Source organism: Rhinoraja longicauda, chromosome 1, assembly GCF_053455715.1.
Source record: "Rhinoraja longicauda isolate Sanriku21f chromosome 1, sRhiLon1.1, whole genome shotgun sequence".
Lineage (NCBI taxonomy): Eukaryota > Metazoa > Chordata > Chondrichthyes > Rajiformes > Arhynchobatidae > Rhinoraja > Rhinoraja longicauda.
The window spans coordinates 91,568,596-91,639,270 of NC_135953.1; the positions used below are offsets into that span (position 1 = coordinate 91,568,596).

General features: G+C 44.2%; 5 protein-coding genes across 5 annotated transcripts in view; all 5 read left to right on the top strand.

The window, feature by feature from the left end:
- Positions 1-8,506: 8,506 nt before the first annotated feature.
- LOC144595160 (interleukin-8-like) lies at positions 8,507-11,668 on the top strand. Its single transcript, XM_078402301.1, has 4 exons — positions 8,507-8,629; positions 9,105-9,234; positions 9,356-9,435; positions 10,374-11,668. The coding sequence occupies exons 1-4, from the start codon at positions 8,569-8,571 to the stop codon at positions 10,391-10,393; spliced, it is 291 nt and encodes a 96-aa protein (XP_078258427.1). The 5' UTR covers positions 8,507-8,568; the 3' UTR covers positions 10,394-11,668.
- A 13,189-nt stretch (positions 11,669-24,857) lies between these two features.
- Positions 24,858-28,171, top strand: LOC144595155 (interleukin-8-like). Its single transcript, XM_078402289.1, has 4 exons — positions 24,858-25,029; positions 25,533-25,662; positions 25,781-25,860; positions 26,879-28,171. The coding sequence occupies exons 1-4, from the start codon at positions 24,969-24,971 to the stop codon at positions 26,896-26,898; spliced, it is 291 nt and encodes a 96-aa protein (XP_078258415.1). The 5' UTR covers positions 24,858-24,968; the 3' UTR covers positions 26,899-28,171.
- An 11,455-nt stretch (positions 28,172-39,626) lies between these two features.
- Positions 39,627-42,900, top strand: LOC144599935 (interleukin-8-like). Its single transcript, XM_078411205.1, has 4 exons — positions 39,627-39,749; positions 40,249-40,378; positions 40,497-40,576; positions 41,595-42,900. The coding sequence occupies exons 1-4, from the start codon at positions 39,689-39,691 to the stop codon at positions 41,612-41,614; spliced, it is 291 nt and encodes a 96-aa protein (XP_078267331.1). The 5' UTR covers positions 39,627-39,688; the 3' UTR covers positions 41,615-42,900.
- A 10,935-nt stretch (positions 42,901-53,835) lies between these two features.
- On the top strand, positions 53,836-57,092 carry LOC144599942 (interleukin-8-like). Its single transcript, XM_078411218.1, has 4 exons — positions 53,836-53,960; positions 54,460-54,589; positions 54,708-54,787; positions 55,805-57,092. Exons 1-4 carry the CDS (start codon positions 53,900-53,902, stop codon positions 55,822-55,824), a joined length of 291 nt encoding a protein of 96 aa, XP_078267344.1. The 5' UTR covers positions 53,836-53,899; the 3' UTR covers positions 55,825-57,092.
- An 11,527-nt stretch (positions 57,093-68,619) lies between these two features.
- The window catches only part of LOC144599947 (interleukin-8-like), a 3,271-nt gene continuing 1,215 nt past the window's right edge, over positions 68,620-70,675 (top strand). The window contains exons 1-4 of the mRNA XM_078411229.1: positions 68,620-68,744; positions 69,244-69,373; positions 69,492-69,571; positions 70,582-70,675. The exon at positions 70,582-70,675 is cut by the window's right edge and continues 1,215 nt beyond it. Coding sequence (XP_078267355.1) covers positions 68,684-68,744; positions 69,244-69,373; positions 69,492-69,571; positions 70,582-70,601 — 291 coding nt within the window. The 5' untranslated portion in view covers positions 68,620-68,683 and the 3' untranslated portion in view covers positions 70,602-70,675. The remainder of the gene's footprint in view (positions 68,745-69,243; positions 69,374-69,491; positions 69,572-70,581) is intronic.

A 70,675-nucleotide genomic window follows, 5' to 3' on the forward strand; every position in this document is an offset into this window, starting at 1 on the left:
GGAATATCCTCAAGGAACACACAGAAGCTCCCTGACCTTCCACGTTGTGCAGGAGCAGCATGCCAATGCCCAGACTGCATTGGTATCTGGTTGCATAATAAGGTGCCAGTGATTAGCAGACAGGGGCAAAGGCAAATTTTGAACTGGAAAACCACATACAATATGATCAAAACACAAGGTGCTGGAGTAACTCAGCGGGTTAGGCAGCAACTGTGGAGGAAATGGGTTAGTGACATTTTAGGTTGGGATCCATCTTCAGAATGACTATAGGTGGGTAGAAAGCTTTCCAGCATTCTCCCCACTACCACAATCAGTCTGAAGAAGGGTGCAGTTCTGAAATGTTACCTATCCATTTCCTCCACAGATGCTGCCTGACCCGCTGAGTTACTCCAGCACCTTGTGTTTTGCTCAAGATTCCAGCATCTGAGGGTCTACATACAACATGAAACTGGCTGATTGCCTGGAATTTCCCTGGGGTAGAACACACGGGCTGTATCCTGATAATAGATTTCCCTCACTCCTGCACAAAGCCAGCTGATTTCCTGGAATTTCCCTGGGGTAGAAAACACGGGCTGTATCCTGACAAAGGATTTCCCTCACCCCTGCACAAAGCCAGGAGGAGTCAACATTACTGCAGCCTCTGCACTTCACAAATCTGGAAATCGAAACTTGAATCAGCTCCAGAAAGCCCTGAGGCTGCTATTTCATCACTCACGTACAGTTCATCTGCACTCATTAAAGTGTTGTAAATATTTACATTCACCTGTAAATCCAATGGACATCAATGTCCCGTCTCCTGCTTATGGGTCAAGTAGGGGGGGGGGGGGGTGGGGGGGGGAGGTTGAATAGATTCCTCTGGTTCCTGTTTTTAGTATGACCCACCGAGTCAGCGCCGACCAGCGATGCCCGTATATTAACACAACCCTACGCGCACTAGGGACAATTTACACTTATAACATGTGTACAAACCCAAGCCAATTAACCTACTAACCTGTACGTCTTTGGAGTATGGGAGGAAACCGAAGAACTCGGAAAAAATCAACGTGGTCACGGGAAGAACGTACAAACTCTGTAAAGACAGCAGCCATAGTTGGGATCAAACACGGGCCTCTGGCGCTGCAAGTGCTGTAAGGCAGCAACTGTGCCACTGCGCCACCGTGCGGCACGATCCATTGTTTGCTAAAGGCCCTGCCTCTGAGGGAGATGCTGATATCTGATGAGGGAAAATCGCAGGACAACCTGGGCAAGAGGGGAGATGGTGATGGTGAGTCAAGCGGAGAGGAACTGATTGTGAGTGAAAGGAGGGGGTTGAAGATGGAATGTGTTTCAAAATTAACTGAAGCATGTTGTTGGAATCAGTGCAGCCTTTCTGGCTATTTGAATAGTGACAATCTCAGACCTCAATAGGTCGTCCGTGATAGACACCCTTTTCGGGTATTTTTTACGTGGCCCGTCCACGTTGTCTTGTTCGATGATGCCCACATGCCAAGGATCAAAGGCCCCCTCCTGTCAAGCATTTGGTCTTTAAAAGGAAAGAAACGACAGTTCCCAAATCATAACGAGGAACCACTGTCTTAGGCCGCGAAACACGTATCTAAAGACCAGGAAACCACCACACTAATCGACAGTAAGCCACTGCCAAGCCAACTGCTTGGGTCATGCTTAGTTAAAGATATGGTGCAGCACGACACTCACAGAAATGCCTGCTGCCGCAAAACTGTGGGTTCATAAGTGAGGAGCAGAATTAGGCCATTCGGCCCATCAAGTCTACTTCACCATTCAATCATGGCTGATCTATCTCTCCCTCCTAACCCCATTCTCCTGCCTTCTTCCCATAACCCTTGACACCCATAATAATCAAGAATCTATCTATCCCTGCCTTAAAAATATCTATAGGCTTGGCCTCCACAGCCTTCTGGTTGTTGGTAATCCAGAGCGCCCACCCGGGGGATGACGAGGGAGCTTACCGCTAATGCCCTGAACATGTGCAGAACCTCGAACCTTCCATGCTCTGAGACGGTAGCTTTTACTGGACACCCAAGGTTGGATTCGCAGAGAGCCACTTTAGCCGTTTCGCATCGGGACGTTTCCAGCAGGGACCTTGCGTGGAGGTACGGCTTCTTAGATGCTGGAATCCAGATACACTGCAACTACATGTGGTCCACGACCTACAGTCTCAAACATCCAGGCTCGATGGACACACTTCCTTGAGTAGTCGCATCCAATCCTGCTCGGGAATGGCAGCCCCACCAAAGGAATATAGGCCACCCCTGCCTTACAGGAATAGAAGGTCACTTGTACCTTGCGTCCACAGATACAGGAGCTTTAGTCAGGGCTGCCCCGGGGAAGTGGAGATTCCAAGCAGGACTGAGGAAGATCAGGGGTCGAAGGGAGTTGGCATGGGGAGGGATTCTGTCCCAGGAGATGGAAATTACCAGGAAAATGAAGAAATAAGGCTTAAAGTGTGGAGCAAGTGGGAGCAAGATGCTTGATCAGTGGAGATCATCACCAAGAGACCAGGAATCTGGAGACCACGGGTGAAGATGTTTCTGACCTTTGAAGAAGATGCTCACATTTCTTATTGGTGCAGTGTGGATGACTGTTCTGGCCAGAGTCAGCACTGAGGACCAGCCAGACAGCAGTCTGGCGCTCCATGATCAATTCTGCAGCTCTGTGGAAGTTGTCAAAAAGCAAAAAGCTGCAGTTACAGTCAAAGTAAGATCACTCATTGTTCCCACTCCTCTCCAAATGATAATAAGTGCCCTTTCTAAATTGTTCTCGTTCGAAGGAAAGTTAATTGACCTGAAACAGTGGCCATTTCACTCTCCACAGCCAGCTGCCTGGCTTGCTGAGTATTTGCAACAGTTTCAACTGCACAGACATGAAATTATGAGACAGACACAAAATGCTGGAGTAACTCAGCGGGACAGGCAGCATCTCTGGAGAGAAGGAAACGTCACCCATTCCTTCTCTCCAGAGATGCTGCCTGTCCTGCTCAGTTACTCCAGCATTTTGTGTCTGTCTTCGATTTAAACCAGCATCTGCAGGTCTTTTCAACACAAATGAAATTATGTGACTGGGGCTGGATTAACTTCTTCTGTTGGCATTTACTGTGGGGAAACTGTGGTCTATATTGACCCTCTTGCCTTCTCCCTGCATTGCAAGGACAGACGATGGCTCCAGGGTTTTCACGAGCTTTGGTGCTTTGGTGCTTTGGTGCTTTGGTGCTTTGGTGCTCTGGTGCTTTGGTGCTCTGGTGCTCTGGTGCTTTGGTGCTTTGGTGCTCTGGAGCTTTGGTGCTCTGGTGCTTTGGTGCTTTGGTGCTTTGGTGCTCTGGTGCTTTGGTGCTCTGGTGCTCTGGTGCTTTGGTGCTCTGGAGCTTTGGTGCTTGGTGCTCTGGAGCTTTGGTGCTCTGGTGCTTTGGTGCTCTGGTGCTCTGGTGCTTTGGTGCTCTGGAGCTTTGGTGCTTGGTGCTCTGGAGCTTTGGTGCTCTGGTGCTTTGGAGCTTTGGTGCTTGGTGCTCTGGAGCTTTGGTGCTCTGGTGCTTTGGAGCTTTGGTGCTTTGGTGCTCTGGTGCTTTGGTGCTCTGGTGCTCTGGTGCTTTGGTGCTTTGGTGCTCTGGTGCTTTGGTGCTTTGGTGCTTTGGTGCTCTGGTGCTTTGGTGCTCTGGTGCTTTGGTGCTTTGGTGCTTTGGTGCTCTGGTGCTTTGGTGCTCTGGTGCTTTGGTGCTTTGGTGCTTTGGTGCTCTGGTGCTTTGGTGCTTTGGTGCTTTGGTGCTTTGGTGCTTTGGTGCTCTGGTGCTTTGGTGCTTTGGTGCTTTGGTGCTCTGGTGCTTTGGTGCTCTGGTGCTTTGGTGCTTTGGTGCTCTGGAGCTTTGGTGCTTTGGTGCTCTGGAGCTTTGGTGCTCTGGTGCTTTGGTGCTCTGGTGCTTTGGTGCTTTGGTGCTCTGGTGCTCTGGAGCTTTGGTGCTCTGGAGCGTTGGTGCTCTGGAGCTTTGGTGCTTTGGTGCTTTGGTGCTCTGGTGCTTTGGTGCTTTGGTGCTCTGGTGCTTTGGTGCTTTGGTGCTCTGGTGCTTTGGTGCTTTGGTGCTCTGGTGCTTTGGTGCTTTGGTGCTCTGGAGCTTTGGTGCTCTGGTGCTTTGGTGCTTTGGTGCTCTGGTGCTTTGGTGCTCTGGTGCTTTGGTGCTTTGGTGCTCTGGTAAAGATGCAGGGCATCTATTCATTTACTAAAACCAACAGATTGTGGGTAAAGGGTAGGACCAACAACATCACCTGGTTTAGGAGTACTGCGCTGGTGGAGCAGTGGGACTAAAGCTGGAAAGGGTGCAGGGAAGATTTACGAGGACGTTGCCAGGACTCAAGGGCCTGAGCTGTAGGAAGCGATTGGAATTATAAAAGTGTACAAAATCGTGAGAGGAATAGATCGGGTAAGCACACAGAGTCACACTGGGTTAGAAAAGAAATGTTGGCAGATTTAAACCATCCAGACTGCGAATCCTTGTGTAAAAGTCGACATTTCATTGATTTTTACATGTTTTTGTTGTGTCAAAGCAACAGACAAATAGTTATGCCAGCCAGCGTGCACAAACACGTTTCTGCCATTTCATCTCTTCACAATTAGGACATGACATCTGTTAATGTTCCATTATCTATCTAAGATACACAATTTTGCAGCAAGTTAGAGGATGTTACATTTCTTGTAACTCACGTGATTCAGCCCAGGGGTTGCTCTCTATTCATTATAAACTCTAGGAGCCATTGTGAAATATCTGTGTCCCCTGGGCCAGCCGCAAAATGTGGAACTGGACTTCAGCCAATCTGAAATGGTTTATCTGGGGAAATAAGATCTAATGTACAATTAATTCTGTTTTGTAATGTGAGATTCTTTACAAACAAGCATCAGTGTTTTAAGTAAAAATATCAGGTGGCAAATGTACACACAGAGGTGATTAAAGATTCAAGGCCTTCAAACAATAAAGGAAACAGGAACCTATCCACTCTCCCATTGAGTCAGCTTGAGACTGGATGTGCAGAAAAAATCACAGAGGGGGAATCTTGTTTCACCAGCCCACTCTGGTTCCCACATCTTCTGCTTTCCACATAGAGTGAGAGTCCATCAATATTCATTGACCGAGCTGCCACAGATGCCAACATTGAGAATTCATGAAGATGTTGCCAGGCCTAGAGTGTCTGAGCTATCAGGAGAGGTTAGGTAGACTGGGTCTCTATTCCTTGGAGCGCAGGAGGATGAGGGGTGATCTTAAAGAGGTGTATAAAATCATGAGAGGAAAAGATCAGGTAGATAGATGCACAGAGTCACTTTCCCAGAGTAGATGAATCAAGGACCAGAGGACATAGGTTTAAGGTGAAGGGGAAAAGATTTAATAGAAATCTGAGATGTCACTTTTTGACACAAAGGGTGGTGGGTGTATGGGACAAGCTGCCAGAGGAGGTAGTTGAGCCAGGGACTATCCCATCATTTAAGAAACAGTTAGACAGGTATATGGATAGGACCGGTTTGGAGGGATATGGGCCAAACGCAGGCAACGTGGGACTAGTGTAGCTGGGACATGTTGACCGGTGTGGGCAAGTTGGGATGAAGGGCCGGTTTCCACACTGTACCACTCGATGACTCTGAGAGGACTGTGCTTGCTCACACATTGTGCGCATTCAAAGCAGTCAGTTGACCCGAGTCACACCATTGATTGAATCCTGGAGAACTCTCCCAGTGACAGGCTGTGAGCTCTATGAACTGCAACTGTGTATTAGAAGTAAGAGGGTTTTAATTTGCTGAGATCTGATATTTTTAAATGACATAGAAAAATGGCATAAAAATATATAGCATGATTTGTTTTTAAAGTAATTAATATTTTTAAAGTATTTACGTTTTTAAAGTAATTACTGTTGGAATGAATTGAAAGTATTTTGAATGGAGTGAACTCTTACATCGACATTGTTCCCTGTGACATGATTCCAAAAGGAAAGTCCAAAGCCTGATAAAATGATTTTCATAAAGAGGATTTGGGACGATGAGCATGGATGGCTCATCAATGGCTGCAGATTCAAGGCCAATCTGTGTACAACAGCTCCCAGACACTGCATTGTTAAGGACTGCCTCAAAGTGTCCCTCAAAGACTTGGACATCAACCTCAGCACTTGGGAGTCTCTTGCTCTGGACCGTCCAACCTGGCATAGCAAGCTCACCACAGGAGCCCATGCAGCAGAGAACAGACGCACTGCAGAGGCCCAGAGGAAACGCACCGCGCGCAAGGAGGAGTCCAGAACCAGGGGCTACAGTCTTAGAATAAAGGGGAGGCCATTTAAAACTGAGGTGAGAAGAAACGTTTTCACACAGAGAGTTGTGAATTTGTAGAATTCACTGCCACAGAGGACAGTGGAAACCAAATCACTGGATGGATTTAAGAGAGAGTTAGATAGAGCTCTAGGGGCTAGTGGAATCAAGGGATATGGGGAGAAGGCAGGCACAGGTTATTGATTGAGGACGATCAGCCATGATCACAATGAATGGCGGTGCTGGCTCGAAGGGCCGAATGGCCTCCTCCTGCACCTATTTTCTATGTTTCTATGTTTCTATGTAACACCACAGTCACATCTGTGGAGTCATTTAAGTTCCTTGGAACCATCATCTCCAGGGACCTTTAATGGGGGGCCACCATCGACTCCACAGTCAAAAAGGCCCAACAGAGGATGTACTTCCTGTGGCAACTGAGGAAACACAATCTGCCACAGGCAATGATGGTCCAATTTTATACTGATATCATTGAGTCCGTTCTCACCTTCTCCATCATGGTCTGGTTTGGCTCAGACACCAAGCATGACATCCGGAGGCTGCAAAGGATTGTTCGATCAGCTGAGAAAGTTGTTGGCTGCAACCTTCCCCCCCCCATTGACGAACTGTACACTGCAAGGGCCAGGAAGCGAGCGGGCAAGATCATCTCTGACCCCTCTCAGCCTGGCCACAAAATCTTTGAAGCACTTCCCGCTGGAAGGTGACTCCGGACTGTCAAGGCAGCCACAGCCAGACATAAAAACAGCCTTTTTTCCATGAGTGATAGTTCTACTCAACAACCAAAGTCTGTGGTCTCTTCTTTGCTCTGGTTTATTTTCACCCACATGTTTAGACCGTAATGTTGTATCCTTATTGTTTTGATGTGTTTATGCTTTATTCTTAATGTTAACTGGTGTCGAATAGTACTTTTGCAGGATGGGGTTTGCAGAGAGCAGGGATGAGGCAGTGCATGTTTGCATTGCAGAAACAAGGCACTTATAAAGACAGAGATAGACACAACGTGCAAGAGTAACTCAGTGGGTCAGGCTAAGACCAGTCTGAAGAAGGGTCCCGACCCGAAACGTCACCTATTCATTTTCTCCAGAGAAGCTCTCTGTCTGCTGAGTTACTCCAGCACATTGTGTCTATCTTTGGTATTAACCAGCATCTGCAGTTCCTTCTTATTATTCTCATAGGAGGCCACAGAGAAGCCAGGTGAAGCCTGGCAGCAGCGGTGGAGCCGTGGCGGGTTGGTGGAGCCGACAGAGGTAGACCTACGTTGGCGGTGCGGTGGTCGATGAGGGTGTGGGGGGGGGGGGGGGGAGAACAAAGGAGGAGCCAGCATGGGGTACCTTGTAATTTTGTCAGCACCATTTATGTGGCGACTATTTGCATACCTTGGGTATGCAAGCAAAGAATTTCACTGTGTTTTCAATAAAGCATTCCATTCCATTTAAGATCTAAGTACAGAAGGGAATTAGCCCTACATGTTTCCAGGTCTGACCCCACTGCACTGACATACTGACCCTTCTTTGCAAATGGCGAGTATATCCAATGTAGAAACTGTTTATACCCTGCATATTGTGAAAAACTGCGGCACTGGAGTACGAAAATACGAACTGCATTGTGCAGACTGTGAAAGGGAGAGCTATTTCATGGAAATCACAGGTTTTAGATCCACCGTGTGGGCAGCACATTTTCATGAGTTGCGGAGTTTCCCCGTGAGTGAGGAGCAAATCCCGGAACTGGATTATTCTTCATTGAAACAAACTGTTGCTTCATTTTTTCGTAGGAAGGAACTGCAGATGCTGATTTAAATCGAAGATAGACATAAAATGTTGGAGTAACTCAGCGGGACAGGCAGCATTTCTGGAGAGAAGGAATGGGGGACTTATCGGGTCGAAACCCTTCATTTTGCAGCATTCACTTAGCCAAAGGTGAATTTTACACCACTTTGCATAAATAAGAATTAAATATTCGGCAGTGACACACATCTGATTTACCACCAGCTGTGATAAACACCCGCGGCTGTGAACCACACAAGTGCTGAAATGTAAAACTGAAAGTGAAAGGTCTGCCTCGGCAGCAGGGAAATTCCCTCCTCCGGGACGTCAGAGAGTTTGACACCTTTCACTGCAGAAGTGGATGCAAATGAGAGAAGTGAATCCCCATAAATAGGAGCTGACTGGTCCTCTGCAGCACAACTTGATTCAGCAGAGAGCTACTGCGTTTGTCAGAAGATCCTTCAGCAGACATCTCATCAGCGGCACAAAGTGGAAAATGGACAGAGCAGCCAGTGTGACCATCCTCATCCTCCTTCTGTGTGCCATCACTACACAGGGTATGTTGAGATGTCTGTACCTGCGGTTTATTACTTATTGTACTGTAGCACATAGTATGAGTATATGATTCCCTGGTTCATGTGCTGTTTACAATGTGCGATGCAATTAAGCTTCCAAGGGTGTTAAATGCTCTTTACAATTTAATACTTGTGTATGAAAAACCTTTAATTGAAATCAAAACCCTCTGTATTAATGTAAAACTAATCCAGCATCCTGACTGCAAACATAGAAAGAAATGCACCAGGAGCCTGTTCAAACTGTATTTACAATGTTTTCATGGATTGTAGCTGCTCTTTTGTCTTTGTGTTTGTGCTTCTAAGTGAAACTCGCAACCTTAGTGAAGGCGTTTGTGCAAACATCCAATATCCCTCTCTGGGCCATGCGTTAAGAGCTGCAGAAAGTACCAGAAAGTTTTGCAGGTTTTACTCCCATCGATTCCATGATTAAATCTGAGTGGATGTAATCTTTCCGCAGGTATTCCGATCCTAGTAGCACATGGACGGTGCCACTGCATTGGGACCAGCTCTAAAGTTATTCATCCACATTCCATCCAGAGCCTGAAATATATTCCCAGAGGATCTCACTGTGAGAACGCAGAGATAATGTGAGTAAATGAGTCAGAGCATCAACTTCAACCTTACTCCTCCCCCGGATTTTAATTTCTGTAATTTAAAATTATTGGTATTTCTGTGAATCATATCTTGAATGTCACCTTCTTCTTGCAGTGTCACGCGGAAAAATGGCAAGAAAGTGTGTGTGGATCCTGAAGCCAAGTGGTTGGAGGTGCTTATAACTGCCAACAAAGGTCAGTATTTTGTGTTTGCCAGAATTCAGATTTCCCCTGTGAATAAATGTAGATGCCGTGATTTATTTTGCCATGCGAGTGCAGTCCTCCTTAATAGAGGGCACTGTGTGCTCCTCCCTGCTAAACACTCCCAATAACATTTGACGCTTTCTGATATTTTACTCAAGTTGGCATCAGATCAGAGCCCCAGGTCCTCTCACCCAATGTTCATTATTAATGTTCCCAGAAGCAGAGGTTGGGATACTGGAAAGCCACCAAGTGCAGGAGCGCTGACTGGTTTCAAGGTCACTGTCCACAATGTTGAGACCAATTGTAACACATTTTAGAACACAGCTGTGACCATTCAATGAAGGATGGCTTCTGTTCAAAACATAGATATTAAGAATGAAATATTTAACAGTTATCTTCATCACAGGCTGTAGAATGGAACATGGGATAGGAGGGGGGAATTGAAGTCAATTAACCACAATACTTTGTACTGTATGGTCTCCAGGTTTGGGTGTTGGAACTACCAGGCAAATGGAGAACATTCATCACATTTCTGAGTTGTGCCTTATAGTTAGTGAAAAAGATGATAAATAATTGTCAAGAACTGACTCAGGGTCTCACTGAACCATTCTGGTAAATACTAAAGCTAATGATATTGCCTGGATGTTGGTTGGCACAAATGCTACCTGGCACTAATACATCCATGCCTGAATACTGTCATGGTCTTGACATATACTTCACTTTGGGAGGAGATAGAAATGGAACTAAACATTGTGCAATGCCTTTTGGATAATGCACACTACAGTATCAATGAGGTATTTACAAACTTCCAAGTAGTTGCAATCTGCTTCTTTTTGTGGAAAGTCAGTTTGATAATTCCCTTAGTTCTGCTGCAGGAAACATTGTATGCTATATTACTGTGGCTAACAATGCAATCAATTACATTTCAGACAACAAACAGCGCAATTGAACAAAACTAAGCTGCAATCTGAGGGATTCAATTCTACTCCAGGTGAATCTGCCGGGGAATGAAGGAGGCTCGGTCATGGGACATAAAACTGTGATTCATCTTCCAGTGGTTCAGTCCAGTGTCTCCTCTACATTGTTTTCCGGGAATGATCTGGCGTTCCTCCCTGTCACAGGGAAAGTTTACATCCCGTCACGGAGCATGTTTATACCTGAGCAAACAATCTGATGATGGTTTTTAATTTTGTGCCAAATCCAAAGTTTATTTTGAGGTCTGTGGTAACTTAGGTAGATTTGGACTTGTGAACTCTGTAGAAATGAAATGAACCCGTTGTTGAAATGTAATACGAGCCGCGATAATGCTGGTTGTTGTATAACTGAATTCATTGATTTACCGGGAGGACTTGTTCATCATGAACTCAGCCCACAAAGGAAGCCAGCGATGAGCTGGTGGACTGTGCCTGTTGATATCATGAAATAAAGGTGTAATAATATTCACTCCCAGTTCGCAACCCCTCGCTTCCACTGTTCTCTCTCCACTCTCATGACCACAGCTGCTGGCCTGAGAAAATAATTACACCACTGATGAGAAAACAATTTGTTATCACATGTTGTAATCTCACACCCATGCATTTTACTAGGAGAGAAAGACGATAAGTCAGCCAATATATAAAGAAGAATTATCATTGGTTATTTCATTAAAATTATCTGAGATAGGATGGTAATAATGGAATTAATGAAATAAATACCTTCCACATTTTTGCTGAACATATGGTGCAATGAAACGTCATTTCAAATGTTTCCAAAACATGTTTTACTCTGTTCCCTTTTCTGTTTAAATTCTGTTCATAATCTGTGATCGACCAATGTCAATGCTGTTGACCAATTGTTTTTGTTCCAGATTGAACAAAAATATTCTTGTTTTAAACTACAAGAGCAACTACCCACTAGTAAGGGTTGTGCAATTTTCCAACAGTTTTAGACCATTGATATTTTAAGAGGAGCTCTGATGCTTTCTCCTTCAGTCCGATTTTAGGATTTATCTGTTCTGAAGAAGCAAATTCTCTGCAGTTACAATTATGTGATTATTATGTAAAACACGTACATTCTGGAAGGTATTGCTGCTAATAGTCTGATTACTACTGGAGTAGATGTAATTGTAAATAAGAGTAATGTCTGTACAATAATTAAAATAAATATTTTGCCCTGAGGAACATTCACTGACTGGATTCAGTTGAACAACAAAACATTTGTGCAGTTGATAGTTGTGATTGAATTTGTTGAGCATTTTTTAAACAAATTTAAGAAAACATAATAAACTGGATATCTCATAAAGAAATTGATGTCTTTGCTTCTTAATCTTCAGTACATAGTTCCTTTTTTGAGTTTCGTTTAGTTTCGGGATATAGGGCGGAAACAGGCCCTTCGGCCCACCGAGTCTGCACCGACCAATGATCCCTGCACACTAACACTATCCTCCACATATTGGGAACAATTTACATTTGTACCAAACCAATTATCCTTCAAACCTGTACGTCTTTGGAGTGTGGGAGAAAACCAAGGATCTCGGGAAAGCCCATGCGGTCACAGGGAAAACTTACAAACTCCGTACAGACAGCACTCATAGTCAGGATCAAACGTGGGTCTCTTGCGCTGTAAGGCAGCAACTATACCACTGCACCATCGTGCCACGTTGTTCCCTGTTCCTATATTTGATCAATTAAATTAATTATTGTTTGAACTCAATGTCCTGGGAGCTGGAGACGTTCTCATGGGCTGGAGGTTGGAATGGGGTGTGCAAAATGAACCTACAGGAGTGTGTTAGTGTGTGTGTGTGTGTGTGTGTGTGTGTGTGTGTGTGTGTGTGTGTGTGTGTGTGTGTGTGTGTGTGTGTGTGTGTGTATTTGAGAGATGTCTGCAGATCAATTCCAGTGCAGTTGAGTTCTCTTGGTATCACTTCCCTCTGGATCAGACCTCACTCTGAAAAGCCCATGTTGTAGTTGAGGTGCAAGCCAACCCATGTTAATCAAACCATGCACTGGGACCATCCATTCCACCATATGAGGTTCAAGATGTGGAATGCCCCAACAGGGTGCTGAAGTAGAGGTTGAAAAGAAAACCCATGACCCAAAGACTGAACGCTGGCTGGAGAGAGCACAAGAACTTCAGCAACATACTGACAAGCGCACGTTCCTCAGTGGTGTAAAAATCAAGTACTGGTCCTATACCTAAGGTCAGAAGCAGGGGAATTTATTATGGGGAACAAAGAAATGGCAGACGAGTTAAACCGTTACTTTGGATCTGTCTTCACTGAGGAAGATACACACAATCTCCCAAATGTTCTAGGGGCTGGAGAACCTAGGGTGATGGAGGAACTGAAGGAAATCCACATTAGGCAGGAAATGGTTTTGGGTAGACTGATGGGACTGAAGGCTGATAAATCCCCAGGGCCTGATGGTCTGCATCCCAGAGTACTTAAGGAGGTGGCTCTAGAAATAGTGGAAGCATTGGAGATCATTTTTCAATGTTCTATAGATTCAGGATCAGTTCCTGTGGATTGGAGGATAGCAAATGTTATCCCACTTTTTAAGAAAGGAGGGAGAGAGAAAACGGGTAATTATAGACCAGTTAGTCTGACATCAGTGGTGGGGAAAATGCTGGAGTCAATTATAAAAGACGAAATTGCTGAGCATTTGGATAGCAGTAACGGGATCGTTCCGAGTCAGCATGGATTTACGAAGGGGAAATCATGCTTGACAAATCTACTGGAATTTTTTGAGGATGTAACTAGGAAAATTGACAAGGGAGAGTCAGTGGATGTGGTGTACCTCGACTTTCAGAAAGCCTTCGACAAGGTCCCACATAGGAGATTAGTGGGCAAAATTAGGGCACATGGTATTGGGGGTAGGGTACTGACATGGATAGAAAATTGGTTAACAGACAGAAAGCAAAGAGTGGGGATAAATGGGTCCCTTTCGGAATGGCAGGTAGTGACCAGTGGGGTACCGCAAGGTTCGGTGCTGGGACCCCAGCTATTTACGATATACATTAATGACTTAGACGGAGGGATTAAAAGTACCATTAGCAAATTTGCAGATGATACTAAGTTGGGGGGTAGTGTGAATTGTGAGGAAGATGCAATAAGGCTGCAGGGTGACCTGGACAGGTTGTGTGAGTGGGCGGATACATGGCAGATGCAGTTTAATGTAGATAAGTGTGAGGTTATTCACTTTGGAAGTAAGAATAGAAAGGCAGATTATTATCTGAATGGTGTCAAGTTAGGAGGAGGGGGAGTTCAACGAGATCTGGGTGTCCTAGTGCATCAGTCAATGAAAGGAAGCATGCAGGTTCAGCAGGCAGTGAAGAAAGCCAATGGAATGTTGGCCTTCGTAACAAGAGGAGTTGAGTATAGGAGCAAAGAGGTCCTTCTACAGTTGTACCGGGCCCTGGTGAGACCGCACCTGGAGTACTGTGTGCAGTTTTGGTCTCCAAATTTGAGGAAGGATATTCTTGCTATGGAGGGCGTGCAGCGTAGGTTCACTAGATTAATTCCCGGAATGGCGGGACTGTCGTATGTTGAAAGGCTGGAGCGATTGGGCTTGTATACACTGGAATTTAGAAGGATGAGGGGGGATCTTATTGAAACATATAAGATAATTAGGGGATTGGACACATTAGAGGCAGATAACATGTTCCCAATGTTGGGGGAGTCCAGAACAAGGGGCCACAGTTTGAGAATAAGGGGTAGGCCATTTAGAACGGAGATGAGGAAGAACTTTTTCAGTCAGAGGGTGGTGAAGGTGTGGAATTATCTGCCTCAGAAGGCAGTGGAGGCCAGTTCGTTGGATGCTTTCAAGAGAGAGCTGGATAGAGCTCTTAAGGATAGCGGAGTGAGGGGGTATGGGGAGAAGGCAGGAACGGGGTACTGATTGATAGTGATCAGCCATGATCGCATTGAATGGCGGTGCTGGCTCGAAGGGCTGAATGGCCTACTCCTGCACCTATTGTCTATTGTCTATTGTCTATTGTCTATTGTCCCATTTAGAACTGAGATGAGGAAAAACTTTTTCAGTCAGAGAGTTGTGAATCTGTGGAATTCTCTGTCTTAGAAGGCAGTGGAGGCCAATTCTCTGAATGCATTCAAGAGAGAGCTGGATAGAGCTCTGAAGGATAGCGGAGTAAGGGGGTAAGGGGAGAAGGCAGGAACGGGGTACTGATTGAGAATGATCAGCCATGATCACATTGAATGGCGGTGCTGGCTCGAAGGGCTGAATGGCCTCCTCCTGCACCTATTGTCTATTGTCCCATCAACTGACAGCCAAGGACAGAGGTGATTGCAGCAGGGACACAGTAGCACTCAATACCCACTGATAAAACCAGTTCAAATATGTTCTCAGACATACCTCTGTGCTTGAAGTGAGTGCTCTCAATCCCATCCCAGAGCTATCTCTTCAGTCCACCCTTGCCACCAATCCAGATTGATAGGATGTACAACTAGCCAATTCCCAACAACAAAAACAAGGAAAACCACAGAGTGCTGGAACAATTCAGCAGGTCAGACAGCAACTCTGGAACATCTGCATTTCTTTGTGTGTCTTCTCCAGAGATGCTGCCTGGCCCACCACATTACTCCAGCACTTTGTGTCCTTTTTGTAAAACAACATCTTCAGTTCCTTGTGCCTAAAAGAAAAAGACATCAGGAACAGAGAGGTTCCTCACTCATGTCCTAAAACTCAGGGATGAAGAGCTTCAGTCACAAAACCACAACCTTATCATCCACATCGGAGAAGAGTTGGATATGCCAGGGGACCTCAGAATGATGCGATCCTGAACATGTTCAAGAAAGAAGACACAACTGACCACAGAGGGGTCTCACTGTGCCGTTATTACCCCTTTAATAATTGACTTCAGCATCTTCCCCACCATCGATGTCAGGCTAACTGGTCTAAAATTCCCCATTTTCTCTCTCTCGCTCCTTTCTTGAAAAGTGGGATAACATTAGCCACCCTCCAATCCACAGGAACTGATCCTGAATCTATTGAACATTGGAAAATGATCACCAATGCGTCCACGATTTCTAGAGCCACCTCCTTTGAGTACCCTGGGATGCAGACCATCAGCCCCTGGGAATTAATCAGCCTTCAGTCCCATCAGTCTACCCAGTACCATTTCTTGCCTAATGCAAATTTCTTTTAGTTCCTCTGTCTCCCTAGATCCTCTGTCCTCTAGTACATCTGTGAGATTGTTTGTGTCTCTCTTAGTGAAGTACCTGTTCAACTCTTCCACCATCTCCTTGTTACCGAAAATAATTTCACCCCTTTCTGCCGTCAAAATGACCCACATTTGTCTTTACTAATCTTTTTCTTTTAACGCACCTAAAGACATTTTTACTGTCCTTCTTTATATTCTTGGCCAGCTTCGCTTCATACCTCATCTTTTGCAGCCCGTATTGCCCCTTTTGCTACCATCTGTTGTCCTTTGTAGTTGCTCAATCCTCTGGCTTCCCACTACTCTGGGGAGATTCTTATTCTTTATTGTAATATGTTGCCTATAATTAGCAGACAGAAGAAAAGGCAGATTTTGGATTATCATCGACATCCAGATGAAACAGGCTGATTTCCCAGAATTCACATGGGATGAAACACACAGGCTGCATCTTGACAATGGACTTTCCCTCACCCCTGCACAAAGCCGTGGGGAGGAGTCAACATGACTACAGCCTCCGCACTTCACAAATCTGGAAACTGAAACTTGAATCAGCTCCAGAAAGCCCAGAAGCTGCTATTTCATCACTCACGGACGGTGAACTTAATGAACATCAGTTGCTGCAGAAACTGTTCCAGCAAAAAGTTTTAAACTGTCAGAAGAGTTATCAAAAGTTACAGGGCATTACAGATTGTATAAGAAAATAACTGCAGATGCTGGTACAAATCGAAAGGTATTTATTCACAAAATGCTGGAGTAACTCAGCAGGTCAGGCAGCATCTCGGGAGAGAAGGAATAGGCCCTTGCTTCTCTCCCGAGATGCTGCCTGACCTGCTGAGTTACTCCTGCATTTTGTGAATAAATACCTCCGGGCATTACAGACTGCTCAGTTCACCTGCACTCCATGCAGTGCTGCAAAAGATTCCATTCACCTGTAAATCCAAAGTATATCAATTTCCCATCTCCAGGAAATTTGTGTATTTGTCAGATAGTGAAGTGGGGGGTAGGTTAAATAAGTTCCAAGGTGTAAAATCATACATTGAGATTTAATAAAGTATAATATCTTTGGCAACATGTGTTTGCTTAGCACTGGTGATTAAACTGTGACCCCTGATTCTGGACTCCCCTAATATTGGGAACATTTTTCCTGCATCTAACCTGCTCAATCCCTTAAGAATTTTATATGTTTCTATAAGATCCCCTCTCATCCTTCTAAATTACAGTGTATATAAGCCCAGTTGATCCATTCTTTCATCATATGTCAGTCCCACCATGCCGGGAATTAACTTGGGTCGTTTGCAAAAGACCCCGGTTCTGATGGAGATGTTGATGTGTGAACAAGTGAAGATTGCAGGACAACCTGGGCAAGAGAGGGAATGGTGATGGTAACTCTAGCAGGGAAGGACAGATTGTGTGTGAAGGGATGGGGTTGAAGATGTAATATGCTTTGAATTGAACTGAATCGTGTTGTTGGGATCAGAATAGCTATTATGGTTACATTAGGAATTAAAAATCACATGTAGCCTGAATCCACAGATACAGGAGCTGTAGTCGGGGCTGTCCCTGGGAGGTGGAGGTGCCATGCTGGACTGAAGGGGATCAGGGGTCTGAGGGAGTTGGCACGAGGAAATAACCAGGAAAATGAAGAAATAAGGATTAAAGTGTTGAGGTAATGGGAGCAAGATACTTGAGCAATGGAGCAGATCATCACCGAGACCAGGGATCAGGAGCCCAGGGGTGACGATGTTTCTGAAAAAGATGCTGACATTTTCTTACTAGTGCAGTGTTGGTAAATCTTCAACACTGAGGACAGGCCAGGTGGTGCAGCGGGTATAATTCTGCAACTCTGTGAAAGTTGTCAAAAAAGCAAAAGTGTGTATGAAGGACCTGCAGATGCTGGTTTAATTAGAAGATAGACACAAAAAGCTGTGTAACTCAGCGAGACAGGCAGAATCTCTGGAGAGAAGGAATGTGTGATGTTTCATGTCGATAGCCTTCTTTAGACTGAAGAGTAATGTTGGGTAGTTTAACATAGCAAGTACTAACATTGTGATCAGAGGATAAGAAGACCTCGGAGCAGAACTGGGCCATTCATTCCCTGTCAAACCCAATCTCCTGTCTTCCCTCCTTAACCTTCGAAACCCTTACTAATCAAGAACTTATCAATCTCTGATTTAAAAACACCCAGTAACTTAGCCTCCCAACTGTCTGTTACAAGGAATTCCTCTCGCTAAAGCAATTCCTCCTGATTTCCATTCCCTGTCCTTTTATTCAGAGGCTGTGCTCACTGCTTCTAGACTCTCCCACTACTCGAAACATCTTCACCACATCCACTCTATCTAAGCTTCTCGTGTTGTTTTGAAGTAGGAGATGGTGTCAATGATTCATTGAAATTTGAGGTAGATAGATGTTTGTTTCCCATCTCATGTATTAATCAGCAAAGAAATGAAGGATGTCAGGATTAGAATCCAATCTGCCTGGGCCACCATTGCTGAGAAAACCAATTTACTACGGGGATTTTTTATTTAGTTGAGAGATACAGCGCGGAAACAGGCCCTACGGCCCCCGAGTCCGCGCCGACCAGCGATCCCTGCACACTAACACTATCCTACACACACTAGGGACAATTTACAATTATACCAAGCCAATTAACCTACAAACCTGCACATGTTTGGAGTGTTGGAGGAAACCGGAGCTCCCAGAGAAAACCCACACAGGTCACAGGGAAAACATACAAACTCCGTACAGACAAGCACCATAGTCCCCATGTCTCTGGCACCATATGGCAGCAACTCTATCTCTGCGCCACCGTGCCGCCCTTCCACAGAACTCAATCATTGTCACTTTATTGACTAATGCAGTTAGATTATGATTACACTGGGTCCTTCCCTGCAACCTGTACAAAGTAGTTCTATGCTGCTGAAAGGGCAGCATTAAAATGTAACAGAAAAATATTGGAAGCAGTTGGGAAGAGAAAAAGAAGCATTTTCTGACTTTGGAAGCATTGTTGATGCTGAGCTGTAGGAATGCCCAGACTGTCCATTTTCTAAAGGTCAAAGGAAGTTGTGTTTGTCACTAAAACATAACAGGGTGTGTTCCCATGACAAAAGGATAGCGGAGTCAGGGGGTATGGGGAGAAGGCAGGAACGGGGTACTGATTGAGAATGATCAGCCATGATCACATTGAATGGCGGTGCTGGCTCGAAGGGCCAAATGGCGGCCTCCTGCACCTATTGTCTATTGTCTATTGTCTATTGTCTAAAAGTTTAGCGGGGCTGAACTTGTTGATTTTGTCGAAGCTCTGGTAACTATTTTTCTATTTCATAGAATTCGACAGCCTATTTCGTAAAGTCAATGCATGATTTTCAGCAGGAAGTCACAAGGTCATTGGCTGCAACATGTTTCATGCAACATGGAAAGATATGGTGATCAGTAATAGAAACATAGAAACATAGAAAATAGGTGCAGGAGGAGGCCATTTGGCCCTTCGAGCCAGCTCCGCCATCCATTGCGATCATGGCTGATCATCCACAATCAGTAATACGAGCCTGCCTTCTCCCCATTTCCTAGTTACCCAAAAGAATTTCACCCCTTTCTGCCTTCAAAGGACCCACATTTGACTTTACTAATCTTTTTCTCTTAACATACCTAAAGAAGCTTTTACTGTCCATCATATATTCTTGGCCAGCTTGGCTTCGTAACTCATCTTTACACCGTATATTGCCCTTTTTGCTTCCAACTCTTGTCCTTTGAAAGTTGCCCAATCCTCTAGCTTCCCACTACTCTGGGGAGATTCTTATTATTTATTGTAATATAATAATAATATAATAATATAATATATTCCTTTATTCGTCCCACACCGGGGAAATTTGCAGTGTTACAGCAGCAACGTGGATAGCAAGAGATCATTCATTATAAATAAAAGTAAAGGCAAGGATAAATTGGATTCCTTAGCTATTACTGTTGACTCGTCTGCTGGGAGCAGTGCTGGTTGTGCAGTCTCACAGCAGCGGGAAGAAAGGACATCCTATATCTCTCCTTCACGCACTTGGGGTGAAGGAGTCTGTCACTGAAGGAGCTACTCAGTGCAGTGACAGTGTCCTGCATGGGGTGGGAGTCGTTGTCCAGCAGCAATGTTAACTTTTCCATCATCCTCCTCTCTCCCACCGCCTGTACTGAGGGGGCAACCCGGGACAGAGCTGGTCTTCCTGACCAGCTTGTCAAGTCTCTTCCCTTCCGCCGCTGAGATGCTGCTACTCCAGCAGACCACTCCATAGAAAATGGCTCATGCAACCACCATGTTGTAGAAGGTCCTTAGGAGTGCCCCCTGCACTCCAAAGGACCTGACTCTCCTTAGCAGATAAAGTGTGCACTGGCCCTTCCTGTATAGCGCATCAGTGTTTTCGGTCCAGTCCAATTTATTATTGACGTAAACACCCAGATACTTATAGGAATCCACCCTCCCGATGTCCATTCCCTGGATGTTCACCGATGTCGGGGGGACCTGGCTGTGCCTGCGGACATCTACCACCATCAGTTCTCTGTACGCCCTGTCAGAGCTGTGTCTGAAGTCTGCAGTGTACAGGGTGAACAAGAATGGAGCTAGCACTGTTCCCTGCGGAACCCCAGTGCTGCAGACCACCATGTTCGAGGCCAGGTCCTTTGTCCTCACAAACTGTGGTCGGTTGGTGAGATGGTCCAGAATCCCGGCTGTGAGGTGGTGATCCACTCCTGTGTGCTCCAGCTTGCCCCCAGTTATATGTTGCCTATAATTATCAGACAGAAGAAAAGGCAGATTTTGGATTATAATCGACATCCAGGTGAAACAGGCTGATTTCCCGAAATTCACATGGGATGAAACACACAATGCCATCCTGACAATGGACTTTCCTCACCCCTGCACAAAGCCGGGGGGAGGAGTCCACATGATTACAGCCTCCGCACTTCACAAATCTGGAAACTGAAACTTGAATCAGCTCCAGAAAGCCCAGAAGCTGCTATTTCATCACTCACGGATGGTGAACTTAATCTATTGTTGCAAAAACTGCTCCAGCAAAAGGTCTTAAAATATCAGAAGAGGTATCAAAACTTACAGGGCATTACAGACTGCTCAGTTCACCTGCACTCCATGCAATGCTACAAAAGATTACATTCAAAGGATATCAATACCCCATCTCCTGTGCATTTATGTATTTGTCAGGTAGTGAAGGGGGGTAGGTTAAAGAAGTTCCAAGGTGTAAAATCATACACTGAGATTTAATACAGTATAACATCTTCGGCAACATGTGTTTGTTTAGCACTGGTGATTCCTGTCATTTGCAAAAGGCCCCGGTTCTGAGGGAGATGCTGATGTGTGAACAAGGGAAGATTGCAGGACAACCTGGGCAAGGGAGGGAATGGTGATTGTGAATCTAGCAGGGAAGAACAGATTGTGAGTGAATATAGACAATAGACAATAGGCAATACGTGCAGGAGGAGGCCATTCGACCCTTCGAGCCAGCACCGCCATTCAATGTGATCATGGCTGATCATTCTCAATCAGTACCCCGTTCCTGCCTTCTCCCCATACCCCCTGACCCAGATTAGTATTTTTCCCGTCATAGATATGATAAGAATTGTATTTTGCCAAGCTCCTCTCGTGTCTGACGCATCACGTCACTGTATTCTCAATTATACTCATAATTCTGGCTCGTCCGTCCATTTATGCCCATATTTGTATTCATCTCACGACAACCGCCAAGTGTCCAAAAATAATACAGCAAGATACTACATAATATAATATGGTAAGGCAGCTAATAAACACAAATGGCTCTTACAATCCTGATGTAGCCTCTCTGTAGGTACAGGCCATCTGAAAAGTTGACTAAAATCTGCCAGATCAGACTTAAATTTGGGGCCAGCCTGCTCACCTGGTCTTGGGTGGGAGAGTTGGACTGGTGGGACAAGAACATTGAAATAATTCCCTGAGATAGAAACGCATTGATGACAAATTTAACCTCAATCACTCTCCCTCTCTCTCTCTCTCTCTCTCTCTCTCTGAGCATCCTGTTGTTAAATTGAAAGTGATATTTATTCATTGTGTTTAAGGCATACTTTGGCTGTTGCTTAAGTAAAATATCAGGTAACTAATTCTCACAACTAGCAATTACAAATACACGCTCACCATTGCTTCTTCTTACAATCTATTAATGTGCAAAGAAATATAATACCCAATTTTGTAGCAAGTTAGAGGATGTTACATTTCTTGTAACTCACGTGTTTCAGCCCACGGATTGCTTCCTATTTATTATAACTCCAGGAGCGGAGTCACCATTGTAAAGTACCTGTGTCCTGTGGGCCAGCCGCAAAATGTGGAACTGGATTTCAGTCAATCTGGAATGGTTCACCTGGCATAATAAGATCTAATGTACAATTAATTCTGCTTTATAATGTGTGCTTCATTGTAAGCAAGCGTCAGTGCTTTGACTTATTTTTAAAAGCAATCATGAAGATATCTGGTTGCAAATGTTTATACAGAAATGATTATAATAATAATAATAATTATTAGGCCTATAATTATAGGCCTTTGTAACATCAAACATTTTCTAACAATAAAGGAAACAGCAACCTATCCACTCTCCCATTGAGTCAGCTGGAGACTGATCCTGTTTCACCAGCCCCCTCTCCTGCCTGATGGCCACATCTTCTTTCCATACAGAGTGAAAGTCAGTGAACATATTCAGTTACTGAGCTGCCACAGATGCCAACATGGAGAATTCATCACAGGACTGTGTTTGTTCAGACACTGAGCCCTGTATACAAAGCTGTTAGTTGTCCCGAGTCGGAGTAACTCATCTGCAGCATCTGTGGAAAAAAGGTGTCGGTGATATTTTGGGTTGGATCCTTTCTTCAGGCTTCGGACACCTCATCTACTGTATCCAGTGTTCCCGGTGTGGGCTCCTATATGTCGGTGAGACCATGCCTAGACTTCCCAATCATGTCACTGAGCACCTACGCTCAGGTGGCCTGAGATGGCCTACGCGATCCCTCATTTTCCAAACATTTTAACTCCCCTTCACATTCCCATACTGACTCTTCTGTACTGGGCCTCCTCCACTATCAGAGTGAGGCCACACACAAATTGGAGGAACAGCACCTCATATTTTGCTTGGGCAGGTTACACCCCAGCGGTATGAACGTTGATATTTCTAATATCAAGCAACTCCTGCATTCCATCATCTCCCTTCTCTCTCCCCCTCCCTCATCCCAGTCATTCTATCAGTTCCACTGGTTGCCTCCTTGTATCCCTCTTGTTATCACAACTTCCCCAGCCAACAATAGGCATCACCCTTCCTGAGCTCATCTGCTGCTGGCCCTGATTTGTTTCAGCCTTTTCTCACCTCCAGTTTACTCCTTTTCTCCAAAGATGCTGCCTGCTGAGTTACTCCAGCATTTTATGTCTATCTTTGGTCTAAACCAGCATCTGCAGTTCCTTTCTACACACAGTCAAGCGGAGGAACACCAATGGTTGAATCCTAGAGAGCTCTCCCCGTGACAGTCTGTGAGTTCTATAAACTGCACCTGCGTCTTAGAAATAAGAGAGTTTTAGTTTGCAGAAACTGTCTGATAGATGTGTAAATGGCATCGAAAGATGACAACAACAAAAAATGGCATGGACATTTGTTTGTAGTTAAAGTGAATAAAATTATTTGTGAAGCAATAAATGTTGGAAAGAATTGAAAGTAATTAGAATGAAGTGAACTTTAACGTAGACATTTTAAGGACACACGAGTAACTCAGCAGGTCAGGCAGCATCTTTGGAGAACACATAGGTACGAATTTGACCTGAAAAAAATTGTTTCTTACATCGACTTTGTTCCTTGTAACATGATTCAAAAAGGAATGTCTTGCAGTTACACTCGCTCCTTTAGCGTCTCCCAAAGCAGACACAGTAATTTTCACACAGAGGAAATGGAACGATGAGCATGCACGGCTCAATGGCTGCAGGTTCATAGCCGTAATATACCAACCAGCAGACTGTGGTGGAGGGAGTCACAAGTCAGGCTTGCTGCCCATGCAAGCTATCTGTGACCCATGAGGTAAATATGAATTCACCATCGTAGATCGGCCAATGTTGACCTGTTGTCCAAGTCCAAAATAGTGAAGGTCAACGCAATGAATGATGGGTTCAGACACCCACTCCTGAAACAACTGTGAAAATAAAGGAGTCACGTGCAAGCTTAGCCAGCTGTCAAAAGAGTCACAAGTTCTGAATTCTTCTGAAAATGCCTGTTATTCAGAAACATTCACAACTATTCAAAATATTAAAAATTAACAAACCATTTAAAATGTAAGAATAATTCAAATGTGGAAAAATAAAGTTTGTGAAAATCTTAGAAATCGCTGTGAGTGATTGCCAACATGGCCAGGACATGTTACTCTCTCTAACTGCCATGTTGCAGAACCACAGAGACTGCAAGCGGTTCCGGAAGGCAGCACATCAGCACCTGCACTGGGTTCCCGGGGAGAGGCAATTGATGTCAGTCAAGTCAGTCATACCCACACCCTTACAATGAATGGTATTATGCTGCCTCTGCTTCTGAATTATTTTGAAATTATTTTATTCTGAAATTTTTACCTGTTGAATATATGAATATACGAATCTAATCGCTGAAAATAGCTGTGCAAGGGAAATTGAAAGTGTTGACAATTAGTTAAAAGCTGGTAAGTCTATGCTCTACCTATATAGTGAATGCAAATGGCATCCAACATAATCAGGAAAGATCTCTGAAGGTGTGACTGTGCTGAAGAAAAGTTGGAGACACAAGACACTGTGGATGGTAAAGACCAAACTGCTGGGGGAACTCACCAGATTAGGCAGCAATGAAATTACTTGTTCACACAAAGTTCACAAAATAAACAATATGCATGCAATAATGCTAAATATAATAATAAATATAATGACTGCAATACAGGAACTCGCTGGTCCAACATTGAACCAAATTTATTGTGCAATCCAAAGTAGTGCAAATATATATTTTAAATATAAGTACTTTGTAGAAACACGCTATGCTTGCGATTATTGTAAAACAAACCCTGCAGCATTGAAGTGCGAGGAAGCGCACTGTAATGAGCAGACTGTGAAAGGGACAGCTATTTCCTGGAAATCACAGGTTTAAACTCCACCGTGTGGCCAGCACGGAGGGAAATTCCCTCCACCGGGATGTCAGAGAGTTTGACAACTTTCACTGCAGAAGTGGATGCAAATGAGAGAAGTGAATCCCCATAAATAGGAGCTGACTGGTCCTCTGCAGCAGAACTTGATTCAGCAGAGAGCTACTGCGTTTGCCAGAAGATCCTTCAGCAGACATCTCATCAGCGGCACAAAGTGGAAGATGGACAGAACAGCCAGTGTGACCATCCTCATCCTCCTTCTGTGTGCCATCGCTGCACAGGGTATGTTGAGATGTCTGTACCTGCGGTTTATTTCTTAATGTACTGTATGTAGCACAAAGTATGAGTATATGATTCACTGGTTCATGTGCTGTTTACAATGTGCAAAGCAATTTTACTTCCAAGTGTGTTAAATGCTCTTTACAATGTAACACTGTTGTGTATGAGAAACCTTTAAAATCTTTTAATTGAAATCAAAACTATCCGAATTAATGTAAAACTGATCCAGCAGCCTGACTGCAAACGTAGAACGAAATGCACCAGTAACCTATTCAAATCGTAGTTACAATGTTTTCATTGTAGCTGTAGCTGCTGTTTTGTCTTTGTGTTTGAGCTTCTCAGTGAAACTCGCAACTTTAGTGAAGGAGTTTGTGCAGGCATCCAATATCCCTCTCTGGGCCATGCATTAATTACTCAAAAGAGCTACAGAAAGTACCAGAACGTTTTGCAGGTTTTGCTCCCATCGGTTCCACGATTAAATCTGAGTGAATGTAATCTTTCCTCAGGTATTCCGATCCTAGGAGCAAATGGACGGTGCCAGTGCACTGGGACCAGCTCTAAAGTTATTCCTCGAAATGCCATCCGGAGCCTGAAATTTATCCCCAGAGGATCTCACTGTGAGAACGCAGAGATAATGTGAGTAAATGAGTCATCGCGTCAACTTCAACCTTACTCCCGGATTTCAAGTTGTAATTTAAAAAGAGCCATTGGAGTTTCTGTGAATCATATCTTGAATGTCACCTTCTCCTTGCAGTGTCACGCGGAAAAATGGCAAGAAAGTCTGTGTGGATCCTGAAGCCAAGTGGTTGGAGGTGCTTATAACCGCCAACAAAGGTCAGTGTTTTGTGTTTGCCAGAATTCAGACTTCTGTGAATAAATGTAGATGCCGTGGTTTATTTTGCCATGCGAGCGCAGACCACCGTATTAGAGGGCACTCACTGTGTGCTCCTCCCTGCTAAACACTCCCACTAACATTTGACACTTTGGGCTATTTTACTCAAGTACCTTACAAACACGTGGAGGCAGTAAAATCTGGAATGTCAGCAATCGATTTGACTACATGTGGCACAGAGCGAAGCCCCAAATCCTCTTACCCAATTTCATTATTAATGTTCCCAGAAGCAGAGGTTGGGACCCTGGAAAGCCACCAGCGATGCTGGCTGGTTTTATGGTTGCTGTCCACATTGTTGAGACCGGTTGTCACATGGTTTGGAACCCAGCTGAGACCAGACATTGAAGGATGACTTCTGTTCAAAACAGGGATATTAAAAAATGAAATATTTAATAGTTATCTTCATCATAGGCTGCAACATGGAACATAGGGAGTTGTGGGCATGACTCGATAGGGTGCCAATCGAGCGCAATGCTTTGCTTGGATGGTCTCCAGCTTTGTGGTGTTCGAGCTACACTGATCCAGGCAAATGGGAGTATTTTTCACGCTTCTGATTTGTGCCTTGTGGATAGTGAAAATTATGATAAATAGATGTCAGGAGGTAATTCATGGACTTGTTGAACCAGCCAGGTAAAGATGGTAGCTAATAAAATTGGCTGGGACAATGGTTGGCACAAATGCTACCTGGCACCTTTACAGCCTTGCCTGAATGCTGTCATGGTCTTGATATATAAGTGCTCAGCGTCACTTGGTGAGGCATAGAAATGGAATTGAACATTGTGCAGTGCCTTTTAGATAATGCACACTGCAGCATCAATGAGTTGCTTACAAACTTCCAAGTCATTGCAATCTGCTCCTTTTTAGGGAAAGTCACTTTGATAATTCCATGAGTTCTGTTGCAGGAGGCACTGTGTGCTGTAATAATGTGGCTAACAATGTAATTATTCAATTACATTTCAGGTGCCAAACAACACAAGTGAACAAAATGAAGCTGCAATCTGAGAGATTCACTTCCACTCCTGGAGTATCTGCCGGGAATGAAGGAGGCTCAGCCATGGGAGTTAACATTGTGATTCACCTTCCAATGGTTCCGTCCAGTGTCTCCCCTTCATTGTTTTCTGGGAATGATCTGTGGTTCCTCCCTGTAACAGGGCATGTTTACATCCCATCACGGTGCATAATTATGCCTGAGCAAACAACTTAACTTTGTGCCAAGTCCAAAGTTTCTTTTGAGATCTGTGGTATTTAAGGTAGATTGTGAACTTGTGCACTCTGTGGAAATGAGATGAATGCCAGTTGTTGAAATGTAATACCAGCTATGAAAGTGGGAGGTGATGTTTTTAGAATAACTTGAGTTGAATGAATTCCCTGGAGGCATTGTTCAACATGACTGCAGTTCACAAGGGAAGCCAATGATGACCTTGTGGACTGTGCCCCCCCCCTGAAATTAAGACTAGACGAACTGTGGAATAACATTTCCCCCCAGTTCACAGCTACTCCCTCCACCACAATCTCTCATGACCCCCAGCTGGGGGCTTGTCATAAATATGGCACGAGCATGAAAGAAATTTGATACCACTCAGTGTCCAGGATTGGGAGAACATAAATTAGCTGATATACATAGTAGAATTATCACTTGTTACCTCATTAAAATGATCTGAGTTAGGATGGTGATGATGGAAACAATTAACTGAACACATTCCACCTTTTCCTTGAAGATAGGTTGCAATGTTACATCATCTCTATCATTTCCAAAGTTAATTTTCCTTTGTCCCATTCCTTCATTAAAAATCCCGTTCACATATTGTGGGACAACACCGTTGACCAAAAATGGTTGTTCCAGTTTGAACAAACGTAATCTTGTATTAAATTGTGGAACAAAAAGCTGCAAATAGCAGTTGCGTAGTTTTCCAGCAGTGTTTTTGACCATTGATATTTTAACTGGAACTATGGTGTTTCCACTGTAAAATATCAGATTTTAGGATTTATCCAAAGTTTCAAGAAAAAAAATTCTTTGCTGATGTGATTATTTTGTAAAATACCTACTTTTGAAAAGGTAATGCTGCTAATAGTCTGATTATCACTGGAAATGACATTTTAAATAGGTCTAATGTCTGTACAATGATTAATATATATCTTTTGCACTGCGCAAACTTACAGTGACTGGGTTCAGTTGACCAACACATCTGTACAGTTTTTTGTGAATGAATTTGTCGAGCATTCTTTAAATGTATTTAAGAAAAAATACAATAAACCAGATTTGCCTTGAAAAATATGTTGTCTCCGCATCTGAATTGTCAGTACATAGTTCCGTGTTTCTATATTTGATCAATGAAATCACAATGGGGAATGGAGAGCAATGTGAACAGGGCCAAACTTGCAGTGTTGATGGGGTTTCATTTGTTTATTTAACTCCCCCCCCCCAACACAGCACAAATGGACTATACAGGTATTGGGGCTCATACAAAATATTGACCTTAGAGGATTTTAACAGAATGATACTTGGTCACCAATGTTATTGTACAGAGAATCCAACCAAACTGGGTGTTTGCTCTAAATATTATGTGATTGAAGGATGATTTTTCTGAAGGTTTCAGGAGCACCTAGTATGGCTCGTCAAGAGTGTTTCATTGCATTGTACCAGCAACCAAATAAGCTACTTTATCTCATTGTAGAATGGGCCACAAATTAGAACGCTGAATGGTTAATGTTTAGAACTCTCACAAGTGCCAAGTGACATTTATTCAGCTACACGATTCAGGGAACAGATCAGAAAGAATGTCACTGAATGCTACGTTAACTAAGAAAGATTAAAAAATGGTTAGAACATAGAAACTTGTTTCACCAGTTTCATGTTCAGATTCCATAGCCCAACTCAAGCCTTCCGATCTTCTAATAGGTAACAGTGAATGAATATAACTTTATTGTCATTCAAAAACTATACACCAGACGAGTGCATATTTGAACAAAAACTCCATTGCATCTGGCTCACAACGTAACACCAAATAATAAAAATAGATTTTTTTAAAAAAGTAACTCACACATAAAAATAATGACGGCAGATTATTGTGAATTCAAGAGTCTGATGGCTCAGGGGAAGAAGCTATTGCAGAACCTGGCTGTTCCGCTCTGTATGCTGCAGTACCTTTGACCAGAGGGCAGCAGGGTGAACAGTCCATGATGGAGATGGGTGGGGTCTATAATAATGTTGTTGCCCTTGGCCTTGGTCAGGCAGCATTTGTGTGCAATGTCCTGGATGGAAGAAAGTGAAGCCCCGATGATTTTCACAGCCGTCTTCACCATTCTCTGCACGGCCCTCCAGTCTGAGGCTTTGCAGTCTCCAGACCAGACAGAGGTGCAGCTGGTCAGTATGCTCTCTGTGGTGCCTCTGTAGAAAGTGGTGAGGATGGGATGGGGGAGGTGTGCTCTTCTCATCCGGTGCAGAAAGTGCACACGCTGGTAGACTCTCTTGACTAGAGATGCAGTGTTTAGGGACCAGGTCAGACTGTCTGTGATCTGCACCCCCAGGAACCTAGTGCTACAGACTAACTCCACAGCGGTGTCACTGATGTGGAGTGGTGTGTGCCTGCGCCGATTTCTCCTGAAGTCAACGATGATCTCCTTTGTTTTGTCGACATTCAGGACCAGATTGTTCGTGTTGCACCAGTCCACCATTTGTTTCACCTCCTCCATGTAAGCCAGTTCATTGTCAGCCCTGATAAGTCCAACAACTGTTGTATCATCCGCGTACTTCATGATGTGGTTTGTACTGAACCTGGCACAACAGTCGTGGGTCATCAGGGTAAATAGCAGGGGAGTCGCTAGTTATTCAACTGCAACACAGATACAGGGAACAGATCAGCAAGAATGTCACACAATTATGTATTAATCAAGAAACACAAATGAGAACATAGAAGAGTGCAGCACATGAACAGGATCTTCAGTCTGTCTGTATCGACCATGAAGTCAAATTAAGTTAATCCCATCCTCCAGGCACCAAGATTTATGCACTTGTTTTTGTAATTTATCACAGGCTGGGAGGATCCACTTTGCAATTAACATCAAAGGGGAAAACAGGAATTCCTGCAAAGGGCTAAAGCTGCCAGCAAGAGGAGAGCATGTCCATTAAATGTAGGTTTTCTAATTAATAATTCACAGAATGCAAATGTTATTAATCACTCATTCAAATTGCCCCTTGAACTCAACATACGGGGAGCAGGAGACTGTATCATGGACCGGACTGAAGGTGGATAAGTCACTGAGACCAGATGGACCCTAGGGTTCTGAAAGAGTTAACAGTTGAGATTGTAGAGGCATTAGTAGTGATCTTTCAAGAATCACTGGAGCCAGGATTGGTTCCAGAGGACTGGAAAATCGCAAATGTAACTCTACTGTTTAAGAAGGGAACAAGCCAAAAGAAAGAGGAAATTATAGACCAGTTAGACTGACTGTCTTCTGCAATTCTGTATGAAACTGGTTGATTTCCCGGAATTCACATGGGATGAAACACACAGGCTGCATCCTGACAATGGACTTTCCTCACCCCTGCACAAATTCGAGGGGAGGAGTAAACATGACTACAGCCTCCGCAATTCACAAATCTGGAAACTGCAACTTGAATCCACTCCAGAAAGCCCTGAAGCTGATAATTCAACACTCACGGATAGTAAACATAATGAACATTAATTGCTGCAAAAACTGCTCCAGTAAAAGTCTAAAACCTTGCTGCACACTGTGGATCAGCCAGTTCATCTGCAATCCATACAGCTGAGATAGGCATATAATTTCACCACCTGGTGGCACCAGCAATGGCTGCTTCACCAACAGTGTGCCTGCCCTTTCCTTCTTTGTGTTTAAATAGTGTGTGTTAAATGAATGATTTTAGTGTTCTTTAGCTTGATTTATGTGGGTGGTGGGTTGTTGGGGGATACTTTTTCTAATCTCTTACCTCGATGGAGATGCGATTTTTTCCATATCGTATCTCTGTCTGCACTGCGGCCTAACATCGAGGAGTTGGTGGCCTTTGCTGGAGAGCTTCACCACGGTCACCTGTGGACTTACCATCGGGGAGCCCGCGATCCCTTTGCAAGGAGCTCCAACCGTGGGTGCTTGCGGACAACATCATGGAGCCTATGATCTCTGGTCAGAGACTGACTTCAGGAGCTCCAAGCTACGGGAGTTTTGACCACCCCGACGCGGGAGTTTTGCCTGCCCTGACGTGGGAGTTTCGATCGCCCCGACGTGGGGGCTTTGACTGCCGTTGATGGATGGTTCGACTGCCCCGACCGCGGGAAAATAAAGAGGCAAATGATTGGACTTTTTTGCGTTCCATCACAGTGAGGAATGTGGGGAATCCACTGTGGTGGATGTCTAGGTTAACTTTTATGTATCTTAATTGGTACACGTGACAATAAAAGACCTTTGAAACCTTTGAAACCTTTAATTTCTATGGATAGTAATATTCTGTTTCCCTGGTATGGGTCCAGTGGACATAATAGGAGAGGGTTGAATAAGTTCCAGGGTGTCAAAAGGTGAGTGAAGATTTAATAGACTACCAGACCAAGTGGACCCGTTGGGCCCAAACCACTCCTGCATTGCCCTCCCTCCTCCCCCACTCCCCCCTCCCCTCTCCCCCCATCCTCCCTCCCCTCCCTCCCCCATCTCCCTCACCCCCTCCCCCTCGACCCCCTCCCTCTTCCTACTTCCTCCCCCTCCCTCCCTCCCTCCCTCCCTCCCTCCCTCCCTCCCTCCCTCCCTCCCTCCCTCCCTCCCTCCCTCCCTCCCTCCCTCCCTCCCTCCCTCCCTCCCTCCCTCCCTCCCTCCCTCCCTCCCTCCCTCCCTCCCTCCCTCCCTCCCTCCCTCCCTCCCTCCCTCCCTCCCTCCCTCCCTCCCTCCCTCCCTCCCTCCCTCCCTCCCTCCCTCCCTCCCTCCCTCCCTCCCTCCCCCTCCCCTCTGTCTCCCTCCAGCCCCCTCTCCCTCCCTCCCCCCTCCCTCTCTCCACCCTCCCCACTAGGGTTGCCTCTCCTGCATTGGTGCACCACCCGCTCCTCCCCCACTCCCTCCTCCCCCACTCCCCTCTCCCCCCCACTCTCCCCTCCCCTCTCCTCCCTCTCCTCCCCCTCCCTCCACCCCCTTTCCTCCCCCTCCCTCCCCTCCTTCCCCCTCCCCCCTATCTCGCCTCCTCCACCCCCCTCTGTCCCCCACCCCCCACCCCCCACCCCCCTCCTCCCCCTTCCCCTCCCTTCCTCCCCTCTCCTCCACCCCCTCCCTCCCCACCCCCACACTTCCCCCTCCCCCTCCCCCTCCCCCCCCCCCCCCCTCCCTATATCGATAATAACTTTGGCCTTGTGTACTGTGGTGTGGATTTAGCTGGTGATTCCTGGTCCAATTCCCATACCTCACGAGCCACCTTTTGCCCAAGCTGGGGGTCACGGATGCAATTCACCATTGCCCTTAAGGCACCATAGAATATATAACAGTACAACACAGGAAGAGGTTCTTCAGTTAAACATGTCTCTGCTACATATGATGCCGTTAATCCCTTCACCTCTGCCCACAGGTGATCCATATCCCTCAATTCCCTGCATATCCACACGCCTCTCGAAGAGCCTCTTAAATGCCACTATCATATATGTCTCCACTATCACCTCATGCAGCATATTCCAGGCACCCATCATTCTCTATGAAAAACCTGTCCTGCTCAGCTCCATTAAATGAGGGTGTTCACCCGAAACGTCACCCATTCCTTCTCTCCAAAGATGTTACCTGTCCCACAGAGTTACTCCATCATTTTGTGTCTATCTTCCATTAAATCTTTCCTCTCTGACCTTATAACTCTAGTCTTTGACCTTTCCACACAATGAAAATGGTTCTGACTATCTACTCTTTTTATGCCACTCATAAATGTGTATACTTCTATCAGTTCATCCCTCAGCCCCTGATTCTTTCAGTCAACCTTTGGTTTGCTGAAGAAAAGTTTGTACGAAGATCAAGATTTCAGATGTGGGACAAACTTCACAGTCGATCAGGTAGAGAAGCTGCCAGAGGAGATGCCAGAGGAGGTAGTTGAGGCTGGGACTTTCCCAACGTTTAAGAAACAATTAGACAGGTACATGGATAGGACAAGTTTGGAGGGATATTGACCAAGCGCAGGCAGTTGGGACGAGTGTAGCTTTGACATATTGGCCGGTGTGGGCAAGTTGAGCCAAACGGGCTGTTTCCACTCTGTATCACTCTATTACTCTATGAATCTAATTGGTTTTCTTTGCAGTGGTGGCCCAGGGAGACTGGCTTCTAATCCGGACATTCTCTTAACTGCTTATTGATATGTAAAATGGGAAATTAGGTGCCCATTTGGGAGATTGGCGTCAGGTGTGTACATTAGGTGACCAAGTGACTGAGTGCAAATGGAGAATCAACAGTGGGGATGTTGGTCTGGGAGAGGTCTATATTATTATCTTTATCTTTCTTTCTACCCTTCTTAACCCTCTCTGATGATGAAGAGCAAAGTGACTACAGAGATGAAACAGACCATGGACAGTATGTTCCTGGTCATTGCTGGTTGCTTGTTACTGCCTTTCAGCATAGAGTGGGCTGTGGAGCAACAGTACTGAATATCAGTTCATTAATGTGTTAATATAATCCCCTCTTTACCACGATGCAGATACAGGCCAGTGATATACTTCTCCCTCACCTTCATATTATCCTAAAGAAAAGCTCTGGTTAAACATATCTCTGTGTCAAAAAAAATCATCAGTCTGCATCAAGAAAATGCATGATTTTCAGCAGAAATGCCACAAGGTCATTGATTGCATTGAGTTACATTAAACATGGAAAGGTTTGACGATTTGAATCGAGGAAGTTTCTTATTATAAATAATTATAAATATGATGTAATTAATTGCCAATGATTACAGACAGAAGCAAAGGCAGCTTTTGGTCAGTAAAAATACATACTGTATGAAACAGGCTGATTTCCTGGAATTCACATGGGATGAAACACACGGGCTTCATCCTGACAGTGGACTTCCCTCACCCCTGTACACACCCGGGGGGGAGGAGTCGATGAGATCGCAGCCTTCGCCCTTCACAAATCAGGAAATTGAAACTTGGATCTGCTCCAGAAAGCCCTGAAGCTGCTATTTCATCACTCTCCGGCGGTGAACTTAATGAACATCACTTGCTGTAGAATCTGCTCCAGTAAAACTGCAACAAGAGTTATCAAAACTTACAGAACATCGTAAATTGGTCAATTCACCTGCACTCCATAGAGTGCTGTGAACATTAACATTCACATGTAAATCCAATGGATATCAATATCCCATTTCCCATGTATGAATCTAATGTGCATAGTGGGGGGAAGTTTGAAAAGTTCCAGGGGGTAAAAACATAATTGAAGCTTTAAAGCAAGGGTTCCCAACCTGGGGTAAATTTACCCCATGGGTTAAATTTCGCCTGCCCAGGGGGTAAATTTGAACAAAATGATAATGTAAAAAACAGTGTTTTTAAATTTCCCCTTTGTCGGTTGCTTTATTATGGTAGAAGTGTAAACTTAAATTACTGAACTAAACAGGGTGGGGTAACAGGGTGGGGGTAAATTTACTTTTGAAAAGTTGCCAGGGGTAAACGGGACGACAAAGGTTGGGAACCCCTGCTTTAAAGACTGTAGCTTTGGCCTTGTGTACTGTGGTGTTGTTTAGCTGGTGACTCATGCTGACACCTAAAGTCTCTGGTCCTGTGGGGGACCATTTCACTCTCCACAGATGCTGCCTGGCTTGCAGAGTGTTTGCAGTGTATTCCATTGTTATCTGTGCAGGTTATGATGGGACTGGATATTTGCTCCATCTTTGGAGTTTAGGCATCCACAGAGGGTAAATGCGGTTAATTCTAGAGGGCCTGCATCATCTCTTTCTGCAGACATACCTGTGGGAAGTGTGGTCCATTTTAAACCTCCTGCCCTCATCCCTGTGAGCGCCACTGTTTGTCTGTTCTGCATTGGAGTGGCAGGGTGCTACTCCAGTGTTATCTTGCAACTTCTTACAATCTAAACATGATACTTACTAACGTGTAAAGATGCAGTTAAGATACCCAAATGTTGCAGCAAGTTAGAGCATGTTACATTTCTTGTAAATCACGTGTTTCAACCCAGTGGTTACTTCCTATTTAGTGTAATCCCCACGATCAGAGCAAAGTCTGTAAAATATTTGTGTCCTGTGGGCAAAATGTGGAACTGAGTTACTGTGCAACCAATCTGAAACTTCATCTGGAGAAATATGATCCAATGTACAATTAATCCTGCCTTGTAATAATTCACAAAGAACTGTTATGGTTTTGCCTCATGTCAATGTGAAGTTGAATAAAAAGCCATCATGAAACTATCTGGTCACTGTGTTTATTTTGTCCTTTTCCTTTCAGGGAAACATTCTGTACATCAATGCAGTGATTTATTCTTTGTAACTCAATGATTTGAATGAAGGTACCCTTCAAACAGCAGATGACTAGAATTTGAAAGATGTGAAGTTGAAAGACAGTTGTTCCCGATTGTGGAAAGGATTTGTCTATATTATGAATTTCATTTATATCACCCTTGCTCTCAGTAAGGCAGCAGAATTAGGAAACCTTCTCCTACATGACACAGTCCCAAACACCTTGTATTTACAGCAAACCACATTATTTTAAGGTTACCATTGCTGAGAACTTTTCCTATAAAGAAAGAATAATATACTAATCCACAGCGATGAAGATATATTTATCTGTGATCAGTGGGATCATCAGTTTGAAAATTCACTTTATATAATGAGGTTTAGAGCTCCATTCCATAAAGTTACAAGAGTTGGCAGTGGGAGTAGCCACATAGCACTTCAAACCTACCCTGTTCAGCAGTAGGATCAATGGCAATCTGATATCTGGACTCAGCACCACTTTGCTGCCAAATCAAAAAAAACCCTGATTCCCTCAGAATCAAGGATAAGATCTTGGCCTTGAATATACTTATTAATAACTCAGACAGCACAGCTCTCTGGGTTAGAATTCTCCAAAGATTCACAATTACTTCAAGGTTTCAAGGTCAGTTCATTGTCACATGTACCAGTTAAGGTACAGTGAAATGTGAGTTACCATACAGCCATACTAAGTGAAAAGCAACAAGACACACAACCACATAAAAGTTAACATAAACATCCATCACAGTGGATTCCACATTCGTCACTGTGATGGAAGGCAATAAAGTTCAACCTTCCTCCTCTTTGTTCTCCCACGGTCGGGGCAGTCAAACCATCCGCAGTCGGGGCGATCAAAGCCCCCGCAGCCGACGATGAAGCCTCCGTCGGGGTGAGCGAAACTCCCGCGTCGGGGCAATTGAAACTCTCTGCTGCATGGAGCTCCCGAATCGGCCTCTGCTTACCATAGACCGCTGGCTTCACGATGTTAAAGTCCACAGGCCACGCGGTTCAAGCTTCAATCCCTGGCAAAGGGATTGCAAGCTCCGTGATGTTAAAGTCCCACAGACTCCTGCGGCTTGGAGCGCCGGGTCGGTCTCCAGGAAAGGCTCCCAACTCTACGTAGTTAGGCCACAGTGAGGACGGAGATACGATACGGAAAAAAGTTGCATCTCCGTCAAGGTTAGAGATTGAAAAGTGTTTCCCCCAACCCCCTCCCCCCCACACATAAAACAAACACGAAACACTAAAACATACTTTTAACACATATTAAAAATAACAAAAAAGAAAAAAGGACAGACAGACTGTTGACAAGCTGGTGGCACCACCCGGTCTGAGATAAGATTGAGTTTATTTTATCAGTGATTAATCAAATGCATTGAATTGTTTCAAGCGCATACAGCTGTTTTAAATGTTCTTCTTTTGTCAATTAATGAAAAAATAGAAATTTTAAAATCTTAGGAAGGAAAGAACTGCAGATGCTGGTTTAAATCGAAGGTAGACACAAAATGCTGGAGTAACTCAGAGGGACAGGCAGCATCTCTGGAGAGAAGGAATGGGTGACGTTTCGGGTCGAGACCCTTCTTCAGACTGATGGCAGGGGAGTGGGCAGGACAGAGATAGAATGTAGTTGGAGACAGTAAGACTGGTGGGAGAACTGGGAATGGGGGGGATGTAGATAGAGGGAAAGCAAGGGATATTTCGCAAATTGGAAGAACAGCACCTCATATTTAGCTTGGGTAGCTTACACCCCAGTGGTATGAACATTGACCTCTAACTTCAAATAGCCCTTGCTTTCCCACCTCCTCCAACCCCTCCCCCTTCCCAGTTCTCCCACCAGTCTTACTGTCTCCGACTACATTCTATCTCTGTCCCGCCCCCTCCCCTGACATGTCTAAAGAAGGGTCTTGACCCGAAACGTCACCCATTCTTTCTCTCCAGAGATGCTGCCTGTCCCGCTGAGTTACTCCAGCATTTTGTGTCTAATTTTAAAATCTTAACTGTTTATTTCATTTCATATTAATACTTGCATGCTTTTATTTTCTTCACGTGCATTCAAGCTCGACAGCAGCTTTAATACTGTTCAACTGAGGATGTAGCTTATTCAGCTAACCAAGTATTTCTGTAAATGGGCTTTATTCCGGCCATGTTGATAGATAAGATCAGTGATTCGTGATATCCTGCCACACATGATCCTTGACATGAAGAATATGTCCCAGAATCTACCATCGTCAGTTTAAACAACACAGAGCATTGCTGATCTGCTGAATATATCCTGCTTTTTCTGTTTTCGCTTTAGATTTCCGGAATCATTTTTTTAAGTTGTCAGAGTATTTAAGTGTGTTTTGGGCACCTCCAGTTGCAGAACATCATGGCAAAGTGGGAGAGCTGCAGATATCAGTAATTACTGCAACCTCTCAGCAGCTCTGACTGTCGGTCGAAGGATGCATGCTAAAGAAGACAAGATGAGTGTCCCCCAACGGGAAACCGTAGATAAACCGTGAGATCCGTTCCCTGGTGAAGTCCAAGTCTGCAGCGTTAAGTTAAACAATCCCGGCCGGTATCAGTGAAGGCTGCAACATCCCAGCACGTCTGACTGCCGCAGACAGCAAGATGCCCAGCCAGGGGGGCGGAACACTGATAAGATGCTATCAAAATCATTCAGCCAATGGAATGAAGTTGGCAATCTTTCAACATCAAACTACAGAGAGGGACGGAGGCAGAGACAGACACAGTTGCTGCAGTGAGCAGAGGATTCTTCAGCAGAAAGCAGATTAGCAGTGAAGCCAGCGTTAAGCAGCTCCACTACCACGACAACTCTTATCCGTTACTGCACAGGGTTTGCACTGCCTGATGTATGATATGATGATATGTATGATATGATGACGATATGGTGTGATTTGTCCAGATAACACACAAAATAAAGTTTTTCACTGTGTCTCAGTATACGTGACAATAACAATATGCCAAACTAAACTTACCTTTGTGTCATTGGCAAGTACCCTTTTATTTCCAATTCTCTATTTTCCATGACACATTAAGTTTTCAATCTATTCTAACGCACTTCCTCTGTTTACATGGCTTTTAGTTAATGCACCAACTTCCAAAGTTGTATCTTGTTAAATGCCTTTTGGAAATCTAAATACATTACAGAAGGCAGTGGAGGCCAATTCTCTGAATGCATTCAAGAGAGAGCTGGAAAGAGCTCAAGGATAGCGGGGTCAGGGGGTATGGGGAGAAGGCAGGAACGTGGTACTGATTGAGAATGATCAGCCATGATCACATTGAATGGCGGTGCTGGCTCGAAGGGCCGAATGGCCTCCTCCTGCACCTATTGTCCATTGTCTACATCTACAGTCCCCTCTCCAAACTCTCCCTGTTCCATCCTCAATGAATTGGAGCAAATTTCTCAAACATAATTTATCTGTCAAAAAACTATGTTGACTACGTTTAAATGACGTTTAAATAGCTGTTAAACTAACTAACTTGTTACTCCCTCTTTTTGCCTTAATTCTGTTTTGAATAACAACACTGGGAGTCACACTGTTTGTCAATTTTCTGGTACCTTCCTGGGGTTTAGTGAGTTATGAACATTTTATGAACATTTTAAACCATTATATCTGCAGCCACTCTTTAAAATCCTAGTGTGCAGAACATCGGATTTTGGTGATTTGTGAACTCTCACCTTGTTATTTGAAATTAGCCCGTCTAGTTTTTCATGGTGAAAACTGATGCAAAACATTTGGTAAATTTATCTTTCATTTCTTTGTTTGTTGTTATTAATTCACCAGCTTAAATTGTCCAGAGGCCCTCGTTTAACTTAAGTTACGCTCTTCATATTTATAGAAATAAATCCCAAAACTTCACAGTCCATTGGCTGACTACTTGTCCTTGACACTTTTTTCAACCCCACCCTCATGTTAGCATAATCCGTTAGCTGGGGCTTGCTTCAGGGTTTTCAGAGAGTAGAGATGAGGCACTGCATGCTGACATTTCACTGAAAGTGGGGATTGTATGCAATGTTGAAACTATATATGTGTCTGTGCATAATATGAAAACTTGTAGCATGGAAGCACTGTAATGAGCAGACTGTGAAAGGGACAGCTATTTCCTGGAAATCACAGGTTTAAACTCCACCGTGTGGCCAGCATGGAGGGAAATTCCCTCAGAGAGTTTGCCAACTTCCACTGCAGAAGAGGATGCAAATGAGAGAAGTGAATCCCCATAAATAGGAGCTGACTGGTCCTCTGCAGCAGAACTTGATTCAGCAGAGAGCTACTGCGTTTGCCAGAAGATCTTTCAGCAGACATCTCATCAGCGGCACAAAGTGGAAGATGGACAGAACAGCCAGTGTGACCATCCTCATCCTCCTTCTGTGTGCCATCGCTGCACAGGGTATGTTGAGATGTCTGTACCTGCGGTTTATTTCTTAATGTCCTGTAGCACATAGTATGAGTATATGATTCCCTGGTTCATGTGCTGTTTTCAATGTGCAATGCAATTAAACTTCCAAGTGTGTTAAATGCTCTTTACAATGTAACACTGTTGTGTATGAGAGATCTTTAAAATCTTTTAATTGAAATCAAAACTATCCGTATTAATATAAAACTGATCCAGCAGCCTGACTGCAAACGTAGAACGAAATGCACCAGTAACCTGTTCAAACCATAGTTACAATGTTTTCATTGTAGCTGTAGCTGCTGTTTTGTCTTTGTGTTTGAGCTTCTCAGTGAAACTCGCAACTTTAGTGAAGGAGTTTGTGCAAACATCCAATATATCTCTCTGGGCCATGCATTAATTACACAAAAGAGCTGCAGAAAGTACCAGAAAGTTTTGCAAGCTTTGCTCCCCTCGATTCCACGATTAAATCTGAGTGAATGTAATCTTTCCTCAGGTTTTCCGATCCTAGGAGCAAATGGACGGTGCCGGTGCACTGGGACCAGATCTGAAGTTATCGCTCGAAATGCCATCCGGAGCCTGAAATATATCCCCAGAGGATCTCACTGTGAGAACGCAGAGATAATGTGAGTAAATGAGTCATCGCGCCAACTTCAACCTTACTCCCGGATTTCAAGTTGTAATTTAAAAAGAGCCATTGGAGTTTCTGTGAATCATATCTTGAATGTCACCTTCTCCTTGCAGTGTCACGCGGAAAAATGGCAAGAAAGTGTGTGTGGATCCTGAAGCCAAGTGGTTGGAGGTGCTTATAACTGCCAACAAAGGTCAGTGTTTTGTGTTTGCCAGAATTCAGACTTCTGTGAATAAATGTAGATGCCGTGGTTTATTTTGCCATGCGAGCGCAGACCACCGTATTAGAGGGCACTCACTGTGTGCTCCTCCCTGCTAAACAATCCCACTAACATTTGACACTTTGGGCTATTTTACTCAAGTACCTTACAAACACGTGGGGGCAGTAAAATCTGGAATGTCAACAATCGATTTGACTACATGTGGCACAGAGCGAAGCCCCAAATCCTCTTACCCACTTTCATTATTAATGTTCCCAGAAGCAGAGGTTGGGACCCTGGAAAGCCACCGGCCGTGCTGGCTGGTTTTATGGTCGCTGTCCACATTGTTGAGACCGGTTGTCACATGTTTTGGAACCCAGCTGAGACCAGACATTGAAGGATGTCTTCTGTTCAAAACAGGGATATTAAAAAATGAAATATTTAATAGTTATCTTCATCATAGGCTGCAACATGGAACATAGGGAGTTGTGGGCATGACTCGATAGGGTGCCAATCGAGCACAATGCTTTGCTTGGATGGTCTCCAGCTTTGTGGTGTTCGAGCTACACTGATCCAGGCAAATGGGAGTATTTTTCACACTTCTGATTTGTGCCTTGTGGATAGTGAAAATGATGATAAATAGATGTCAGGAGGTAATTCATGGACTTGTTGAACCAGCCAGGTAAAGATGGTAGCTAATAAAATTGCCTGGGACAATGGTTGGCACAAATGCTACCTGGCACCTTTACAGCCTTGCCTGAATGCTGTCATGGTCTTGATATATAATTGCTCAGCGTCACTTGGTGAGGCATAGAAATGGAATTGAACATTGTGCAGCCCCTTTTAGATAATGCACACTGCAGTATCAATGAGTTGCTTACAAAGTTCCAAGTCATTGCAATCTGCTCCTTTTTAGGGAAAGTCACTTTGATAATTCCATGAGTTCTGTTGCAGGAAGCACTGTGTGCTGTAATAATGTGGCTAACAATGCAATTATTCAATTACATTTCAGGTGCCAAACAACACAAGTGAACAAAATGAAGCTGCAATCTGAGAGATTCACTTCCACTCCTGGAGTATCTGCCGGGGAATGAAGGAGGCTCAGCCATGGGAGTTAACATTGTGATTCACCTTCCAATGGTTCCGTCCAGTGTCTCCCCTTCATTGTTTTCTGGGAATGATCTGTGGTTCCTCCCTGTTACAGGGCATGTTTACATCCCATCACGGTGCATAATTATGCCTGAGCAAACAACTTAACTTTGTGCCAAGTCCAAAGTTTCTTTTGAGATCTGTGGTATTTAAGGTAGATTGTGAACTTGTGCACTCTGTGGAAATGAGATGAATGCCAGTTGTTGAAATGTAATACCAGCTATGAAAGTGGGAGGTGATGTTTTTAGAATAACTTGAGTTGAATGAATTCCCTGGAGGCATTGTTCAACATGACTGCAGTTCACAAGGGAAGCCAATGATGACCTTGTGGACTGTGCCCCCCCTGAAATTAAGACTAGAGGAACTGTGGGATAACATTTCCCCCCCAGTTCACAGCCCCCCCCCCTCCACTACAATCTCTCATGACCCCCAGCTGGGGGCTTGTCATAAATATGGCACGAGCATGAAAGAAATTTGATACCACTCAGTGTCCAGGATTGGGAGAACATAAATTAGCTGATATACATAGTAGAATTATCACTTGTTACCTCATTAAAATGTTCTGAGTTAGGATGGTGATGATGGAAACAATTAACTGAACACATTCCACCTTTTCCTTGAAGATAGGTTGCAATGTTACATCATCTCTATCATTTCCAAAGTTAATTTTGCTTTGTCCCATTCCTTCATTAAAAATCCCGTTCACATATTGTGGGACTTTGTCGGCAATACCGTTGACCAAAAATGGTTGTTCCAGTTTGAACAAACGTACTCTTGTATTAAATTGTGGAACAAAAAGCTGCAAATAGCAGTTGCGTAGTTTTACAGCAGTGTTTTTGACCATTGATATTTTAACTGGACCATTGATATTTCCACTGTAAATGTCAGATTTTAGGATTTATCCAAAGTTTCAAGAAAAAAAATTCTCTGCTGATGTGATTATTTTGTAAAATACCTACTTTTGAAAAGGTAATGCTGGTAATAGTCTGATTATCACTGGAGGAAATGACATGTTAAATAGGTCTAATGTCTGTACAATGATTAATATATATCTTTTGCACTGCGCGAACTTACAGTGACTGGGTTCAGTTGACCAACACATCTGTACAGTTGTTTGTGAATGAATTTGTCGAGCATTCTTTAAATGTATTTAAGAAAAAATACAATAAACCAGATTTGCCATGAAAAATATGTTGTCTCCGCATCTGAATTGTCAGTACATAGTTCCGTGTTTCTATATTTGATCAATGAAATCACAATGGGGAATGGAGAGCAATGTGATCAGGGCCAAACTTGCAGTGTTGATGGGGTTTCATTTGTTTATTTAACTCCCCCCCCCCCCAACACAGCACAAATGGACTATACAGGCATTGGGTCTCACACAAAATATTGACCTTAGAGGATTTTAACAGAATGATACTTGGTCACCAATGTTATTGTACAGAGAATCCAACCAAACTGGGTGTTTGCTCTAAATATTATGTGATTGAAGGATGATTTTTCTGAAGGTTTCAGGAGCACCTAGTATGGCTCGTCAAGAGTGTTTCATCGCATTGTACCAGCAACCAAATAAGCTACTTTATCTCATTGTAGAATGGGCCACAAATTAGAACGCTGAATGGTTAATGTTTAGAACTCTCACAAGCGCCAAGTGACATTTATTCAGCTACACGATTCAGGGAACAGATCAGAAAGAATGTCACTGAATGCTACGTTAACTAAGAAAGATTAAAAAATGGTTAGAACATAGAAACTTGCTTCACCAGTTTCATGTTCAGATTCCATAGCCCAACTCAAGCCTTCCGATCTTCTAATAGGTAACAGTGAATGAATATAACTTTATTGTATTCAAAAACTATACACTAGACGAGTGCATATTTGAACAAAAACTCCATTGCATCTGGCTCACAACGTAACACCGAATAATAAAAATAGATTTTAAAAAAAAAGTAACTCACACATAAAAATAATGACGGCAGATTATTGTGAATTCAAGAGTCTGATGGCTCAGGGGAAGAAGCTATTGCAGAACCTGGCTGTTCCGCTCTGTATGCTGCAGTACCTTTGACCAGAGGGCAGCAGGGTGAACAGTCCATGATGGAGATGGGTGGGGTCTTTAATAATGTTTTTTGGCCTTGGACAAGCAGCATTTATGTGCAATGTCCTGGATGGAAGAAAGTGAAGTCTCGATGATTTTCACAGCCATCTTCACCACTCTGCACGGACCTCCAGTCTGAGGCTTTGCAGTCCCCAGACCAGACAGAGGTGCAGCTGGTCAGTATGCTCTCTGTGGTGCCTCTGGTAGAAAGTGGTGAGGATGGGATGGGGGAGGTGTGCTCTTATCATCTGGCGCAGAAAGTGCAAACGCTGCTAGACTCTCTTGACTAGAGATGCAGTGTTTAGGGACCAGGTCAGACTGTCTGTGATCTGCACCCCCAGGAACCTAGTGCTACAGACTAACTCCACAGCGGTGTCACTGATGTGGAGTGGTGTGTGCCTGCGCTGATTTCTCCTGATGTCAACGATGATCTCCTTTGTTTTGTCGACATTCAGGACCAGATTGTTCGTGTTGCACCAGTCCACCAGTTGTTTCACCTCTTCCATGTAAGCCAGTTCATTGTCGGCCCGGATAAGTCCAACAACTGTTGTGTCATCCGCGTACTTCATGATGTGGTTTGTACTGAACCTGGCACAACAGTCGTGGGTCATCAGGGTAAACAGCAGTGGACTCCCTAGTTATTCAACTACAACACAGATACAGGGAACAGATCAGCAAGAATGTCACACAATTATGTATTAACCAAGAAACATAAATGAGAACATAGAAGAGTGCAGCACATGAACAGGATCTTCAGTCTGTCTGTATCGACCATGAAGTCAAATTAAGTTAATCCCATCCTCCAGGCACCAAGATTTATGCACTTGTTGTTGTAATTTATCACAGGCTGGGAGGATCCACTTTGCAATTAACATCAAACGGGAAAACAGGAATTCCTGCAAAGGGCTAAAGCTGGCAGCAAGAGGATAGCATGAGTCCATTAAAGGTAGGTTTTCTAATGAATAATTCACAGAATGCAAATGTTATTAATCACTCACCCAAATTGCCCCTTGAACTCAACATCCGAGGAGCAGGAGACTGTATCATGGACAGGACTGAAGGTGGATAAGTCACTGAGACCAGATGGACCCTAGGGTTCTGAAAGAGTTAACAGTTGAGATTGTAGAGGCATTAGTAGTGATCTTTCAAGAATCACTGGAGCCAGGATTGGTTCCAGAGGACTGGAAAATCGCAAATGTAACTCTACTGTTTAAGAAGGGAACAAGCCAAAAGAAAGAGGAAATTATAGACCAGTTAGACTGACTGTCTTCTGCAATTCTGTATGAAACTGGTTGATTTCCCGGAATTCACATGGGATAAAACACACGGGCTGCATCCTGACAATGGACTTTCCTCACCCCTGCACAAATTCGGGGGAGGAGTAAACATGACTACAGCCTCCGCAATTCACAAATCTGGAAACTGCAACTTGAATCCGCTCCAGAAAGCCCTGAAGCTGATATTTCAACACTCACGGATAGTAAACATAATGAACATTAATTGCTGCAAAACCTGCTCCAGTAAAAGTCTAAAACCTTGCAGCACACTGTGGATCAGCCAGTTCATCTGCAATCCATACAGCTGAGATAGGCATATAATTTCACCACCTGGTGGCACCAGCAATGGCTGCTTCACCAACAGTCTGCCTGCCCTTTCCTTCTTTGTGTTTAAATAGTGTTTGTTAAATGAATGGTTTTAGTGTTCTTTAGCTTGATTTATGTGGGTGGTGGGTTGTAGGGGAATACTTTTTCTAATCTCTTACCTCGATGGAGATGCGATTTTTTCCATATCGTATCTCTGTCTGCACTGCGGCCTAACATCGAGGAGTTGGTGGCCTTTGCTGGAGAGCTTCACCACGGTCACCTGTGGACTTACCATCGCGGAGCCCGCGATCCCTTTGCAAGGAGCTCCAACCGTGGGTGCTTGCGGACAACATCATGGAGCCTATGATCTCTGGTCAGAGACTGACTTCAGGAGCTCCAAGCCACGGGAGTTTCGACCGCCCCGACGCGGGAGTTTTGCCTGCCCTGACGTGGGAGTTTCGATCGCCCCAACGTGGGGGCTTTGACTGCCGTTGATGGATGGTTCGACTGCCCCGACCGCGGGAGAATAAAGAGGAAAATGATTGGACTTTTTTGCATTCCATCACAGTGAGGAATGTGGGGAATCCACTGTGGTGGATGTCTAGGTTAACTTTTATGTAGGTGTGTGTCTTGTTGCTTTTTTTCCGTATGGCTACATGGTAATTCACATATTACGGTATCTTAATTGGTACACGTGACAATAAAAGACCTTTGAAACCTTTAATTTCTATGGATATTAATATTCTGTTTCCCTGGTATGGGTCCAGTGGACATAATAGGAGAGTTCCAGGGTGTCAAAAGGTGAGTGAAGATTTAATAGACTACCAGACCAAGTGGACCCGTTGGGCCCAAACCACTCCTGCATTGCCCACCCTCCTCCCCCACTCCCCCCTCCCCTCTCCCCCCATCCTCCCTCCCCTCCCTCCCCCATCTCCCTCACCCCCTCGCCCACTCCCCTTCCACCCCCTCGCCCCCCACCGTCTTCCTACTTCCTCCCCCACCCTCCCTCCCTCCCTCCCTCCCCCTCCCCTCCGTCTCCCTCCAGCCCCCTCTCCCTCCCTCCCCCTCCCTCTCTCCCCCCTCCCCCCTAGGGTTGCCTCTCCTGCATTGGTGCACCACCCTCTCCTCCCCCACTCCCTCCTCCCCACTCCCCTCTCCCCCCCACTCTCCCCTCCCCTCTCCTCCCCCTCCCTCCACCTCCTTTCCTCCCCCTCCCTCCCCTCCGCCCCCCTCTCCCCCTCCCTCGCCTCCTCCACCCCCCTCTGTCCCCCACCCCCCTCCTCCCCTTCCCCTCCCTCCCTCCCCTCTCCTCCACCCCCTCCCTCCCCACCCCCACACCTCCCCCTCCCCCTCCCCCCTCCCTATATTGATAATAACTTTGGCCTTGTGTACTGTGGTGTGGATTTAGCTGTTGATTCCTGGTCCAATTCCCATACCTCAGGAGCCACCTTTTGCCCAAGCTGGGGGTCACGGATGCAATTCACCATTGCCCTTAAGGCACCATAGAACATATAACAGTACAACACAGGAAGAGGTTCTTCAGTTAAATATGTCTCTGCTACATATGATGCCGTTAATCCCTTCACCTCTGCCTACAGGTGATCCATATCCCTCAATTCCCTGCATATCCACATGCCTCTCGAAGAGCCTCTTAAATGCCACTATCATAGATGTCTCCACTATCACCCCATGCAGCATATTCCAGGCACCCATCATTCTCTCTGAAAAACCTGTCCTGCTCATCTCCATTAAATGAGGGTGTCCACCCGAAACGTCACCCATTCCTTCTCTCCAAAGATGTTGCCTGTCCCACAGAGTTACTCCATCATTTTGTGTCTATCTTCCATTAAACCTTTCCTCTCTGACCTTATAACTCTAGTCTTTGACCTTTCCACACCATGAAAATGGTTCTGACTATCTACTCTTTTTATGCCACTCATAAATGTGTATACTTCTATCAGTTCTTCCCTCAGCCCCTGATTCTTTCAGTCAACCTTTGGTTTGCTGAAGAAAAGTTTGTACGAAGGTCAAGATTTCAGATGTGGGACAAACTTCACAGTCGATCAGGTAGAGAAGCTGCCAGAGGAGCTGCCAGAGGAGGTAGTTGACGTTGGGACTTTCCCAACGTTTAAGAAACAATTAGACAGGTACATGGATAGGACAAGTTTGGAGGGATATTGACCAAGCGCAGGCAGGTGGGACGAGTGTAGCTTTGACATATTGGCCGGTGTGGGCAAGTTGGGCCAAACGGGCTGTTTCCACTCTGTATCACTCTATTACTCTATGACTCTAATTGGTTTTCTTTGCAGTGGTGGCCCAGGGAGACTGGCTTCTAATCCGGACATTCTCTTAACTGCTTATTGATATGTAAAATGGGAAATTAGGTGCCCATTTGGGAGATTGACGTCAGGTGTGTACATTAGGTGACCAAGTGACTGAGTGCAAGTGGAGAATCAACAGTGGGGATGTTGGTCTGGGAGAGGTCTATATTATTATCTTTATCTTTCTTTCTACCCTTCTTAACCCTCTCTGATGATGGAGAAGAGCAAAGTGACTACAGAGATGAAACAGACCGTGGACAGTATGTTCCTGGTCATTGCTGGTTGCCTGTTACTGCCTTTCTGCATAGAGTGGGCTGTGGAGCAACAGTACTGAATATCAGTTCATTAATGTGTTAATATAATCCCCTCTTTACCACGATGCAGATACAGGCCAGTGATATACTTCTCCCTCACCTTCATATTATCCTAAAGAAAAGCCCTGGTTAAACATATCTCTGTGTCAAAAAAAATCATCAGTCTGCATCAAGAAAATGCATGATCTTCAGCAGAAATGCCACAAGGTCATTGATTGCATTGAGTTGAAAGGGTTGACGATTTGAATCGAGGAAGATTCTTATTATAAATAATTATAAATATTATGTAATTAATTGCCAATAATTACAGACATAAGCAAAGGCAGCTTTTGGTCAGTAAAAATACATACTGTATGAAACAGGCTGATTTCCTGGAATTCACATGGGATGAAACACACGGGCATCATCCTGACAGTGGACTTCCCGCACCCCTGCACACACCCGGGGGGGAGGAGTCGATGAGATCGCAGCCTTCGCCCTTCGCAAATCAGGAAACTGAAACTTGGATCTGCTCCAGAAAGCCCTGAAGCTGCTATTTCATCACTCTCCGGCGGTGAACTTAATGAACATCACTTGCTGTAAAAACTGCTCCAGTAAAAGTCTTAAACTGCAACAAGAGTTATCAAAACTTACAGAACATTGTAAATTGGTCAATTCACCTGCACTCCATAGAGTGCGGTGAACATTAACATTCACATGTAAATCCAATGGATATCAATATCCCCTTTCCCATGTATTAGTCTAATGTGCACAGTGGGGGGAAGTTTGAAAAGTTCCAGGGGGTAAAAACATAATTGAAGCTTTAAAGCAAGGGTTCCCAACCTGGGGTAAATTTACCCCAGGGGGTAAATTTCGCCTGCCCAGGGGGTAAATTTGGACAAAATAATAATGTTAAAAACAGTATTTTTAAATTTCCCCTTTGTCGGTTGCTTTATTATGGTAGAAGTGTAAACTTAAATTACTGAACTAAACAGGGTGGGGTAACAGGGTGGGGGTAAATTTACTTTTGAAAAGTTGCCAGGGGTAAACGGGACGAAAAAAGTTGGGAACCCTGCTTTAAAGACTGTATCTTTGGCCTTGTGTACTGTGGTGTTGTTTAGCTGGTGACTCATGCTGACACCTAAAGTCTCTGGTCCTGCGGGGGACCATTTCACTCTCCACAGATGCTGCCTGGCTTGCAGAATGTTTGCAGTGTATTCCATTGTTATCTGTGCAGGTTATGATGAGACTGGATATTTGCTCCATCTTTGGAGTTTAGGCATCCACAGAGGGTAAATGCGGTTAATTCTAAACCTCCTGCCCTCATCCCTGTGAGCGCCACTGTTTGCCTGTTCTGCACTGGAGTGGCTGGGTGCTACTCCAGCGTTATCTTGCAACTTCTTACAATCTAAACATGATACTTACTAACGTGTAAAGATGCAGTTAAGATACCCAATGTTGCAGCAAGTTAGAGCATGTTACATTTCTTGTAAATCACGTCTTTCAGGGAAACATTCTGTACATCAATGCAGTGATTTATTCTTTGTGACTCAATGATTTGAATGAAGGTGCCCTTCAAACAGCAGATGACTAGAATTTGAAAGATGTGAAATTGAAAGACAGTTGTTCCCGATTGTGGAAAGGATTTGTCTATATTATGAATTTCATTTATATCACTCTTGCTCTCAGTAAGGCAGCAGAATTAAGAAACCTTCTCCTACATGACACAGTCCCAAACACCTTGTATTTACAGCAAACCACATTATTTTAGGGTTACCATTGCTGAGAACTTTTCCTATAAAGAAAGAATAATATACTAATCCACAGCGATGAAGATATATTTATCTGTGATCAGTGGGATCATCAGTTTGAAAATTCACTGTATATAATGAGGTTTAGAGCACCATTCCATAAAGTTACAAGAGTTGGCAGTGGGAGTAGCCACATCGCACTTCAAGCCTGCCCTGTTCAGCAGTAGGATCAATGGCAATCTGATATCTGGACTCAGCACCACTTTGCTGCCAAATCAAAATAACCCGATTCCCTCAGAATCGAGGATTAGATCTTGGCCTTGAATATACTTATTAATAACTCAGACAGCACAGCTCTCTGGGTTAGAATTCTCCAAAGATTCACAATTACTTCAAGGTTTCAAGGTCAGTTCATTGTCACATGTACCAGTTAAGGTACAGTGAAATGTGAGTTACCATACAGCCATACTAAGTGAAAAGCAACAAGACACACAACCACATAAAAGTTAACATAAACATCCATCACAGTGGATTCCACATTCGTCACTGTGATGGAAGGCAATAAAGTTCAACCTTCCTCCTCTTTGTTCTCCCACGGTCGGGGCAGTCAAACCATCCGCAGTCGGGGCGATCAAAGCCCCCGCAGCCGACGATGAAGCCTCTGTCGGGGTGAGCGAAACTCCCGCGTCGGGGCAGTTGAAACTCTCTGCTGCATGGAGCTCCCGAATCGGCCTCTGTTTACCATAGACCGCTGGCTTCACGATGTTAAAGTCCACAGGCCACACGGTTTGAACTTCGATCCCTGGCAAAGGGATTGCAAGCTCCGTGATATTAAAGTCCCACAGACTCCTGCGGCTTGGAGCGCCGGGTAGGTCTCCAGGAAAGGCTCCCAACTCCACGATGTTCGGCCACAGTGAGGACGGAGATACGATACGGAAAAAAGTTGCATCTCCGTCAAGGTTAGAGATTGAAAAGAGTTTCCCCCAACCCCCTCACACATAAAACAAACACGAAACACTAAAACACTAAAACATACTTTTAACACATATTAAAAATAACAAAAAAGAAAAAAGGACAGACAGACTGTTGACGAGGCAGCCACAGCTGGAGGCAGCACCCGGTCTGAGATAAGATTGAGTTTATTTTATCATTGATTAATCATATGCATTGAATTGTTTCAAGCGCATACAGCTGTTTTAAATGTTCTTCTTTTGTCAATTAATGAAAAAATAGAAATTTTAAAATCTTAGGAAGGAAAGAACTGCAGATGCTGGTTTAAATCGAAGGTAGACACAAAATGCTGGAGTAACTCAGAGGGACAGGCAGCATCTCTGGAGAGAAGGAATGGGTGATGTTTCGGGTCGAGACCCTTCTTCAGACTAATGGCAGGGGAGTGGGCAGGACAGAGGTAGAATGTAGTTGGAGACAGTAAGACTGGTGGGAGAACTGGGAATGGGGGGGATGTAGATAGAGGGAAAGCAAGGGATATTTCACAAATTGGAAGAACAGCACCTCATATTTAGCTTGGGTAGCTTACACCCCAGTGGTATGAACATTGACCTCTAACTTCAAATAGCCCTTGCTTTCCCACCTCCTCCAACCCCTCCCCCTTCCTAGTTCTCCCATCAGTCTTACTGTCTCCCACTACATTCTATCTCTGTCCCGCCGCCTCCCCTGACATGTCTAAAGAAGGGTCTTGACCCGAAACGTCACCCATTCTTTCTCTCCAGAGATGCTGCCTGTCCCGCTGAGTTACTCCAGCATTTTGTGTCTAATTTTAAAATCTTAACTGTTTATTTCATTTCATATTAATACTTGCATGCTTTTATTTTCTTCACGTGCATTCAAGCTCGACAGCAGCTTTAATACTGTTCAACTGAGGGTGTAGCTTATTCAGCTAACCAAGTATTTCTGTAAATGGGCTTTATTCCGGCCATGTTGATAAATAAGATCAGTGATTCGTGATATCCTGCCACACATGATCCTTGACATGAAGAATATGTCCCAGAATCTACCATCGTCAGTTTAAACAACACAGAGCATTGCTGATCTGCTGAATATATCCTGCTTTTTCTGTTTTCGCTTTAGATTTCCGGAATCATTTTTTTAAGTTGTCAGAGTATTTAAGTGTGTTTTGGGCACCTCCAGTTGCAGAACATCATGGCAAAGTGGGAGAGCTGCAGATATCAGTAATTACTGCAACCTCTCAGCAGCTCTGACTGTCGGTCGAAGGATGCATGCTAAAGAAGACAAGATGAGTGTCCCCCAACGGGAAACCGTAGATAAACCGTGAGATCCGTTCCCTGGTGAAGTCCAAGTCTGCAGCGTTGAAGTTAAACAATCCCGGCCGGTATCAGTGAAGGCTGCAACATCCCAGCACGTCTGACTGCCGCAGACAGTAAGATGCCCAGCCAGGGGGGCGGAACACTGATAAGATGCTATCAAAATCATTCAGCCAATGGAATGAAGTTGGCAATCTTTCAACATCAAACTACAGAGAGGGACGGAGGCAGAGACAGACACAGTTGCTGCAGTGAGCAGAGGATTCTTCAGCAGAAAGCAGATTAGCAGTGAAGCCAGCGTTAAGCAGCTCCACTACCACGACAACTCTTATCCGTTACTGCACAGGGTTTGCACTGCCTGATGTATGATATGATGATATGTATGATATGATGACGATATGGTGTGATTTGTCCAGATAACACACAAAATAAAGTTTTTCACTGTGTCTCAGTATACGTGACAATAACAATATGCCAAACTAAACTTACCTTTGTGTCATTGGCAAGTACCCTTTTATTTCCAATTCATTATTTTCCATGACACATTAAGTTTTCAATCTATTCTAACGCACTTCCTCTGTTTACATGGCTTTTAGTTAATGCACCAACTTCCAAAGTTGTATCTTGTTAAATGCCTTTTGGAAATCTAAATACATTACAGAAGGCAGTGGAGGCCAATTCTCTGAATGCATTCAAGAGAGAGCTGGAAAGAGCTCAAGGATAGCGGGGTCAGGGGGTATGGGGAGAAGGCAGGAACGCGGTACTGATTGAGAATGATCACCATGATCACATTGAAGTGGGTGCTGGCTCGAAGGGCCGAATGGCCTCCTCCTGCACCTATTGTCCATTGTCTACATCTACAGTCCCCTCTCCAAACTCTCCCTGTTCCATCCTCAATGAATTGGAGCAAATTTCTCAAACATAATTTATCTGTCAAAAAACTATGTTGACTACGTTTAAATGACGTTTAAATAGCTGTTAAACTAACTAACCTGTTACTCCCTCTTTTTGCCTTAATTCTGTTTTGAATAACAACACTGGGAGTCACACTGTTTGTCAATTTTCTGGTACCTTCCTGGGGTTTAGTGAGTTATGAACATTTTATGAACATTTTAAACCATTATATCTGCAGCCACTCTTTAAAATCCTAGTGTGCAGAACATCGGATTTTGGTGATTTGTGAACTCTCACCTTGTTATTTGAAATTAGCCCGTCTAGTTTTTCATGGTGAAAACTGATGCAAAACATTTGGTAAATTTATCTTTCATTTCTTTGTTTGTTGTTATTAATTCACCAGCTTAAATTGTCCAGAGGCCCTCGTTTAACTTAAGTTACGCTCTTCATATTTATAGAAATAAATCCCAAAACTTCACAGTCCATTGGCTGACTACTTGTCCTTGACACTTTTTTCAACCCCACCCTCATGTTAGCATAATCCGTTGGCTGGGGCTTGCTTCAGGGTTTTCAGAGAGTAGAGATGAGGCACTGCATGCTGACATTTCACTGAAAGTGGGGATTGTATGCAATGTTGAAACCATATATGTGTCTGTGCATAATATGAAAACTTGTAGCATGGAAGCACTGTAATGAGCAGACTGTGAAAGGGACAGCTATTTCCTGGAAATCACAGGTTTAAACTCCACCGTGTGGCCAGCATGGAGGGAAATTCCCTCAGAGAGTTTGCCAACTTCCACTGCAGAAGAGGATGCAAATGAGAGAAGTGAATCCCCATAAATAGGAGCTGACTGGTCCTCTGCAGCAGAACTTGATTCAGCAGAGAGCTACTGCGTTTGCCAGAAGATCTTTCAGCAGACATCTCATCAGCGGCACAAAGTGGAAGATGGACAGAACAGCCAGTGTGACCATCCTCATCCTCCTTCTGTGTGCCATCGCTGCACAGGGTATGTTGAGATGTCTGTACCTGCGGTTTATTTCTAAATGTCCTGTAGCACATAGTATGAGTATATGATTCCCTGGTTCATGTGCTGTTTTCAATGTGCAATGCAATTAAACTTCCAAGTGTGTTAAATGCTCTTTACAATGTAACACTGTTGTGTATGAGAGATCTTTAAAATCTTTTAATTGAAATCAAAACTATCCGTATTAATATAAAACTGATCCAGCAGCCTGACTGCAAACGTAGAACGAAATGCACCAGTAACCTGTTCAAACCATAGTTACAATGTTTTCATTGTAGCTGTAGCTGCTGTTTTGTCTTTGTGTTTGAGCTTCTCAGTGAAACTCGCAACTTTAGTGAAGGAGTTTGTGCAAACATCCAATATCTCTCTCTGGGCCATGCATTAATTACACAAAAGAGCTGCAGAAAGTACCAGAAAGTTTTGCAAGCTTTGCTCCCCTCGATTCCACGATTAAATCTGAGTGAATGTAATCTTTCCTCAGGTTTTCCGATCCTAGGAGCAAATGAACGGTGCCGGTGCACTGGGACCAGATCTGAAGTTATTCCTCGAAATGCCATCCGGAGCCTGAAATATATCCCCAGAGGATCTCACTGTGAGAACGCAGAGATAATGTGAGTAAATGAGTCATCGCGCCAACTTCAACCTTACTCCCGGATTTCAAGTTGTAATTTAAAAAGAGCCATTGGAGTTTCTGTGAATCATATCTTGAATGTCACCTTCTCCTTGCAGTGTCACGCGGAAAAATGGCAAGAAAGTGTGTGTGGATCCTGAAGCCAAGTGGTTGGAGGTGCTTATAACTGCCAACAAAGGTCAGTGTTTTGTGTTTGCCAGAATTTAGACTTCTGTGAATAAATGTAGATGCCGTATTTTATTTTGCCATGCGAGCGCAGACCACCGTATTAGAGGGCACTCACTGTGTGCTCCTCCCTGCTAAACACTCCCACTAACATTTGACACTTTGGGCTACTTTACTCAAGTACCTTACAAACACGTGGGGGCAGTAAAATCGGGAATGTCAGCAATCGATTTGAGTACATGTGGCACAGAGCGAACCCCCAAATCCTCTTACCCAATTTCATTATTAATGTTCCCAGAAGCAGAGGTTGGGACCCTGGAAAGCCACCAGCGATGCTGGCTGGTTTTATGGTTGCTGTCCACATTGTTGAGACCGGTTGTCACATGGTTTGGAACCCAGCTGAGACCAGACATTGAAGGATGACTTCTGTTCAAAACAGGGATATTAAAAAATGAAATATTTAATAGTTATCTTCATCATAGGCTGCAACATGGAACATAGGGAGTTGTGGGCATGACTCGATAGGGTGCCAATCGAGCACAATGCTTTGCTTGGATGGTCTCCAGCTTTGTGGTGTTCGAGCTACACTGATCCAGGCAAATGGGAGTATTTTTCACACTTCTGATTTGTGCCTTGTGGATAGTGAAAATGATGATAAATAGGTGTCAGGAGGTAATTCATGGACTTGTTGAACCAGCCAGGTAAAGATAGTAGCTAATAAAATTGGCTGGGACAATGGTTGGCACAAATGCTACCTGGCACCTTTACAGCCTTGCCTGAATGCTGTCATGGTCTTGATATATAATTGCTCTGCGTCACTAGGTGAGGCATAGAAATGGATTTGAACATTGTGCAGTGCCTTTTAGATAATGCACACTGCAGTAACAATGAGTTGCTTACAAAGTTCCAAGTCATTGCAATCTGCTCCTTTTTAGGGAAAGTCACTTTGATAATTCCATGAGTTCTGTTGCAGGAGGCACTGTGTGCTGTAAAATGTGGCTAACAATGCAATTATTCAATTACATTTCAGGTGCCAAACAACACAAGTGAACAAAATGAAGCTGCAATCTGAGAGATTCACTTCCACTCCTGGAGTATCTGCCGGGGAATGAAGGAGGCTCAGCCATGGGAGTTAACATTGTGATTCACCTTCCAATGGTTCCGTCCAGTGTCTCCCCTTCATTGTTTTCTGGGAATGATCTGTGATTCCTCCCTGTTACAGGGCATGTTTACATCCCGTCAAGGTGCATAATTATGCCTGAGCAAACAACTTAACTTTGTGCCAAGTCCAAAGTTTCTTTTGAGATCTGTGGTATTTAAGGTAGATTGTGAACTTGTGCACTCTGTGGAAATGAGATGAATGCCAGTTGTTGAAATGTAATACCAGCTATGAAAGTGGGAGGTGATGTTTTTAGAATAACTTGAGTTGAATGAATTCCCTGGAGGCATTGTTCAACATGACTGCAGTTCACAAGGGAAGCCAATGATGACCTTGTGGACTGTGCCCCCCCCTGAAATTAAGACTAGAGGAACTGTGGGATAACATTTCCCCCCAGTTCACAGCCCCTCCCTCCACCACAACCTCTCATGACCCCCAGCTGGTGGCTTGTCATAAATATGGCACGAGCATGAAAGAAATTTGATACCACTCAGTGTCGAGGATTGGGAGAACATAAATTAGCTGATATACATAGTAGAATTATCACTTGTTACCTCATTAAAATGATCTGAGTTAGGATGGTGATGATGGAAACAATTAACTGAACACATTCCACCTTTTCCTTGAAGATAGGTTGCAATGTTACATCATCTCTATCATTTCCAAAGTTAATTTTCCTTTGTCCCATTCCTTCATTAAAAATCCCGTTCACAGATTGTGGTACTTTGTCGGCAATACCGTTGACCAAAAATGGTTGTTCCAGTTTGAACAAACGTACTCTTGTATTAAATTGTGGAACAAAAAGCTGCAAATAGCAGTTGCGTAGTTTTACAGCAGTGTTTTTGACCATTGATATTTTAACTGGACCATTGATATTTCTACTGTAAATGTCAGATTTTAGGATTTATCCAAAGTTTCAAGAAAAAAAATTCTCTGCTGATGTGATTATTTTGTAAAATACCTACTTTTGAAAAGGTAATGCTGCTAATAGTCTGATTATCACTGGAGGAAATGATATGTTAAATAGGTCTAATGTCTGTACAATGATTAATATATATCTTTTGCACTGCGCGAACTTACAGTGACTGGGTTCAGTTGACCAACACATCTGTACAGTTGTTTGTGAATGAATTTGTCGAGCATTCTTTAAATGTATTTAAGAAAAAATACAATAAACCAGATTTGCCATGAAAAATATGTTGTCTCCGCATCTGAATTGTCAGTACATAGTTCCGTGTTTCTATATTTGATCAATGAAATCACAATGGGGAATGGAGAGCAATGTGATCAGGGCCAAACTTGCAGTGTTGATGGGGTTTCATTTGTTTATTTAACTCCCCCCCCCCCCCCCCAACACAGCACAAATGGACTATACAGGCATTGGGGCTCATACAAAATATTGACCTTAGAGGATTTTAACAGAATGATACTTGGTCACCAATGTTATTGTACAGAGAATCCAACCAAACTGGGTGTTTGCTCTAAATATTATGTGATTGAAGGATGATTTTTCTGAAGGTTTCAGGAGCACCTAGTATGGCTCGTCAAGAGTGTTTCATTGCATTGTACCAGCAACCAAATAAGCTACTTTATCTCATTGTAGAATGGGCCACAAATTAGAACGCTGAATGGTTAATATTTAGAACTCTCACAAGCGCCAAGTGACATTTATTCAGCTACACGATTCAGGGAACAGATCAGAAAGAATGTCACTGAATGCTACGTTAACTAAGAAAGATTAAAAAATGGTTAGAACATAGAAACTTGCTTCACCAGTTTCATGTTCAGATTCCATAGCCCAACTCAAGCCTTCCGATCTTCTAATAGGTAACAGTGAATGAATATAACTTTATTGTATTCAAAAACTATACACTAGACGAGTGCATATTTGAACAAAAACTCCATTGCATCTGGCTCACAACGTAACACCGAATAATAAAAATAGATTAAAAAAAAAAAGTAACTCACACATAAAAATAATGACGGCAGATTATTGTGAATTCAAGAGTCTGATGGCTCAGGGGAAGAAGCTATTGCAGAACCTGGCTGTTCCGCTCTGTATGCTGCAGTACCTTTGACCAGAGGGCAGCAGGGTGAACAGTCCATGATGGAGATGGGTGGGGTCTTTAATAATGTTTTTTGGCCTTGGACAAGCAGCATTTATGTGCAATGTCCTGGATGGAAGAAAGTGAAGTCTCGATGATTTTCACAGCCATCTTCACCACTCTGCACGGACCTCCAGTCTGAGGCTTTGCAGTCCCCAGACCAGACAGAGATGCAGCTGGTCAGTATGCTCTCTGTGGTGCCTCTGTAGAAAGTGGTGAGGATGGGATGGGGGAGGTGTGCTCTTATCATCTGGCGCAGAAAGTGCAAACGCTGCTAGACTCTCTTGACTAGAGATGCAGTGTTTAGGGACCAGGTCAGACTGTCTGTGATCTGCACCCCCAGGAACCTAGTGCTACAGACTAACTCCACAGCGGTGTCACTGATGTGGAGTGGTGTGTGCCTGCGCCGATTTCTCCTGATGTCAACGATGATCTCCTTTGTTTTGTCGACATTCAGGACCAGATTGTTCGTGTTGCACCAGTCCACCAGTTGTTTCACCTCTTCCATGTAAGCCAGTTCATTGTCGGCCCGGATAAGTCCAACAACTGTTGTGTCATCCGCATACTTCATGATGTGGTTTGTACTGAACCTGGCACAACAGTCGTGGGTCATCAGGGTAAACAGCAGTGGACTCGCTAGTTATTCAACTACAACACAGATACAGGGAACAGATCAGCAAGAATGTCACACAATTATGTATTAACCAAGAAACACAAATGAGAACATAGAAGAGTGCAGCACATGAACAGGATCTTCAGTCTGTCTGTATCGACCATGAAGTCAAATTAAGTTAATCCCATCCTCCAGGCACCAAGATTTATGCACTTGTTGTTGTAATTTATCACAGGCTGGGAGGATCCACTTTGCAATTAACATCAAAGGGGAAAACAGGAATTCCTGCAAAGGGCTAAAGCTGGCAGCAAGAGGATAGCATGAGTCCATTAAATGTAGGTTTTCTAATTAATAATTCACAGAATGCAAATGTTATTAATCACTCATTCAAATTGCCCCTTGAACTCAACATACGAGGAGCAGGAGACTGTATCATGGACCGGACTGAAGGTGGATAAGTCACTGAGACCAGATGGACCCTAGGGTTCTGAAAGAGTTAACAGTTGAGATTGTAAAGCATTAGTAGTGATCTTTTAAGAATCACTGGAGCCAGGATTGGTTCCAGAGGACTGGAAAATCGCAAATGTAACTCTACTGTTTAAGAAGGGAACAAGCCAAAAGAAAGAGGAAATTATAGACCAGTTAGACTGACTGTCTTCTGCAATTCTGTATGAAACTGGTTGATTTCCCGGAATTCACATGGGATAAAACACACGGGCTGCATCCTGACAATGGACTTTCCTCACCCCTGCACAAATTCGAGGGGAGGAGTAAACATGACTACAGCCTCCGCAATTCACAAATCTGGAAACTGCAACTTGAATCCGCTCCAGAAAGCCCTGAAGCTGATATTTCAACACTCACGGATAGTAAACATAATGAACATTAATTGCTGCAAAAACTGCTCCAGTAAAAGTCTAAAACCTTGCAGCACACTGTGGACCAGCCGGTTCATCTGCAATCCATACAGCTGAGATTGGCATATAATGTCACCACCTGGTGGCACCAGCAATGGCTGCTTCACCAACAGTGTGCCTGCCCTTTCCTTCTTTGTGTTTAAATAGTGTGTGTTAAATGAATGGTTGTTGGGGGATACTTTTTCTAATCTCTTACCTCGATGGAGATGCGATTTTTTCCATATCGTATCTCTGTCTGCACTGTGGCCTAACATCGAGGAGTTGGTGGCCTTTGCTGGAGAGCTTCACCACGGTCACCTGTGGACTTACCATCGGGGAGCCCGCGATCCCTTTGCAAGGAGCTCCAACCGTGGGTGCTTGCGGACAACATCATGGAGCCTATGATCTCTGGTCAGAGACTGACTTCAGGAGCTCCAAGGTACGGGAGTTTTGACCACCCCGACGCGGGAGTTTTGCCTGCCCTGACGTGGGAGTTTCGATCGCCCCGACGTGGGGGCTTTGACTGCCGTTGATGGATGGTTCGACTGCCCCGACCGCGGGAAAATAAAGAGGCAAATGATTGGACTTTTTTGCGTTCCATCACAGTGAGGAATGTGGGGAATCCACTGTGGTGGATGTCTAGGTTAACTTTTATGTATCTTAATTGGTACACGTGACAATAAAAGACCTTTGAAACCTTTGAAACCTTTAATTTCTATGGATAGTAATATTCTGTTTCCCTGGTATGGGTCCAGTGGACATAATAGGAGAGGGTTGAATAAGTTCCAGGGTGTCGAAAGGTGAGTGAAGATTTAATAGACTACCAGACCAAGTGGACCCGTTGGGCCCAAACCACTCCTGCATTGCCCTCCCTCCTCCCCCACTCCCCCCTCCCCTCTCCCCCCATCCTCCCTCCCCTCCCTCCCCCATCTCCCTCACCCCCTCCCCCTCGACCCCCTCCCTCTTCCTACTTCCTCCCCCACCCTCCCTCCCTCCCTCCCTCCCTCCCTCCCTCCCTCCCTCCCTCCCTCCCTCCCTCCCTCCCTCCCTCCCTCCTTCCCTCCCTCCCTCCCTCCCTCCCTCCCTCCCTCCCTCCCTCCCTCCCTCCCTCCCTCACTCCCTCCCTCCCGTCCTCCCTCCCTCCCTCCCTCCCTCCCTCCCTCCCTCCCTCCCTCCCTCCCTCCCTCCCTCCCTCCCTCCCTCCCTCCCTCCATCCCTCCCTCCCTCCCCCTCCCCTCTGTCTCCCTCCAGCCCCCTCTCCCTCCCTCCCCCCTCCCTCTCTCCACCCTCCCCACTAGGGTTGCCTCTCCTGCATTGGTGCACCACCCGCTCCTCCACTCCCTCCTCCCCCACTCCCCTCTCCCCCCCACTCTCCCCTCCCCTCTCCTCCCTCTCCTCCCCCTCCCTCCACCCCCTTTCCTCCCCCTCCCTCCCCTCCTTCCCCCTCCCCCCTATCTCGCCTCCTCCACCCCCCTCTGTCCCCCACCCCCCACCCCCCACCCCCCTCCTCCCCCTTCCCCTCCCTTCCTCCCCTCTCCTCCACCCCCTCCCTCCCCACCCCCACACTTCCCCCTCCCCCTCCCCCTCCCCCCCCCCCTCCCTATATCGATAATAACTTTGGCCTTGTGTACTGTGGTGTGGATTTAGCTGGTGATTCCTGGTCCAATTCCCATACCTCACGAGCCACCTTTTGCCCAAGCTGGGGGTCACGGATGCAATTCACCATTGCCCTTAAGGCACCATAGAATATATAACAGTACAACACAGGAAGAGGTTCTTCAGTTAAACATGTCTCTGCTACATATGATGCCGTTAATCCCTTCACCTCTGCCCACAGGTGATCCATATCCCTCAATTCCCTGCATATCCACACGCCTCTCGAAGAGCCTCTTAAATGCCACTATCATATATGTCTCCACTATCACCCCATGCAGCATATTCCAGGCACCCATCATTCTCTCTGAAAAACCTGTCCTGCTCAGCTCCATTAAATGAGGGTGTTCACCCGAAACGTCACCCATTCCTTCTCTCCAAAGATGTTGCCTGTCCCACAGAGTTACTCCATCATTTTGTGTCTATCTTCCATTAAACCTTTCCTCTCTGACCTTATAACTCTAGTCTTTGACCTTTCCACACCATGAAAATGGTTCTGACTATCTACTCTTTTTATGCCACTCATAAATGTGTATACTTCTATCAGTTCATCCCTCAGCCCCTGATTCTTTCAGTCAACCTTTGGTTTGCTGAAGAAAAGTTTGTACGAAGATCAAGATTTCAGATGTGGGACAAACTTCACAGTCGATCAGGTAGAGAAGCTGCCAGAGGAGATACCAGAGGAGGTAGTTGAGGCTGGGACTTTCCCAACGTTTAAGAAACAATTAGACAGGTACATGGATAGGACAAGTTTGGAGGGATATTGACCAAGCGCAGGCAGGTGGGACGAGTGTAGCTTTGACATATTGGCCGGTGTGGGCAAGTTGAGCCAAACGGGCTGTTTCCACTCTGTATCACTCTATTACTCTATGACTCTAATTGGTTTTCTTTGCAGTGGTGGCCCAGGGAGACTGGCTTCTAATCCGGACATTCTCTTAACTGCTTATTGATATGTAAAATGGGAAATTAGGTGCCCATTTGGGAGATTGACGTCAGGTGTGTACATTAGGTGACCAAGTGACTGAGTGCAAGTGGAGAATCAACAGTGGGGATGTTGGTCTGGGAGAGGTCTATATTATTATCTTTATCTTTCTTTCTACCCTTCTTAACCCTCTCTGATGATGAAGAGCAAAGTGACTACAGAGATGAAACAGACCATGGACAGTATGTTCCTGGTCATTGCTGGTTGCTTGTTACTGCCTTTCTGCATAGAGTGGGCTGTGGAGCAACAGTACTGAATATCAGTTCATTAATGTGTTAATATAATCCCCTCTTTACCACGATGCAGATACAGGCCAGTGATATACTTCTCCCTCACCTTCATATTATCCTAAAGAAAAGCCCTGGTTAAACATATCTCTGTGCCAAAAAAAATCATCAGTCTGCATCAAGAAAATGCATGATTTTCAGCAGAAATGCCACAAGGTCATTGATTGCATTGAGTTACATTAAACATGGAAAGGTTTGACGATTTGAATCGAGGAAGTTTCTTATTATAAATAATTATAAATATGATGTAATTAATTGCCAATGATTACAGACAGAAGCAAAGGCAGCTTTTGGTCAGTAAAAATACATACTGTATGAAACAGGCTGATTTCCTGGAATTCACATGGGATGAAACACACGGGCTTCATCCTGACAGTGGACTTCCCTCACCCCTGTACACACCCGGGGGGGAGGAGTCGATGAGATCGCAGCCTTCGCACCTTCACAAATCAGGAAATTGAAACTTGGATCTGCTCCAGAAAGCCCTGAAGCTGCTATTTCATCACTCTCCGGCGGTGAACTTAATGAACATCACTTGCTGTAGAATCTGCTCCAGTAAAACTGCAACAAGAGTTATCAAAACTTACAGAACATCGTAAATTGGTCAATTCACCTGCACTCCATAGAGTGCTGTGAACATTAACATTCACATGTAAATCCAATGGATATCAATATCCCCTTTCCCATGTATGAATCTAATGTGCATAGTGGGGGGAAGTTTGAAAAGTTCCAGGGGGTAAAAACATTATTGAAGCTTTAAAGCAAGGGTTCCCAACCTGGGGTAAATTTACCCCATGGGTTAAATTTCGCCTGCCCAGGGGGTAAATTTGAACAAAATGATAATGTAAAAAACAGTGTTTTTAAATTTCCCCTTTGTCGGTTGCTTTATTATGGTAGAAGTGTAAACTTAAATTACTGAACTAAACAGGGTGGGGTAACAGGGTGGGGGTAAATTTACTTTTGAAAAGTTGCCAGGGGTAAACGGGACGACAAAGGTTGGGAACCCTGCTTTAAAGACTGTATCTTTGGCCTTGTGTACTGTGGTGTTGTTTAGCTGGTGACTCATGCTGACACCTAAAGTCTCTGGTCCTGTGGGGGACCATTTCACTCTCCACAGATGCTGCCTGGCTTGCAGAGTGTTTGCAGTGTATTCCATTGTTATCTGTGCAGGTTATGATGGGACTGGATATTTGCTCCATCTTTGGAGTTTAGGCATCCACAGAGGGTAAATGTGGTTAATTCTAGAGGGCCTGCATCATCTCTTTCTGCAGACATACCTGTGGGAAGTGTGGTCCATTTTAAACCTCCTGCCCTCATCCCTGTGAGCGCCACTGTTTGTCTGTTCTGCATTGGAGTGGCAGGGTGCTACTCCAGTGTTATCTTGCAACTTCTTACAATCTAAACATGATACTTACTAACGTGTAAAGATGCAGTTAAGATACCCAAATGTTGCAGCAAGTTAGAGCATGTTACATTTCTTGTAAATCACGTGTTTCAACCCAGTGGTTACTTCCTATTTAGTGTAATCCCCACGATCAGAGCAAAGTCTGTAAAATATTTGTGTCCTGTGGGCAAAATGTGGAACTGAGTTACTGTGCAACCAATCTGAAACTTCATCTGGAGAAATATGATCCAATGTACAATTAATCCTGCCTTGTAATAATTCACAAAGAACTGTTATGGTTTTGCCTCATGTCAATGTGAAGTTGAATAAAAAGCCATCATGAAACTATCTGGTCACTGTGTTTATTTTGTCCTTTTCCTTTCAGGGAAACATTCTGTACATCAATGCAGTGATTTATTCTTTGTAACTCAATGATTTGAATGAAGGTACCCTTCAAACAGCAGATGACTAGAATTTGAAAGATGTGAAATTGAAAGACAGTTGTTCCCGATTGTGGAAAGGATTTGTCTATATTATGAATTTCATTTATATCACCCTTGCTCTCAGTAAGGCAGCAGAATTAGGAAACCTTCTCCTACATGACACAGTCCCAAACACCTTGTATTTACAGCAAACCACATTATTTTAAGGTTACCATTGCTGAGAACTTTTCCTATAAAGAAAGAATAATATACTAATCCACAGCGATGAAGATATATTTATCTGTGATCAGTGGGATCATCAGTTTGAAAATTCACTTTATATAATGGGGTTTAGAGCTCCATTCCATAAAGTTACAAGAGTTGGCAGTGGGAGTAGCCACATAGCACTTCAAACCTACCCTGTTCAGCAGTAGGATCAATGGCAATCTGATATCTGGACTCAGCACCACTTTGCTGCCAAATCAAAATAACCCCTGATTCCCTCAGAATCAAGGATTAGATCTTGGCCTTGAATATACTTATTAATAACTCAGACAGCACAGCTCTCTGGGTTAGAATTCTCCAAAGATTCACAATTACTTCAAGGTTTCAAGGTCAGTTCATTGTCACATGTACAGTTAAGGTACAGTGAAATGTGAGTTACCATACAGCCATACTAAGTGAAAAGCAACAAGACACACAACCACATAAAAGTTAACATAAACATCCATCACAGTGGATTCCACATTCGTCACTGTGATGGAAGGCAATAAAGTTCAACCTTCCTCCTCTTTGTTCTCCCACGGTCGGGGCAGTCAAACCATCCGCAGTCGGGGCGATCAAAGCCCCCGCAGCCGACGATGAAGCCTCCGTCGGGGTGAGCGAAACTCCCGCGTCGGGGCAATTGAAACTCTCTGCTGCATGGAGCTCCCGAATCGGCCTCTGCTTACCATAGACCGCTGGCTTCACGATGTTAAAGTCCACAAGCCACGCGGTTCAAGCTTCAATCCCTGGCAAAGGGATTGCAAGCTCCGTGATGTTAAAGTCCCACAGACTCCTGCGGCTTGGAGCGCCGGGTCGGTCTCCAGGAAAGGCTCCCAACTCTACGATGTTAGGCCACAGTGAGGATGGAGATACGATACGGAAAAAAGTTGCATCTCCGTCAAGGTTAGAGATTGAAAAGTGTTTCCCCCAACCCCCTCCCCCCCACACATAAAACAAACACGAAACACTAAAACATACTTTTAACACATATTAAAAATAACAAAAAAGAAAAAAGGACAGACAGACTGTTGACAAGCTGGTGACCCGGTCTGAGATAAGATTGAGTTTATTTTATCAGTGATTAATCAAATGCATTGAATTGTTTCAAGCGCATACAGCTGTTTTAAATGTTCTTCTTTTGTCAATTAATGAAAAAATAGAAATTTTAAAATCTTAGGAAGGAAAGAACTGCAGATGCTGGTTTAAATCGAAGGTAGACACAAAATGCTGGAGTAACTCAGAGGGACAGGCAGCATCTCTGGAGAGAAGGAATGGGTGACGTTTCGGGTCGAGACCCTTCTTCAGACTGATGGCAGGGGAGTGGGCAGGACAGAGATAGAATGTAGTTGGAGACAGTAAGACTGGTGGGAGAACTGGGAATGGGGGGGATGTAGATAGAGGGAAAGCAAGGGATATTTCGCAAATTGGAAGAACAGCACCTCATATTTAGCTTGGGTAGCTTACACCCCAGTGGTATGAGCATTGACCTCTAACTTCAAATAGCCCTTGCTTTCCCACCTCCTCCAACCCCTCCCCCTTCCCAGTTCTCCCACCAGTCTTACTGTCTCCGACTACATTCTATCTCTGTCCCGCCCCCTCCCCTGACATGTCTAAAGAAGGGTCTTGACCCGAAACGTCACCCATTCTTTCTCTCCAGAGATGCTGCCTGTCCCGCTGAGTTACTCCAGCATTTTGTGTCTAATTTTAAAATCTTAACTGTTTATTTCATTTCATATTAATACTTGCATGCTTTTATTTTCTTCACGTGCATTCAAGCTCGACAGCAGCTTTAATACTGTTCAACTGAGGATGTAGCTTATTCAGCTAACCAAGTATTTCTGTAAATGGGCTTTATTCCGGCCATGTTGATAGATAAGATCAGTGATTCGTGATATCCTGCCACACATGATCCTTGACATGAAGAATATGTCCCAGAATCTACCATCGTCAGTTTAAACAACACAGAGCATTGCTGATCTGCTGAATATATCCTGCTTTTTCTGTTTTCGCTTTAGATTTCCGGAATCATTTTTTTAAGTTGTCAGAGTATTTAAGTGTGTTTTGGGCACCTCCAGTTGCAGAACATCATGGCAAAGTGGGAGAGCTGCAGATATCAGTAATTACTGCAACCTCTCAGCAGCTCTGACTGTCGGTCGAAGGATGCATGCTAAAGAAGACAAGATGAGTGTCCCCCAACGGGAAACCGTAGATAAACCGTGAGATCCGTTCCCTGGTGAAGTCCAAGTCTGCAGCGTTGAAGTTAAACAATCCCGTCCGGTATCAGTGAAGGCTGCAACATCCCAGCACGTCTGACTGCCGCAGACAGTAAGATGCCCAGCCAGGGGGGCGGAACACTGATAAGATGCTATCAAAATCATTCAGCCAATGGAATGAAGTTGGCAATCTTTCAACATCAAACTACAGAGAGGGATGGAGGCAGAGACAGACACAGTTGCTGCAGTCAGCAGAGGATTCTTCAGCAGAAAGCAGATTAGCAGAGTAGCCAGTGTTAAGCAGCTCCACTACCATGACAACTCTTATCCGTTACTGCACAGGGTTTGCACTGCCTGATGTATGATATGATGATATGTATGATATGATGACGATATGGTGTGATTTGTCCAGAAAACACACAAAATAAAGTTTTTCTCTGTGTCTCAGTATACGTGACAATAACAATATGCCAAACTAAACTTACCTTTTGTGTCATTGGCAAGTACCCATTTATTTCCAATTCATTATTTTCCATGACACATTAAGTTTTCAATCTATTCTAACGCACTTCCTCTGTTTACATGGCTTTTAGTTAATGCACCAACTTCCAAAGTTGTATCTTGTTAAATGCCTTTTGGAAATCTTAATACATTACAGAAGGCAGTGGAGGCCAATTCTCTGAATGCATTCAAGAGAGAGCTGGAAAGAGCTCAAGGATAGCGGGGTCAGGGGGTATGGGGAGAAGGCAGGAACGGGGTACTGATTGAGAATGATCAGCCATGATCACATTGCATGGCGGTGCTGGCTCGAAGGGCCGAATGGCCTCCTCCTGCACCTATTGTCTATTGTCTACATCTACAGTCCCCTCTCCAAACTCTCCCTGTTCCATCCTCAATGAATTGGAGCAAATTTCTCAAACATAATTTATCTGTCAAAAAACTATGTTGACTACGTTTAAATGACGTTTAAATAGCTGTTAAACTAACTAACCTGTTACTCCCTCTTTTTGCCTTCATTCTGTTTTGAATAACAACACTGGGAGTCACACTGTTTGTCAATTTTCTGGTACCTTCCTGGGGTTTAGTGAGTTATGAACATTTTATGAACATTTTAAACCATTATATCTGCAGCCACTCTTTAAAATCCTAGTGTGCAGAACATCGGATTTTGGTGATTTGTGAAGTCCCACCTTGTTATTTGAAATAAGCCCGTCTAGTTTTTCATGGTAAAAACTGATGCAAAACATTTGGTAAATTTATCTTTCATTTCTTTGTTTGTTGTTATTAATTCACCAGCTTAAATTGTCCAGAGGCCCTCGTTTAACTTAAGTTACCCTCTTCATATTTATAGAAATAAACAATTTTCTGCATGATTGAAAACTACTTGCAAGTTTTCTCTCAAAATGTATATTCTGCTTGCTTATGAGACTTTAAATGTTCTGCTGCTGGATCCCGAAACTTCACAGTCCATTGGCTGACTACTTGTCCTTGACACTTTTTTCAACCCCACCCTCATGTTAGCATAATCCGTTGGCTGGGGCTTGCTCCAGGGTTATCAGAGAGTAGAGATGAGGCACTGCATGCTGACATTTCACTGAAAGTGGGGATTGTATGCAATGTTGAAACTATATATGTGTCTGTGCATAATATGAAAACTTGTAGCATGGAAGCACTGTAATGAGCAGACTGTGAAAGGGACAGCTATTTCCTGGAAATCACAGGTTTAAACTCCACCGTGTGGCCAGCATGGAGGGAAATTCCCTCAGAGAGTTTGACAACTTCCACTGCAGAAGAGGATGCAAATGAGAGAAGTGAATCCCCATAAATAGGAGCTGACTGGTCCTCTGCAGCAGAACTTGATTCAGCAGAGAGCTACTGCGTTTGCCAGAAGATCCTTCAGCAGACATCTCATCAGCGGCACAAAGTGGAAGATGGACAGAACAGCCAGTGTGACCATCCTCATCCTCCTTCTGTGTGCCATCGCTGCACAGGGTATGTTGAGATGTCTGTACCTGCGGTTTATTTATTAATGTCCTGTAGCACATGGTATGAGTATATGATTCCCTGGTTCATGTGCTGTTTTCAATGTGCAATGCAATTAAACTTCCAAGTGTGTTAAATGCTCTTTACAATGTAACACTGTTGTGTATGAGAAATCTTTAAAATCTTTTAATTGAAATCGAAACTATCCGTATTAATATAAAACTGATCCAGCAGCCTGACTGCAAACGTAGAACGAAATGCACCAGTAACCTGTTCAAACTGGAGTTACAATGTTTTCATTGTAGCTGTAGCTGCTGTTTTGTCTTTGTGTTTGAGCTTCTTAGTGAAACTCGCAACTTTAGTGAAGGAGTTTGTGCAAACATCCAATATCTCTCTCTGGGCCATGCATTAATTACACAAAAGAGCTGCAGAAAGTACCAGAAAGTTTTGCAAGCTTTGCTCCCCTCGATTCCACGATTAAATCTGAGTGAATGTAATCTTTCCTCAGGTATTCCGATCCTAGGAGCAAATGGACGGTGCCAGTGCACTGGGACCAGCTCTAAAGTTATTCCTCGAAATGCCATCCGGAGCCTGAAATTTATCCCCAGAGGATCTCACTGTGAGAACGCAGAGATAATGTGAGTAAATGAGTCATCGCGCCAACTTCAACCTTACTCCCGGATTTCAAGTTGTAATTTAAAAAGAGCCATTGGAGTTTCTGTGAATCATATCTTGAATGTCACCTTCTCCTTGCAGTGTCACGCGGAAAAATGGCAAGAAAGTGTGTGTGGATCCTGAAGCCAAGTGGTTGGAGGTGCTTATAACTGCCAACAAAGGTCAGTGTTTTGTGTTTGCCAGAATTCAGACTTCTGTGAATAAATGTAGATGCCGTGGTTTATTTTGCCATGCGAGCGCAGACCACCGTATTAGAGGGCACTCACTGTGTGCTCCTCCCTGCTAAACACTCCCACTAACATTTGACACTTTGGGTTATTTTACTCAAGTACCTTACAAACACGTGGGGGCAGTAAAATCTGGAATGTCAACAATCGATTTGACTACATGTGGCACAGAGCGAAGCCCCAAATCCTCTTACCCACTTTCATTATTAATGTTCCCAGAAGCAGAGGTTGGGACCCTGGAAAGCCACCGGCCGTGCTGGCTGGTTTTATGGTCGCTGTCCACATTGTTGAGACCGGTTGTCACATGGTTTGGAACCCAGCTGAGACCAGACATTGAAGGATGTCTTCTGTTCAAAACAGGGATATTAAAAAATGAAATATTTAATAGTTATCTTCATCATAGGCTGCAACATGGAACATAGGGAGTTGTGGGCATGACTCGATAGGGTGCCAATCGAGCACAATGCTTTGCTTGGATGGTCTCCAGCTTTGTGGTGTACGAGCTACACTGATCCAGGCAAATGGGAGTATTTTTCACACTTCTGATTTGTGCCTTGTGGATAATGAAAATGATGATAAATAGATGTCAGAAGGTAATTCATGGACTTGTTGAACCAGCCAGGTAAAGATGGTAGCTAATAAAATTGGCTGGGACAATGATTGGCACAAATGCTACCTGGCACCTTTACGCCTTGCCTGAATGCTGTCATGGTCTTGATATATAATTGCTCTGCGTCACTAGGTGAGGCATAGAAATGGAATTGAACATTGTGCAGCCCCTTTTAGATAATGCACACTGCAGTATCAATGAGTTGTTTACAATGTCATTGCAATCTGCTCCTTTTTAGGGAAAGTCACTTTGATAATTCCATGAGTTCTGTTGCAGGAGGCACTGTGTGCTGTAATAATGTGGCTAACAATGCAATTATTCAATTACATTTCAGGTGCCAAACAACACAAGTGAACAAAATGAAGCTGCAATCTGAGAGATTCACTTCCACTCCTGGAGTATCTGCCGGGAATGAAGGAGGCTCAGCC

What these genes read in the sequence shown, in the direction of transcription:
- LOC144599942 (XM_078411218.1), top strand. Translation starts at nt 53,900, where the DNA reads ATGGACAGAACAGCCAGTGTGACCATCCTCATCCTCCTTCTGTGTGCC. An exon ending in GTGTGCCATCGCTGCACAGG is followed by an intron (nt 53,961 to 54,459) that starts GTATGTTGAGAT and finishes ATCTTTCCTCAG; the next exon opens with GTTTTCCGATCCTAGGAGCA. An exon ending in GCTTATAACTGCCAACAAAG is followed by an intron (nt 54,788 to 55,804) that starts GTCAGTGTTTTG and finishes ATTACATTTCAG; the next exon opens with GTGCCAAACAACACAAGTGA.
- LOC144599935 (XM_078411205.1), top strand. Translation starts at nt 39,689, where the DNA reads ATGGACAGAACAGCCAGTGTGACCATCCTCATCCTCCTTCTGTGTGCC. An exon ending in GTGTGCCATCGCTGCACAGG is followed by an intron (nt 39,750 to 40,248) that starts GTATGTTGAGAT and finishes ATCTTTCCTCAG; the next exon opens with GTTTTCCGATCCTAGGAGCA. An exon ending in TGTGAGAACGCAGAGATAAT is followed by an intron (nt 40,379 to 40,496) that starts GTGAGTAAATGA and finishes TTCTCCTTGCAG; the next exon opens with TGTCACGCGGAAAAATGGCA.
- LOC144595155 (XM_078402289.1), top strand. Translation starts at nt 24,969, where the DNA reads ATGGACAGAACAGCCAGTGTGACCATCCTCATCCTCCTTCTGTGTGCC. An exon ending in TGTGAGAACGCAGAGATAAT is followed by an intron (nt 25,663 to 25,780) that starts GTGAGTAAATGA and finishes TTCTCCTTGCAG; the next exon opens with TGTCACGCGGAAAAATGGCA. An exon ending in GCTTATAACCGCCAACAAAG is followed by an intron (nt 25,861 to 26,878) that starts GTCAGTGTTTTG and finishes ATTACATTTCAG; the next exon opens with GTGCCAAACAACACAAGTGA.
- LOC144595160 (XM_078402301.1), top strand. Translation starts at nt 8,569, where the DNA reads ATGGACAGAGCAGCCAGTGTGACCATCCTCATCCTCCTTCTGTGTGCC. An exon ending in GTGTGCCATCACTACACAGG is followed by an intron (nt 8,630 to 9,104) that starts GTATGTTGAGAT and finishes ATCTTTCCGCAG; the next exon opens with GTATTCCGATCCTAGTAGCA. An exon ending in TGTGAGAACGCAGAGATAAT is followed by an intron (nt 9,235 to 9,355) that starts GTGAGTAAATGA and finishes TTCTTCTTGCAG; the next exon opens with TGTCACGCGGAAAAATGGCA.